The sequence below is a fragment of the Pseudorca crassidens genome, chromosome 21 (assembly GCF_039906515.1).
Source record: "Pseudorca crassidens isolate mPseCra1 chromosome 21, mPseCra1.hap1, whole genome shotgun sequence".
In the NCBI taxonomy this organism is placed as follows: Eukaryota; Metazoa; Chordata; class Mammalia; order Artiodactyla; family Delphinidae; genus Pseudorca; species Pseudorca crassidens.
This window is the reverse complement of record NC_090316.1, coordinates 21,777,944-21,850,032: the sequence shown is the minus strand read 5'-3', so window position 1 is coordinate 21,850,032 and position 72,089 is coordinate 21,777,944.

Sequence of the window (72,089 nt, the reverse complement as noted above, 5' to 3'; positions counted from 1 at the left end):
TAGTATTAAGTGGTCAGAATTGAAGGAAGAAATATGCAGTTCAACTAAAAATGTTTGGAGACTTCAATACTCCCCTTTCAATAATGAATGGAGCAACTAAAGAGAAAATCAACATAAAAATAGAAGACTTGAATAACAGTATAAACCAGCAGATACAATAGTGTATCTGAATCCTAATTATAGGAAAGCATTGTTTCTAATTTTATTCCTTGATAAATCTGGAGAACTGTGTTCAATTTCAGGCACATGTGAAGTGGTACACTGGACCAAGTGCCAAAGAGAACAACCAGGAATGAGATGCTTTATGAAGTGAGACAGAGTTGAAATGATGGCTAATTTAGAGCATTTAGATGAGAGGACATAACCAGAAATCTGACAGTTTTCTTCTAATGTTTAAAAGACTATCGTATATGGGCTTCCCTGGTGGCGCAGTGGTTGAGAGTCCGCCTGCTGATGCAGGGGACACGGGTTCGTACCCCGGTCCGGGAAGATCCCACATGTTGCAGAGTGGCTGGGCCCGTGAGCCATGGCCACTGGGCCTGCACATCCGGAGCCTGTGCTCCGCAACGGGAGAGGCCCTCGTACCACAAAAAAAAAAAAAAAAAAAAAGACTATCGTATGGAAAAAATAGTGTGCTCATACTGTATTATCACATGAAGTAGAATTGGGACCAATAAGATGTTTGTTTCATCATTAACAGATACAACTCAGTTTATAGAATAATATTAAAAGATGAGATATTCAAAGATGGAATAAGATGATGAAGGAGATGACTAATATTCAACCTTTTATAGCAGCAAAGATAGGGCAGAAAGGTACAAGTAGAGATTTAAGAAACAGATGGGATTTTGATCTAGAAGTCTTTTCTAACCTTGAGATTTGTATTCTATTATTCTATAATCTATCATTTGATTCTTTTATATCATTGCCAATATGAGTGTTTGACCTTCCATGTACTCTGGCTTCCTACCATCTAACCACTAAGATTAGAAGTAGTGGGCCTCAAAGGTTCTAACTCTCTAATTATAAGGACCTAGTCAGGTGTACTATAATTATTTATTTAAAAGTATCAGGTGGAGGGAAAAATAATTCTTTTTATTCTTTTATATATATCTCAAAGAGTCCAAAATTTTTAGAGGCGGTGTCATTCATGCAATGTCTTAAGCAGAAAAGGACTTAGAGAATAACACATCTCTCTCAATTAGTCAGCAATTTCCTTTATTTCTCATCTTCATTACAACAAAATGTATTAACATTGAGTGACAATTTTATAACTAAGAGTTGTTTAATAAAGTCCTCTATTGCTTTTTCCCAAAAAAAGTTCATGCTTTGTTTATTAGATGGAAGGCAAGAAAAAAATGGAAGGGAAAGTTTAGCTGATGGTTCGTGATTCTGAGTCATTTTATAGACTAGAGCACACAATCAAATCCATGGTTATATCCTTATCCCTTTCTGAGGAACGGCTTTTCACAACCACAATTTTGGCAGACATCTTCTGTTGTGGAGATGAGGAGTAAAACAAATGTTTATTGTTAGACTCTGTCTGGCCAGGAAAATTATCAGAGCAGAAAATACCCCTTTTCGGTAAACACTGTACTCATGGACTGAAAAACCATGCTGTGCTATTTGCAGAAATGATGCTCTAACAAGTAAAACATTAGTTGGAGACAACGATGTGGTCACAGATGTAAGACCAGCAGAAAAACAAAAATGAAACTAAATACACACTAAAACAGTACAAACACATATACAGATTCTCTTGCGGTTAGGGGAATGGTAATGATGCTTTGTGGTGATTTTGTTTATGATACAAACTTCAAGAGAGCAAAAGTTTTTCTGGAATCCTTGCATATATTACATTTGTTAAATTTTATTTTAGAATCTATTTATTCATCTACCTATTTACTTTTAGAAAGTAGAAGGAAAAGAAGAATGGCTAATTCAAAATTCTTAGATCTATTCCTTTAAGAAGTATGAGAATATATTAATAGGAAAATGAAACAAAACAAACAAATGTGGATTATTCAGGGTATATTGGCTTTGCTCAGTTGGAATTTTTTTTATCTTGCCTGAGTTTTCTCACCAGCCTCTGTCTAACATAGTGAAATTTTCAAATAACGGTTTTGTGTAGTAGACTACAAATCAGGGACATAACTCAATATTGTTAACACTGTGAAATCTCACAGTTTCAGAAATTTTCATTCATTAACTAAGCATATGTGATAATCTATAATCCTGCATTATGGAGTAATTGTGAGTTGTGAGATTATTTAATAAAGATAAATAAGAATTTTCTCATTTCAACCTCTAAAGATTGTAGGAAGCTGCTAACAATAAATAAAATTTCTAGCTGGATCACTAAATTAATGATAGCTTATATACACACTTGACCAACTAGTCTGTTTTTTACATTATCAAGAATTCTTTGAACTAAACTCAGAATTACATTTTGGAAACTGATTTAAACTTAATGATGTTAATAGCGTTAGAAAGCAAAAGCATTACTTTTGGATTCACTATTCTTTGGAATTGTTTTCGATTTGATCTTGATTGAAAAGAGTTTAGCACTCAGCCTGAGGTACTATCTGTTTTAACATTAAAAATTTAATTTTTTGCAGCTTTCTTAAAAATTGGAATGTTCTCTTTGGCACCACTTGAAATAATTTTTGTTGGAAAAGATGTTAACATGCATAGTTTTGAAATATTATCAACCTTCAGTTTTTAAATTTTGGTGATTTTTTTTGGGGGGGTCAAACAAAACTAAAAGAAAAATATAAAAGAGTAACGTTCAGCTAAGGTAGTGGCCAAAAATTAAGCTGATGAAATGTCTTTAATTAATGTGTAAAAAACAACAAAAAAAGTTCCCTATCTCATACATGCCAATTTCTAGTAGTTTATTAATGTCAAATTTAAAAAAATAACAGGACTTGAATATTATTGCTATTGAAAGGACACTGTGTGAGGCAGGGGTTACAAATGTGACAATGGGTATTTGCATTGATTTGTCTCTGCTACATTTTGATGTGAAACATGTTCAATTGTATTTTGATCAGTATTTTCAAAGAAAATTATTAACCATGTTGCAATAAAAAATAAATCTAAAAAACTGTCAAATATTGTTCCCCAGCCATCGTTATCTTCCTTAATCCCAGCTTTGCAGTGTAGCTCATTATTGCATGTCCTCTGAATTGATTCTATTCTCTAGAGTTTCAGAGAACTGTTTTCAATCTACTGTTTACTGTTATTCCTATGCAGATTTGCAATATTGGAAAGCTAGGTGCATGATTTACTGTTGTCTATTTGGAATCCTTTCAAGAGAAAGGCACTGCAATTGATCTTAATAGGGACATGTTTACAGAGAATTTAGCCTAAAGAGTACAACTAAAACTTCTTAGATTGCTTTAATACTGAAAGAGGGAACACACAGGAATTTGCTTGTGTATCAATACATGCTTTTCGTAATACAAGGAAAAGTTAATTGCCAAAACGCAATTTTTAAAAAGCAATTTACTGCTGCCTTGCTAAAGCTTCCCTTTTTTGTTTTACTAAGAAAAACACTACAAAAGAGATATGTGATGTCAAGTTAGTGACAGGTTGGGGGAATGAAAAAAACAACTGAATTATGTCAAAAACATTACATGTGATGCTGATAACCGTTATGCTATTTCTGCTTCCCAAAATATGTATGAATATTTTTCTGTGAGTTTCACTCAGATATGGCAACATATTGCCTCAACTTAATTAGATAAAAGGTCCTTCTTTTAGGTATAAGTAAAATGAGACATAAAAAATAACAATAAAAGAGGTGGTAGATCTTTACTGTTATCCACTAGAAAGTTTCTAAGTTTACAAAATCTTAAATAGCTTGATAGTTTCTGAACTCTCTTTTCAATACATAGTAATAATTTGCTTGACCACATATTTTGAACCAAAAATTGGGACCCATGTCCTAAGATCTCTCATCATCCTGCCCCAGAACTAGGACATACTTTTTAGAAACTTGTGCTGGTAAATGCAGAGCATGAGCAACATGAGTAAAATGACTAAAAATAAAGTCTTATACATCGATGAAGTGAAAACTGACCCCTTGTAGTGGTCTATTTAGTATCTTCTCTATTTGGGAAACTATGCTACAATTCAGAAACAAAGATTTCATGTCCTTTGCTTTAAGGAGCTTATTTTGACAACCCAGAGGCAGACATGTTTGCAGCAGGTGTGAGTTGCAGAGATGTCCAGAGGAAAGAAGGGAAGGCTCCTAGAGGTGGTTGTTTTGCAATGCTAAGTGAGTTTGTGTGGTCATGGATTCCAAAAGTAGCTCTTTGGAGAAAAATCAGCACTGTAAAAGTGCTTTTCAAATAGATGAGTAAAGCATAAAATTTTAAATTTATAAAAATTAATGGTTATATCTTGTTTATATTTTCCTACCTGTAATATAACCAGGTCACTATTTTTGCTAATCATAATAATAACTAATATAATTAATATAATTAATAATCATAATAATTATTTAGCCATTAAGGAATTTGGGGATGAAGTGATTCTCTTTTGCACCTGAAAGCAAATTTTCAATAAAATTGAAGATTAAATATTTTTATTTTAAAATAGTAATCTGGGCTGTACATTTTTAAGGGCAGCATGAAGAAGTCAGGCAACTCTAATCTGTAGAATCTAAAAATATAGACAAAAATAGTAAAAACAATCAATTCAGGGCATTGAAAAGTGGCCAAATACCAGCAACAACGTGAGAAATGTTTATTCATGAAAACTACCTACTGCATTAAGTAAAAAGACCATTTTTTTTTTTTTAACCAAGGATACTCCCATTCTCCCCAACTCATAGAGTTGCCAGCTGGAGGAATGGAGGTAGTAGACTTACTGAATAGTTTAGGGGTAACCAACAAAGCAGCTAAGTGTTAAAGAATGATATTGTTAAAGTGAGAAAGGCTCACTCACAGAGAAAACATATATCAAAGTGCTGAGACAATAAACACAAGACTGAACAAGTTCTAAACTGTACATGTGTGAGGAGATGTTAGAGAGCACTGTGAAAACAGAACCCCTGGAAAGACTTGTGAATATGCTGCATCTTTGAGTGCATTCTTCAACCTGAGCAATGCTCAGGTGGCAAAGAGTGGAAACCTTTCTGGCTTGAGGTGTCTCAACATAACCTCTGCATAAATAATTGCATAATCACTAAACAATAGAGCTGAATGAAAGACCTCAGGAAGGTAGACAGAAAAAAAAAAAGCACAAGAAAAAGTCTGATATGAGATGTTAGTGGCTGCACACTATTTTGCAGTTGAGTCCAGGCAAGTTAACTGATTATTAAAGCAAAGCAAACGAAACAAAACTAACAACCCTCTGAAGGACAAAACAGAATCCAGAGTTGCTACCCGGTATTGTCTACAATGTTTAATATTCAAACAAAAAATATAATATACAAAAGACCAGCCCCCCCACCAAAAAAAAAACATCGATAGAAACTTTGAGTAGGCACAGATTTTGAATTTAGCAAAAAGGACTTTAAAACATGTATAATAAATAGGTTCAAATAATCAAAGGAAGGTATGTTTAAGTAATAAATAAAAATTGCTAAGTGTGAGTAAATAGGAAATATCAATGAGAATGGAAACTATGAAAGAGATAGTGAAAATTCTAGAGATTGAAAAGCACAATACCTGAAATGAAAAAAAGAAAATCACTAGAGGACACAACAGCAGATTTGAGATGGCAGAATAATCAGTGACCACAAAGTTAGACAAGTAGAAATTATCCGATATGAAGAACAAATTTTAAAAAATGAAGAAAAACAAGACCATCAGTAATACATGGAATAATTTTTAACCTTCCAATAGAGCAGTAACTGAAATTCCCAAAAGATAGGAGACAGACATGGGGCAGAGAGCAAAATTTAAATTATGACCAAACACTTCCCAAATTTTATGAAAAGTTAAAATTTGTAAGCCCCCTAAACTCAATAAACCCCAAGTAAGATTAAAGCAAAGAAGATCATGACTAGACATACAAACTACTATAAGCCACAAGGTGTATAGGTGTGTGTGTGTGTGTGTGTGTGTGTGTGTGTGTGTGTGTGCAGCAAGAGTGTGCTTATTTATGTTAGAATATGAGGTGGGTTAGTACCCCAAACTGTAGTCCTGAATAACGTAAGCCAGGAAGTGAGTCAAGAACAGAAAGAATAGGGCTGAGGACATACCTCTAAGGAAGACTCACATTTAAGGAACAGGTGTAGATATAGGGTTTACAGTTTCAGAAACAGAACAGTCTGAGAGATGATGTGGTCTGGTGATCAGTCATGGGAGACGGTTAAGGGAAGCAAAAGAAAGTTCTCCTGATTCGGGAAGGTCAAAGCTATGTGAAGCCAAGTTAATGGTATCAATGTGGATGTTGTAAGTTAGCATGGAAGATGGAAGGGTACATAATGGGAAAAAAGACATGATCCAATTGATACAGAAATGTGACCAATGACCATATAAAAAGGGTGAGCGCCAAAATCTTTAGAAACTTAAAGGCAAGGAAAAATGGGGGAAGTTCTTATGCTAGTTGTTATATTTTCAATGTGATTCAAGCAGGAAGATCCACAAAGGAGAAACCCTTTTAGTACTGTGTGTTACAGCCCTTAAAATAATAAGAAATATTCTTACTACAAAGCCTCTTTTCTTCTAGCAGCCCTACCAACTTTGGTATATCTGCCAGAGGAAAATGTAAAGTGTGCCCCGCTGAATATATTCACACAAACTTAGACCTGAAGTTTCACTTTCTGAAATAGATTGGTAAAATCTAGTTCCCTAAGAAAAGCTTAACACTAACTTACTATTCAGGGCTCCAAGATAACTCTTTGCAGTTATGTGAAATGAAGAGTGGATTGTCATCCTCCAAAACTTTGCTCTTTGGTTGAACCTGTAATGATTTGCTTTGCCTTTTATTGCTTGAGAGAGTAAGGGAAGAAGAACTGCTGAGTTATTATAATAAAAAGGTTTGTCCTGGGATTTCTGCAGCCACCAACCCAACCATAAGGTTCTATTTTCTAGTTCAGCATTTGCCTTTTTCATTGTGACTTTCGTTTGTACATGGCAATAATAAATAATCCACCTCACCACAGCCACCCGTAGCCATGGAATTCAAAAGCTATTCAATATCAAACTCTCCCTTTGGAATTCTTAAGTACAGAGCCACATCCCAATATTCAGAGATAATAGAAAGTTAGTAGTTTAAAATATCTTTGTGGTGCTGCAAAGAACATACAGCAAAGCAGGACCAGCATAATTCAAACTTTCTCAAGCAGTAAAAATTCCCAACTCATTAAAATGACTAATAATATTGCTCTGTATTTTAAGCCTTACAAAGCAGCTTAAATTACAAAGCAGCTTAAAATGTTTTACTAATATTTTCTCATTTACTCTACGTTCATCTCCACGAAATATGCAGTGAGAGTTGTAACCGCTATTTTTCCTTGCTCTACCTGTGGTTAATGGGATGTCTGGCATGGTGAGGCCATAAACTGAAGGTCATTCTGTGGATTGGTGATTACAAGAGTTCTTTTTATTTGTTTTCCCTTCTTTGCTTTATGGGCAATGAAAATGTCTCTTTAATTCAGGTTTTTAGTTCTCTTATCATAGGTGAGACTGTGTCTTATTGAGTATAACTGACACACTCTCACCTATGACAAGAGACATATAATTGGGCTAAGTTATACACTAAATTCATGATAATATTGATAAACTTCTGTTTAAGTTCTTAGCCATTAACTAAATATTTTCACAAAAGTTATCTTTTTTTTCTGACAGGCAGTGGGGAAAAACTGTTGTGACAAGAGGGAAATCATTAATCAGTACAGTAATCCTACATTTCTGCTTTTGAAGAAATCACAGTTCAGGAGAGGAGAAAATTCATGAAAAGCACTAAAATTATCTGAATAAAATTTTACTTAACATATGTGGAAACACCCCATAACAGTTCTGTGTAAGAATGGTAGTAGTTTAAATGGACGCCTTCACATTCTTATAAAAGGTAAGATTGCAGACAATAAATAGGATATTTTATTTATGACCAAAATAGCTTCACTAAAAAATGACATTTTAAAGTAACCATATTCATTTGGTTATTTTGATGACTTTATATTCACTTCCCTGAAATTCATTTTGTTACTGGATTGCTCAGTTGTGACAATGTTATCTTTATCTCTGTGCTTTTGCCATACTGTTTCTTCACTCTAAACATACCATAGTTATGTCACCTTTTTGAAGTCCTTTCTGAGCCCCACAAAAATGTAGGTCCCTCCTTCCACTGGACCTCACTGCATTATGCAAAAGTATGTATACTGTATCTCTCATTCCAATTTTCAAATATGTGTTTATGTACAGCCCTCTTTTATACTGTGACTTGCTTGAAGGAAAGGGAGCATTACTTATTAATCACAGGCCCAGTGCCTGGCATATGAAACACACTCTAAATGTGAAGAATAAATGATTTAATCAGCTTTTGCTGATTCCACTCTATCTTATTACTGCTTTACTCCATTTACTTACTGAATGAGTCAGTAGCTAAGTAAATGATAAATGAATGAATTAATGAATGAAGGCATTCAACTGATCAATAAATGGCTTGTGATAGACTTAGTAGAAGAGCACTTCAGTAGAATGCTTGGCTTTCAGGATCTGTGAGTCATTAAGCTATGTGCAAACCCAGCTATTGACCAGGGCCTCTTGGTCCATACAATTAAGTCACAATGAAGAAAGGTATAGCTATTGGTTACATTTTGTGGGTACTGTTGTTCATAAATGTGTCCATTTATGTTTTCTTATTTTCAAAAAGATATTCCTTTCTGTCTTGAATATCTACCATTAATCAAGTTACTAGCACAGAATTTAAAAATATTCTCTTCATCCATCTCTCTCTCCTGTCCCCAGACACAGGTAGTTCCACAAGAATTCTAAGTATTTAAACTCATTCTTGCTTTAACACCAGTGGAACATGGAATGTTAATCCCATATCCTGCCAATGATTGACATATCTCCACTCACATTTTCTTCTCCATGAGTCTCCATCACTTTTTAATCACCCTTTGGGTTTCTCTGTCACCCTCACTCCTGATACATACATATATTCCTTTTAGGACAGAATTTTACACAGTGATAAATATTCAATAGATTTTTAATGTACATTAAAACCAGTGTATACTGGAAGAAAAGGTGACCATCGAAAGCCATATGACTCTAAATAGATAAAATCTTTTCTTTACCTTCAGCTCCCTTCCCATAGAACCCTTCAAAACTCCACTGAAGAAAACACAGAGTTTAAAGAAAATGTATATACATGTGATAACAATATTATATCTATTTATATTATGAAGTCATAAATTGACAATTTAAATATTTTGGTGTAAAATTTAAAAACATATCTTTATCCTATTAAAAGGCATCCTCAGTGATAGATCATTTGGTGTTAAATCATGTCACTAATAAAGGTAAAATATGCTGTGACAAGGCATTGCAGTAAGAACTTTTCCCAGATAATTAATTAACTCAGCCACCATTAGGCATTGCCAAACAAACACAGGGATCGGTATTCTGAAAGGTTAATAAAAGTATCTTTGATGATATTTGCATAAAGTCATATAATTCAATATCTCATACAGCTCAGTGGGCAAAAAGGTGTTAAAGATGCTATTATTACAATCAATTTAATTCTGGTGAAGAAGCATTTTGCAGTCCACTGACAGCGCTGAAATGCTACCGAAATACGAGATTAAGTGTACCTTATCAATCAGTATGTACTTGTATCATCAAAATGCATGAGTCTCCCCATATTGGCACTTTCCTGTAATAACAAATTACCCTGTGAATTTATTTATTTAGAATTTTGAGGATTTCACTACGTATTTCTTTTTAAAATGAACATTAACTTTCCTAAGCACCCAAATAGACACAGTATTCTATAGAGTTTTTGATTTTTGTTGTATGTGGATTCCAGACCAATATTTTCATTTGTCCATGTTTTGTGACTATCATCAGGAAGAGACTAACCAGCTATTAAGAAAAGTAATTATAATGGTATAATAATTATATTTACCTTTTAATTTAATATTTACTATGTGTCAGGTTCTATTGTCATTACTATCGTTATCCTAATACTAAAGCCAGTAATGATACTGCAAGAAAAGAAAATTATACGCCAATATCCCTGATGAAAAAAAATGTAAAAATCCTCAACAAAGTATTAGCAAACTGAATTCAACAATACATTAAAAGAATCATACACCGTGATTAAGTGGTATTTATTCCAGGGATACAAGGATGGTTCAATATCCACAAATCAATCAATGTGATACACTGCACTAACAAAATGAAGGACAAAAATCAAATGATCATCTCAATAGATGAAGAAAAAGCATTTGATAAAATACAATAGCCGGGGCTTCCCTGGTGGCACAGTGGTTGTGAGTCTGCCTGCCGATGCAGGGGACATGGGTTCGTGCCCCGGTCTGGGAGGATCCCACATGCCACGGAGCGGCTGGGCCTGTGAGCCATGGCCGCTGAGCCTGCGCGTCTGGAGCCTGTGCTCCACAACGGGAGAGGCCACAACAGTGAGGCCCGCGTACTGCAAAAAAAAAACAACAAAAAAACCAAAAAAACCCAAAAAAAAACAAATACAACAGCCATGCATGATAAAAAACATTCAACAGGGAGAAATAGGGGGAATGTACCTCCACATAATAAGGCCCATATATGACAATCTCACAGCTAGCAACATATTCAATGGTAAAAAACTGAAAGCCTCTCCTCTAAGCTCTGGAATATGGTAAGGATGTCCACTTTTGCCACTTTTATTCAACATAGTACAGAAAGTTCTAGCCAGAGCAATTAGGTAAGAAAAAGAAATAAAATGCATCCCAATCAGAAAGAAAGAAATATAATTGGCTCTGTTTGCAGCTGACCTGGTTTTATATGCAGAAAACCTTAAAGACTGCACAAAAAATTTAGAACTAATACACTTAGCAAAGTTTAATAAAATTCAGCAAAGTTTCAGGGTACAAATCAACATACAAAACTGAGTTTTGTTTATATATGCTAGCAACAAACTATCTGAAAATGAAATTAAGAAAATAATCCCATTTAGAATAGCATTTAAAGAATAAAATATGTAGTGATAATCTAAAAATAAAAGCTATAGTAATCAAAACAGTATGGTACTGGCATACAAAAAGATATAGAGACCAATGGAACAGAAGAGCCCAGAAATTAAGCCACATATATATATGATAAACTAATCTTCCACAAGCGTGACAAAAATACACAATGGGGGAATGATAGTGTCTTTAATAAACGATGTTGTGAAACTGGATATATCCAAGCAAAAGAATGAAATTGGACCCTCATCTTACACCATACACAAAAATCAATTCAACATGTATTAAACACTTCAAAATTATATGTGAAACCATAAAATTCCAAGAGGAAAACACAGAGAAAGAGTTTTTGACATCAGGCTTGGCAATGATTTTTTGGATATGGCACCAAAAGCTCAGACAACAAAAGCCAAAAGTAGACAGAACTACATCAAACTAAAAAGCACAGCAATGTAAACAATCACAGAATGGAAAGGCAACTTAAGTAATGGGAGAAAATATATGCAAACTACGTATCTGATAAAGTGTTCATTTTCAAAATACACAAGAAACTCCTACAACTCAATAGCAATAAAAAAATAACCTTATTTTTAAATGGGCAGAGGAGCTGAATAAAAGTTTCTTTGAAGAAGACATCCAAATGGCCAACAGGTATATAAAAGGTGTGCAACATCACTAATAATCATGGAAATGCAAATCAAAATTACAATGAGATATCACCTCATATCAATTACGTGGCCTATTATTTTAAAAAATGATAAGTGTTGGCAATGATGTACAGAAAAGGGAACCCCTGTACTGTTGATGGGAATGTAAATTGGTGTGGCGACCATGGAAACCAGTATGGACATTCTTCAACAAATTAGCAAATAGAACCACCATGTGACCCAGAAATGCCACGTCTGGGTATATATCCAAAGGAATTGAGATCAGTATCTCAAAGGCATTGGTACGCCCATATTTAGTGCAGCAGTAATCACAATAGCCACGACATGGAAGCATGGAAGCAACCGAAGCATTCATCAATTCATGAGTGGATAAAGGATATGACACACACACACACACACACACACAATGGAATATAATTCAGCCTTAAAAAAAGAGGGAAACTCTACCTTCTGGGACAACATGGATGAACTTGAATGACATGATGCTAAGTGAAATAAGCCAGAAACAGAACAAATACTACATGACACCACTTGTACAAGGAATTTAGAATTGTGAAACTCATAGAAGCAGAGAGTAGAATGGTGGTTTCCAGGGGCTGAGGGTAAGGAAAAACTGGGAGATATTCAGCAAAGAGTACAAAGTTTCAACTGTGCACTATGAATAAGTTCTAGAGATCTCCTGCACAGCATACTGCCTCTAGTTAACAATACTGTATTGTAAACTTAAATTTTTGCTAAGAGAGTAGATCTTGTGTTCTTATCACACAATTTTAAAAAATAATAATATAAATAAATAAGATAGGAGGAAACTTTTGGTGGTAATGGATATGTTTATGTCATAAATTGTGGTAATGCTTTCATGGGTTTATACTTATTCCCAAACTCATCAAGTTGTATACATTAAAAATTTACTTTTTGTATGTCAATCATACTTCAATAAAATGGTTTTAAAATATATAAATTTAAAAATTGAGTATCCAATCAATGAAGACACACTGGCTCAGTTACTACAAAAGGTCAGTTGTGAATAGGTCAGAATAATTGAAGGGAAGAGTGGTAAGAGAAGTTTGCAGAGCTAAGGATACTCAGGAGTCATATGATGTAAGCTGTGCAAGCCACTGTATGGACTTTAATTTTTATTCACTGAGGATTATTCCATATATATCATCCTCATCTTACCTCCTTCTCTCTCAATTGTTTCCAAGGTTTATCTTATGTCAGTACACGTAGATCCAATTCATTCACTGTAAATACTATGTAAATACTGTGCCATCTTACAAGTGTACTACAATTTTCTATGCCAACCTCTTATTGATAGACATTTAGGTGCCTTATAATTTTCACATTGTTGGGTTGTAATTATTCATTCAGAAAGTTTCTGCTTTAAATTAAGAAGACTTTTTGGTTTATTTATTATGACTGGCATTGTGAAATAGTTTCTATGACTTAGTTTCGTGGTTTCTAATTAACCATATTTTGCTTTGTGTGTTTTTTTTTTTTTTTTGGTGGTACACGGGCCTCTCACTGCTGTGGCGTTTCCCGTTGCGGAGCACAGGCTCCGGACGCGCAGGCTCAGCGGCCATGGCTCACGGGCCCAGCCGCTCCGCGGCATGTGGGATCCTCTCAGACCGGGGCACGAACCCGTGTCCCCTGCATCGGCAGGCGGACTCCCAACCACTGCGCCACCAGGGAAGCCCCGAATTTCTTCTTAATTCCAATCAATACCTATCTAGATGTAACAACTTTTACTAGTTCCTTTGTGTACAATGACTTTGCATCTACTTCATCTCGGTGCTTTTTGTTTGTTTTATTGCTGAAGTAAACATTATGTGAGAATTTTCAGTGAGCCTCTGTGAGCAGCAACTCAGTATTTTAAGTCTGAAATTGTCTTTGTTTTTCCTCACAATTATTGCACTGTCACCTGACTTTTACTGATGCTACTATCTGATTGTTTATAAGTGACCTGCAGTGCCCCTTTGTCTTTGATGCTCAGCCTCTGTACCACAGTGTGCCTGTGTGGGCATTTGTTTTTATTTGTGCTGCTTGGAACTTAGTATAAACCTTCAATCTGAACACTCCTGTCTTTCTTCAATTCTGGAAAAGCTTTAACAAACTATCTTAGAATATTGCACATTCACCATTTTCTCAATTCCCTGCTTCTGCAAATTTTAACAGATAAAGGCTGGAGCTTTGCCTGCACTCCTGCATTTTTCAAATTTATTTTCACATCTTCTATTTCTTTCCCTCACTGATCTATATTCAGTGATTGCATATCTATATTCCACTTAATTAAGCCCACTAATGCTTTACTCAGCATTATTAGATTATAATCTAATGTTTAAAATATCTGGTGTTTTTTTTAATTAAAAAAATATATTTTTAATAAATCTCATTCTTATTTAATGATTTCTTTCCTTTCTCTTAGATCATTTCAAATGCACTTGATTATTTGCAGAGCAGGAAGAGAGACAAAGATATAGAGAATGGACTGTGGACATGGGGGGGACGGGGAGGGTGGGACGAATTGAGAGAGTAATATAGACATATATACACTACCATGTGTAAAATAGACAGCTAGTGGGAAGCTGCTGTACAGCACAGGGAGCTCAGTTTAGTGCTCTGTGATGACCTAGATGGGTGGGATAGGGAGGGTGGGAGGGAGGCTCCAGAGGGAAGGGATATATGTATACATACAGCTTTGTTCTACAGAAACTAACACAACATTGTAAAGTAATTATACTCCAGTAAAAAGAAAACTGGGCTTGCCTGGTGGCGCAGTGGTTGAGAGTCCGCCTGCCAATGCAGGGGACACAGGTTTGTGCCCCAGTCCGGGAGGATCCCACATGCCGCCGAGCGGCTGCGCTCGTGAGCCATGGCCACTGAGCCTGCGCGTCCGGAGCCTGTGCTCCTCAACGGGAGAGGCCACAACAGTGAGAGGCCCGCAACTAAACTAAACTAAAATTTAGAAAAAAACAAATACACTTGATTTACACTCTCAGAAACTTCTTAGTGTATAAACCTTCTGTTTTTATATCAGCTAGGTCTCACTCATAGCAGTTTGCTTCCTGGTATAGGTGTAACTATTTATGGTTACCTAATGATGTGTGTGGTTCTCCCTTTTTATCAAAAGTGTCCCAGTTCGTAACACTTGTTCCTGTTAGGGTTATAAGCTTTTCAAAGAATCTAGACTGATTTCACTTTTCTCACGAGAATTCCCTTACCATCTATGTCGTGTGAAATTAGACTCCACATCATCACTTGGCACCTGCTTGGTATTCCAGTTTTGTGTTGGTGACATCGGTTCTCTGGGCTAATGACATTTTTTCTAGTCTCCATTTCACGGAGGAAGCAGTACTTCAGGATTTTTGGCTTTATGTATGGGGCTCAGTTTTGGTTTCTACTCAAACAGATTTGGAAACTCACCTCCTGTCCCCATGCTGGCAATTAAAAACCCTAGATGTTAAGCCTATAACTGGTTGTAATATTCACGTGAACCACTGCACTGGGCTTTTAGATCCCTCCCAGCAACAGTTATTTGGGTATTTTCCTTTCTGGCTTGCAATGCTTGCTTTGTTTGTATTTTGCATTGTTTTAAAATGAAGCAACATGTTTTTCCTAAGCATAATCTCAGTCCTACTATGTGTGAAAATTAATTATAATTTTGAACTCTCAACAAGAGCTGTCTCAACAAGAAAAGTTGCTATCAAGTAGCACACTCTTTTCACTGTTTTGAACACTGCCAAAAGAACTATTTGCAAAAAATAAAAAAATATATAGTAATAATTTTGTGTAGTGAACAGGTTGCAAGAATATTTTGCTGGCAAAAATATAATCAAGTATTGATCGCTATGTTCTACAAAGCTAAAAGGTTACTTTCAACAAATTTTCCCATAGCGTGAAAAAAATATTTTTCTTTCATTATTTATAACTACTCTTTAGAAACTTGAAACTTGTTTGTTTAGGGTCCTTCATGAACTGGAGGAATATACATGAATTTCTCAACACAAAGAGAAAGATTTGAAAAACACATTGTGTTACTGTCTGGAATCATTGGAGAAATAAAATAGATTTTATATACAAATACAAAAATGGAAAAAGTTCGTTAAATAATATTTTCTAAAAAAGTACTAGGTGAAATGAACCTACATTTGGGCTCTATCTGGTATCATAACCTCGTATGAGCCACAAGAGAAAGTAACAGTCTCTCTTAAAATACAGAAGAACTCACATCACTCTACCTTCTTATACGTTTTCCTATTTTCTATTAAATAGTTTGAAGCAAACGTCTGTAAAAGTGCAAATTCCCCTACAAAACAAATAAAGAAACAAACAAATAACTTGAGTAGCTGTCAATGTTGTTATACAGTAGGAGTGGGATACATGTGGATGGTGATAATTTGTAGACAGCAGTCCTATGTCACTAAAGACAAGCAAATCTGAGAGCTTAACCGATTTCAAATACCCCCACAAAGCTTCAAACTAATTTCACGTGGTCAGCTGAACCCTGTAGTTAATTATTGGATCAAAGTATCAGCATATAACTGTATGTTAAGAGAGATATACGGCGGTAGATGTGCTTTAAATGTACACATAAATACATAGAGATATTTGAAAAAAATCTGTCCTACTATTAAGTTTAGAAAGTAACAAAAGATTTTATCAGGCAGCCAAATGCTAACTGTGTATATTCATTCTGTGTTTATACTCTTAAGGATTTTTACATTCAGTGTTGGATATGCCAGACAACGCCATTAGGAAGGTAGCTTTTTCTGAATTTCTTTTGGGTCTATTACACAGTTTTAATTTGCACAGTTTAGTGTCAACACTTGTCAGTAACGCATGTAGCAAAATGTTGATCTCTGGCACTGCAAAGCAGAAAAAGCCAAGCATGATTACTTCGATGGCTATAAAGATGGATCTTCTTTTGTGTGTGTGTGTGTGTGTGTGTGTGTGTGTGTGTCAGCTGAAATGGAGATGCACTGTGAAACTTCAAGATGAAAGCATTGTCGCTTTGGATAAATATGGGCTCAAAAGCCTGCTCAGTAACATAAGAATTCCCCCAAAGGACTGCAAGTCTCAATAATCTGGATTGGACCTTTTGAATTAATGCTGTGAACTCTTTGCTCAGTACATAATTGCAGTTAGAGAACAGTTCCTGTAATTGACCAAAGTTATCAGGTTTCATACCTACTTACCTTGACAGCTTACAATTCTGATGCAAGGCAGCTGCCAGTATTCTGCACTGCCATTACATGGCAAGAGAAAATTGCAGAGTTCAAATGAGGCCACCAACAGAAAATAAGCCTCAGTTTTGGGATTAAAATGTATTTCAATGGTTTTCATTCTGCCTGGTTTGTCTACGAATTTTATTTTCCATTAATTTGAATTGAGATTAAAATAATAAAGTTGAGACTCTTCAAATAAACTCATAATAATATTATTTTTCAGGATTGCTAATGCTATATTTTCCTGAGTTAATTTTAATTTCAAGAAAGGTGTCTTAAGTGTTCACCCAAATTTCTTATAGGTTGCCTAACTTTCTGGTGAAGAAAAAAGTCATTGAAATAAAATCTGTGTGCTGACACAAACAGTGACAAAGGTAGTGATGATATGATTTGTCTATGTCAATCTGACATAGTGATGAAAATGATGTCATTGTTGATGATTTGGACAAAATTTTGGAGAAATGTCTCAGGTATGATATAAAGAAGACCACAGATATGTGTGGACTAACTGGGAAATACATTCTGCCTTACAAATATTCACACCAAACTTTCAGACACAAGAAGAATGTTGATATTCCAGCAAAATTTAAGGTTCTCAGGAAGGAGTGTAACTAGTTTCACTTTTCCTTTCCTTTAATTTTACAATATATCTTTCCATGGTTATTTATACCTTAAGAAATATAAAAGTGTAATATACTATAAAGTACTAATGAATTTATTTATTTGCAAAAATACCTTTTTGCTGATATAAGAGACTTACTGTGGTGGTAGAGGTTTTATTACCTATACTGACCTTACTGGTCTCCAGTTAGCCAATTTGTGTCACCTGTTTAAACTTTTACCTTATATCCAAAGTCTGAATATAATGAGATCAAGATGGTGGATCTCAGGGCTGTTTTGGGCAGTGTTTACATTGTCCACCTCCATATTTTTTCCAGCAACAGCAATCCAGAACCCCTTTTCTTTACTATATTCATTGAAAAGGCTTCTTATAGTTATTTAATATTGGTCATTTATAAAACATATCAAAGTGCTATATTTTTGTTAATAGATATTTCAGTGAATTCTGAAATTGCTATCAAACAAGAATTGTTTTAAATATATAATTTACCTCCACAAAGCCCCAAATTATGTTAAATTTAAGCACCTGCTCAGATCATTTTGTTTTGAACTATAAAAGCAATCTTGTTGCATCTAAGAAGAAATTTTTATGAAAAAAATTAATAATGTACATTTTAAGATTCTGATGCTGGTCTTTAACCTTAGAAGCTGTATGAGTTCTAAAATATCAAAAACCTAAAACAACTTTTCCAAAATAATGAATGGTGAAATATAAAAAAAGAGAAAAATATCATCCATAATTATATTCTGATAAATTTACTATTTGCAAACTTGTGAAAGGGGAAAAACCATTGTACAGTGAATTCCAGAATTTTATCATATTTGTTTTTCTCTATTTATTCAGTTACTTCATTCACTTCAAAAAGAGAAAACAAGAACAGGATTCCCCTAAAGTGAAAAACAAAGGAAAGTAAGGCATGAAGAATTTGTGGTTCTCATTCACTAGTGAAAGATTAGTGTTATTTTGTATCAGAGATCTTGAATTTATCTTCTTATATGCGTAGAGCAAAGTAATCTGGCACTGATTCAAGTTATTTTTCTCCTTTCAATGCAAGGTATATTAAATAGCATGTAAATAAACATGTCAGGCAAAGCCTATTTATTGTCATAGGAAAGTCATTTGGTAGACAGCTTGTCAGAGACTGAAATATTAACATCTTTTTCTGACACTTTTTCTTCCCAACAGGTTGACACATTTAAGACAAATACATAACATAGCCTAGTGTTATTAAAGTATAACTATGGCTCCCACATCTGGAGCTTAACAGAAAGTAGTAAAGTAAATTTTAAATTCTGTTAAGGCTTTGACACAAAGTAACTTGGTGTTTTAACTTTAATTGAATTTTAATCATTTCATAAGTTATATTCATGCTTGTATGTTCATTACTCCACAACAGAGGAACTTAGCATTGATCAAAGTTGCCAAAACCACAAGAATAAAGAAATATAGCTGGGAGAGCTAGTCTCACTCACTGTTATTTTTCATTTATTTGGCTGCCCAATCCTCCTGATCTGTTGTAGGATGGTAGCAGAAGGGGAGACCTGGTTTCAGAGTAACTATTGCAAAACCTCTCCTGGATTGGAGCTTTTGGGAACGTCTTCTGAATATTGGGGGAAAAGAACTACCAAGTTTGATGTATCCAATGCCCTCACTCCACAATTAAGTATGCATGAAGAAAACAAAGACATCAATAATAAGTACAGAGATGAATGAGAAATAATACAAGAACACCCAAATTTTTGGCATTACAATAGTTTGAAGAATAATGCCTTAAAGTAATCTAAATGTTAAAGTCCAAAACAAACAAACAAAATTATTCATCAATTAGTTGCATAGTGTTCATGATATGACCACAAATGCATTAAAGTCATAAAGACTCCTGGCCACTGAATCATAAGATCAATTTACCTTCACGTGGTAGAGGCTCAATAGCTCATCCCAAATAGAGCTCAATGATTATATGGCACAAATCTTTGGCCATGACTTCCACCTGGGTAGTTGCACCAATACATCCTGAGTTTTCCCTGGGCACAGGGAAGAATCTGCCCCAGGATAACAAAAATTGCCCGTCTCCCTCTCCTAAAGCAAGATGAACATATCCTGTTTTCCACTGTTATGATCATTTGGCTGCAAGTTTTGTTCCCTCCATTGACCTCAAAGACAATATAACACACATAGAAGCCCTTACTAAATTCATCTAACAAGGTTTAAATGATAACAAAGCCTGGCTTTACTGAACGCTAAAATGTCTCTAATGAAAAAAAGCCATCGTCCAAAATAAGATGAACTTGAACATTATTACTGTCTCTCAAGGAGGCACCTGTGCCATTATCCAAGCAAAATGTTACATATTCATACTTGATGAGTCTAGTAATGTATCATCATTATTAAATTATATAAAAACATAAAATCACCCTGAGTGATCTCACCCCCAGCCTAGGGAACTTGATAAATTAGCAATTTGGATCATGGGGCTCTTGATGAAAACAATTGTTACTTATTTTGGGTATCATCTTGATCTGTGCTTTGTACTGCATGTGCCTCTATTGCTGCTGTGGTATCTGCCTCCAAAGCAACCAGATCGTCATGAAAGGAGCCACCTCCATGCTTGTAAAACCCCTTGATGAATTGTTCAGGGCACATTACAAAAGAGGAGGACATATAAGATTGCTAGAGCTAGTCACAAAGGATAAAGAGTTGGAGGAGATCACTGAGAGGACATGACTACCAGTTGACCTGAGAGCAAGACCAGGGCAATCTGGGCTTCTTACCCCCTTCCCTGTCCTTGGAATGTGCACTCTGCCCTTCATTCCCACAGTGGGAGCTGTTTTCAAAGACATGGACCTGAGAGACCAATGTGTTGTTCCGACCATCTGGATTGTGTGACTGAACCCTGTAAAGGCCCCTTTATAAACTTAAGATTCTAGTGGTAGGTTTGGAGATACACTCCTCTTGTGGCTGCCCAAGATAAGCCTCATAAGTAAGTTCCCTTTTTTATTAAGCCTGCTGTCTACCAATCTAGAGTGGTCTGCCTCTTTCTTTGGTCTTTCCTTGCCCTCCATGTATGGAGGCCAGTTTCAGATTTCACCCAGGAAACTCCCAAGTTTGAAAACCAGTAATATTTGTTCTGAGATCTGTTTGCTCTTATGATTATTATTAGAAGTAAGCATAGTAGAAATAGTTATGAATTTGGGATAATACATCAACATGAACTCATAGAGCTCAGATACACATTTATATACAGAAAACTTCACCAAGTTTAGCAAGAGTTGAAGCTAATTTTCTACCAGTGAGTAATCCTTTTCTGTGACTCAAAAGCATCATGTACTAACCAACAAAGTAATCACCCAGCTCAAAAACTTTAGTGATTTCCCTTTTTCTTAAAAATTAAATACAAACTCCTTAACCTGTGTTGTGGGCTGATCTAACCATTTTGGATTTTTACATTTATTAATTTGGGGAGAAGATAATCAGTCCCCAATAGATAGATATGGTTGATGACTATAGGTTCCCTCCCCCCATCACCACAATCTGGTGATATGAATTCAAGTCCCAGACTTAATTCCAACACACATACACACATGCATGCACACATAAGAAATATGAATCATATTTTATAGACTTCGGAAGCCACTGAGATAGGAAATCTGGGGAATGATTTCAAATTACCATTTTAGAAAGATTGCTCTTATTGCCATATGGAAGATAGATTGGAGAGGGCAGGACTGGAGAGAGTGAATCAGAATTGCTAAAGGGTCAAATGAGTAATGAAGGAGGCTTGAAATAAGTCATTGTCAATGGGGATAGAGAGGGTGAACATGGGACCAAATATGATACTGAATTAACAAGCATTAGTAGTATGACTTACAGCAAAGTGTAAGAATGAAGAAAGAGTTGGCAGGTAAGATGACTGTCAGGCCCATCATATCAGCGTCTGTGCCACAAGATGAGAGAAGAAATGCAGTAGAAGCATCTCAGGTGAGACAGAGGAAGCCACTGATTCCTATTTTTGAAATGCTGAGTCTGAAGAGTACATGAAATATATAAAAGGTAGTTTTATATATAATTCTAAAGCACATGAAAAAATCCTGGATCAAAATATAAATTTGGGTTTATCATTATAAATTAGTAGATGAAAGAACAGACATGAACAAGAGTGCCTGAGTAAAGCAATAAAATAGAAGGAAAAGAAGGCCTAGGCTTCAATCCTTGGAAATAGAATTTTTTAAGACATGGGTGGAGAAAAATAAATCTACTGAAGAGACATAGGAGGGGGTGGTCAGAGAATAAGAAGGGAACCAAAAGAAACTGAGGGAATAAGTTGCAAGAGGAAAAAGAATTTCAAGATGAAGAGTGTCCACATTGTCAAATTACTCAAAAGAAGTAAGTAAAAATGACAAAGAAGAAAAAAGAATCCATTGGATAAGATTCCTAGAAACTCAGAGGTTACCACAGTGTAAATAGGTTCAGTGAAGTTCTGGGGCAGAATATAGATAAAATTCCTCACTCAAAGTTGCCCTGTTCTCCCTTTAAGTAGTAGTATCAAGTCATTTTGCTCTTTTTTAATCCCCCTACTATTATGTCATAGTAATTTACCTTAGTTTTCATTCTACCACCTAGGGCTACACCTCATAAAACATTTCCTGAATTCTTTTGATCTTGTATATGATATTGAAAAAAGTAAACCTGGGCAAAAACCCAAATGGAAAATTTATCTCTAAAAAGTATTTTCCTATATATAAAACCCATCAAGTTTACTTTCTAGGGAAAAAAATTAAAGTTCCATATCCAATATAGTGTTGTTCATGTACTTTGTATTTACAAAGAGAGAAAAGGAGGCTATCAGGCCCAATACTCTGAGAGTGAACATAAATCCCAGTGCTTCTTGTGGAAGAGAAGAAGGTATTTTAAAGCCTTGTATTGCAGGCTTCAAAACCTCAGGGATAGACAGAAAGTCTACGGAGTCAGAGGCTCAGCAGGAGGAGACAGTGACGGCTCTGAGAGCAAGCTGGGCACAGAGAAGGAAACATGGAAAACAATCCAATCATACTTGTTGTGCATTATAGACAGTAACTGTCTGACTCACTGATGAACTTTGGTTCCTTGAAGCAGACAAACAAACAAACAACAAAATTGCCTCTAGTGGCCAAAATTACGAAGTGTTAACAGTTCTCTGGCACCCAGTGAGATTAAAATTCAAGACCAGGCAACTGTGTATAGTTTGCAGTGATTCTCCCAAGAGCCACCTTGAGGCTTTCTACCAATTTCTACACTGCACTTATTGCTTTTGTGATTTTATGCCTCTGGGCCAAAATGAGAATATACCATACCAAGCGACTCTGGATCTGGACTAGCTAAATAATTAATTCTAAACTCTGCCAGAAGCCACTAGTGCTGGCTTCAGTTGACAAAAAGCAACTATTACCCTGACTCCAATGCTGAGTGCACAGACTTGGAAAAAACCCTGGAGTGTCATGATATTTGCAATATGTGTGAATGATATGCTTTTAATAGAGTTTCCTACCTCCTATTTTCCCCAGTGATATCCTAATAATCAGGAGCAGCCTGAGAGAATCTACCATTCTCTTTCTTTTCTTTAGTACACAACAGCACGATTCAGCCTGTTGATGCTATGTATTCTTTACTATTCCTGAAATCGGGAGATCTGTCTTACACATATTAAATGTTCAAGACTGGCAGAAATTTAGAACTCCTTTCTTTAAAGTCAATTTAAACTGCAGATATTTGTACTTAGCCTCAGAAATTTCATTACATTCACAAAACTGATAAAAAAGCAGGTCAATGAAAAAGGCCTATTCCAAATATACAAATGAGAATTTGTCTTTTAAAACCTCAAAACCAGTACCTTGGTCATTCATTTACAATTATTCATTTCCTCTTTTACGCTAAACATGAAAATGTGTATTAGGAAAATAACCAAAAAAATCTCTTGATTAAGATGATCTCTCGCACACGTGCTTTATATATACATACACACATATAATTAATTTAAGCATAGATATTCCTGTATTTTATACATATATAAAATACAGGAATATCTATGCTTAAATTTTCTTTTTCTACTCCCTATTTTTTCCCAAAGCAATGATTTTCAGTAAACTAAATGCAAACACAAAAAATGTACAACTGATTCAAATAATCTACAGGTTCAAATAATGCCTAGAAAGTGAAAGAAATGCATTTAATATCTACCCAGTTATGGTCACTGATGACATCCTCATTGATTAAAGCCATAGTGGTCCCTGGAAGCCCCTTGGCTGTAAAAGCTGTGAATATTGGGGCACTGGGTTCAGCAACCTTAGTTTCACCAATAGCCATTCCCATTGAAGTCTTGCCACCATCTCTGAACACTGCTTTAGAAGAGGGAAGAGGTCCTTAAAATGTATGGGAACTACCGACTTTATAGACAGAAGAGACAATCTCTTCTATCTCCCCTCTATACAATTTATTTCTTCAATGTCCTTATGTTTTTACATACAGGAAAAAAGTCAGAAAAAATTGTTGTCTTCTTGAAATTTTGATTCAAACATGCGAAGATACCTGAGGCAGGGAAATACTAGGGGTCTTGTTATCTAGATGGAGCAATGGGAAAGGCCCAGGTGTAGAAAATTCAAAGAGAAAAACAAAAATCAGTATCTCTAAAATATATCCTACCACTATGGTGATTAACAGCCTAGACAAGCCTGGGTTCACATCTTGGCTCTGCCGTTTGTAAATTGTGTAATTTTGAGCAAGACTTTTGAACTCTTTTTTCCCCAACAGTTTACTGACCAATAATGTATAATAATATATAGACTAATATAGAGAAATAAAAGTATATTTATCTTAAGTGTATACCTATACATATTTTCCCAAGGTGAACAAACCTAGGAACAGTAACCATATCCAGAAACAATGGCATGAGCCCAAGAAACCCCTCTTATAACCCTTTTTATCACTTGTTAAGGTAAACACTATCCTGAGTTCTAATAACACAGAATGGTTATTGTTGACTTCGAGGGACACTGCCATTTATCCTCTTTTTGCTTCACTTGTGAAATGGAGATTATAACAGTACCTTCATCCAGGGTTGTTATGAGAATTAAATGAGTGAATATTTATGAAAGGCTTAGAAGAGCATACTACATAATAAGTACTATGTATTTGTTAATTACAAATAAATGCTTAAAAAAAATTAATCCATGCTTGATTATTGGCTTAGTATAAATTGTATGATCTGAAACCTATGAAACGTTAACTAAAAATAGTTAAATTCATTCATGAGGAAGTAAATAAAGCCCCTCTCTAGTTAAACCAAAACTCAGTTTCACAAATGTATTGCTCACTTTTACACAGAGTCCTCAGGAAAATATTAAATAGATTTCTCAGAAATATATCTCAATAGTGATGGAACATAGTTTCTTTCTGAACCCAACATTTTTCCTATTGTGATATAGTTACATATCTAATACATGTCATTTCAAAGAACCTTTAGGTATTGTTCAATTTTTTATTGTATTAAAAATGTGTATGTTGTTCTTATACAAACATTACTAACTTAAAAATAGGGGAACTATATTCAATAATTTTTAATAACCTGTAATGGAAAATAATTTTTAAAAAAGAATATATATACACATATATGTATAACTAAATCACTTTGCTGTACACCTGAAACACAGTATTGTAAATCAACTATACTTCAATTAAAAAGTAGGCTTAATAGGATTGCAAATCCTCAGACTGAATAAACGCACCTACTGAATTTTTAAAATATACCTTTGATATAAAGGCTCCTTATGATAAGCCCACAGCTAACATGATACTCAATGGCAAAGGGCTGAAAGTATTTCCTCTAAGATCAGGAATGAGAGATGGGTGCTTACTCTCATCACTTTTCTTTATCATAGTATTGGAAGTTCTAGCCACAGCAATGAGACAAGAAAAAGAAATCCAAATTGGAAAGGAAGAAGTAAAAACTGTCACTGTCTGCAGAGGACATGATACTACATACAGAAAATCCTAAAGACCCCACCAAAAAACTATTAGAACTCATCAATGAATTCAGTAAAGTTGCAGGATACAAAATTAATATATGGAAGTTTGATGGGTTTCTATATACTAACAACAAAGTATCAGAAAGAGAAGTTAAGAAAACAGTCCCATTTACAATTGCATCAAAAAGAATATAATACCTAGGAATAAATGTAACCAAGGAGGTAAAAGACTTGTACTTGGAAAACTATAAGACACTGATGAAAGAAATTGAAGATGATACAAACAAATGGAAAAATATACTGTGCTCATGGATTGGAAGAATCAACATTGTTAAAATGAACATACTATCCAAGAAAATCTACAGATGCAATGCAATTCCTAACAAAATACCAATGACATCTTTCACAGAACTAGAACAAATAATTCTAAAATTTGTATGTAAACACAAAAGACCTCAAATAGCCAGAGCAATCTTGAGAAAGAAGAACAAAGCTGAATGTATCGCTTGCCCTGATTTCAAACTATACTACAAAGCTACAGTAATCAAAACAGTATGGTATTGGTACAAAAACAGACACAAAGATCAATGGAAAGAATAGAAAGCCTGGAAATAAACTCACACTTACATGGTCAATTAACCTGTACAAAGGAGGCAAGAATATACAGTGGGGAAAAGACAGCCCCCTCAATAAAAGAATCAAATGTTTTCATACCATATGCAAAAATAAACTCAAAATGGATTAAAGACTTAAATGAAAGACCTGAAATCACAAAACTTCTAGAAGGAAAACACAGGTAGTACGCTCTTTGACATTGACCTTAGCAATATTTTTTGGATATGTAATGTATCCTTAGGCAAGGGAAACAAAAGCAAAAATAAACAAATAGGACTACATCAAATTAAAAAGCTTATCACAGTGAAGAAAACTATCAACAAAATGAAAGGTCACCTACTGAATGAGAGAAGATATTTGCAAACGGTATATCTGATAGCAGGATAATACCCAAAATATACAAAGAACTCATACAACTCAACATCAAAATATCAAACAACCCAATTAAAAAATGGGCAGAGGAACTAAATAGACATTTTTCCAAAGAAGATATACAGATAGCCAACAGACACTTGAAAAGATGCTCAGCATCACTTATAATTGGGGAAATGTACATCAAAACCAAATGAGAAATTATTTCACATCTGTCAGAATGACTATTATCAAAAAGACAACAAATAACAAGTGTTGCAAGGATGTGGAAAAAAGGGAACCCTTGTACTCTATGGGAATGTAAATTGGTGCAGCCACTATGGGAAACAGTACCAAGTTTCCTCAAAAAATTAAAAATAGAACTACCATACTATCCAGCAATTCCACCTCTGGGTATTTTTCTGAAGAAAACAAAAACATAGATTCCAAAAGATAAATGCAACTTTATGTTCACTGCAGCGTTATCTACAGGAGCCAAGACATGGAAGCAACCTAAGAGTCTATCGACAGATGAATGGGTAAAGAAGATATTGATATACTGAGAGACACACACACACACACACACACACACACATATACACACAAAAGTGGAATATCACTCAGCCATAAAAAATAATAAAATCTTGCCATTTGAGACAACATGGATGGACCTAGAGGGTATTATGCTAAGTGAAATAAGTCAGAAAGAGAAAGACAAATGCCATATGATTTCACTTATATGTGGAATCTAAAAAACAAAACAATTAAAGAAACATAACAAAACATAACAGACTCATAGATACAGAGAACAAACAATTGGTTACCAGAAAGGAGGTGGGATTAGGGTATGAGTGAAACAGGTGAGGGAGTTAAAGAGGTACAAATTTCCAGTTCAAAAAAAAAAAAAAAAAAAGAGTCACAGGGATGAAATGTACAGCATGGGAAATGTAGTCAATTATATTGTAATATCTTTGCATGGTGACAGGTGGTAACTAGACATATCATGGTGATCATTTTGTAAGGTGTAAAAATATCTAATCACTATGCTATATATACCTGGAACTAACAGAGAGATGCAGGTTAATTATAACTAAATTGGAAATAAACAGGTAGACTCAGGGAAGAAATGCATCAAAATGCTAATGATGATTGTCTCTGGGGGGTGGGGATTATGGGCGATTATTAATTTTTACTTTATGCTTGTATGTATTTCTAGTTATCTGCAATGAACATGTATTGCTTGTAACATTAGAAAGAAATTTCATTAAAATAAAAATTTTAAATAAAAAAATATACCCTTATTAAAGGAAATGTACCTAAAAAAGAAACACCTGCCATCAGTTAAAGTGGTTCACTACATACAAAAAAGGGCAGGAGATCAACTTTAAGAATCCTGTCTCATTCATCACCCTTTCATGGAATTGATTTTCTGTCCTTAGAAATAAGGACATTTTGTAACTGATCTACCAGAAGACAACACGATTTGACTCCAACCACTTTTTTTAAAGAAAAGAAAAAAGAAAGCAGAAAATAATTTTTCCACATTGAAAGAACAATGTATAGATTAAAGTACAAATACATATAAATTTTATTTTCCTTTTTTATTATTGAATACCTATTATATGATTGCTTTACTTTTCTGAAAATCTTTACACTTATTCCCTGATAAATTATGTTTCTACATATTCAGTGACATTACATTACTAAACACTTAAATCTGAAGATACAACAGCCAATGTTACATTTGGAAACACATGCCAAAATGACTGATTATTCTAAACTACAAAGGTGTGAAACTGAGAAAATATTTAATGAACAAACTTCAAAACACAACATGTCAAGTTTAGAAATACTCGTTACAGAGGATGATCCTTTGAATGTTCATTTCCACAAATGAAGCTCTGATATTTTTTGACTTTACTGAAAGCCCCAAAAGCAAAAAAAAATTTTTTCAAGAAGCAGCCCATATTTGGCAGATATCCTGTTGTTTTATTATGTTTTTTATTATGTTATTGGAGGAAAATATTTGAATTTTTTCAGGGAATGAAATACACTGTGACAGAATTTTGGCTCTAAAACACGTTTAGACTGTTAGACTAGTATGGGTTCATGAATATGCAGCCTCTGTAGCAACCCGGCAGCCTCCTGTCTTTAGGAGGGCCTCACACGTACTAGCCATCTTGAAATTCTTAATAATTTTGGAACAAGGAGTCCCCGTTTTCTTTTTGTACTAGATCCCATGCTTTATATTGTCTGTCCTGATTAGAGGACTCTCAACACCTCAGTTCTCTCTTTCACATACATGTTCAATGGACATTCATTCCATTTATTTACCCTAAGACCATCTGAAAAGAACGTAAGTAGAAGCACCTGTCTTCCCATGTCCCTAAATGATTGTTTGTCTATGTAAATGGGCCATATACTTTGGCCTCACTTGCCCTCTTGTCACCTGTGACCTTTTTTGTCAGTGATACCCTCTTCTTTATCTTTAGACTTAGCTTCCTCCACATCACTCACTTTCAGCCAAAACATGCCCAAATATCTTGCACACTTAGAAAAAAACATGTATCCTTTATTAAACTTTATTCTCCTATGTAGAAGCCTATCAGTTTACAAGCAAGAATCTGAATCACAATATTCTTTTCTTCTTCATGAAAATAATATGAACTCATAGTAGAACATAATAAAAATATTCTAAAGGATAAAATATCTTCCATATTTTTACCACCAAGAGAAAAATACTATTTAAAAATATTATTTAAGAAAAAAAGCAATCTACCGCAAAAAAAAAAAAATGAAAGAACTAAAAAATAAAATAAAAATATTATTTCTTTGCCATTTTCTAAGCATTACCATGAAAGTGTCATCCATGAGAAGACCAAAGGAGGTCTTCAAGACTCAGGGGGTCCATGAGGTCAAATATGTTTATAATAATATTAGGATTTTATGTTTATTTTTCAGCATGTTCACATTTGCAAATATGGTGCAGTAACAAGGATGGGCAAAACTGCTGTCTCCTTATACCAGCAGTCACTGCATCCTTCGCAATCACACCCTCAGAGGAAACAAGTGATTTTTTACTCCATGCCTTGATGAAGCAGTGATTTTTATTTATTTAATTAAATCTCAACCTGTAAGCACATTTTAAAAAATATTCAGTGTGGTGAAATGAGAAATATGCAGAAAGCACTCTTCGCCACAGCAAAGTAAGATAGCTGTCTTGAAGAAAAGCACCTGGGCCATTACTTGAGCTGTGAGCAGAACTAACTACCTTCATCATGGAGCGTCATGACTGACAGAAAACTGTATTTATTCAGACTTGAGTATTTGGGAAAGATTTTTTTCAGAAATGAACACAGTGAAGCTGTCACTTCAAGGGAAACAATGGACATATTTGTTACAAATGATAAAATTTAAGCTTTCAATTGAAAATCAGAATTTTAGAAAACACTCCCACTACAATGAGCTTTATGGCTTCAGAGTAGTTAAAGACTTTCCTGATGAGATCAGTGGTGATATTAACAAATGTGATCTTTGATATTATATATTGTTATTTGGGATATATGCATAATTCAACAAACCAATATATTCCAAGATCATGCATGAGTAAAAGAGCCCGAATCTAATTCAAAACTGAGACATTCAAAGGTAAAAATCTTTATTATCTATAGATCCTTGTTAAAAATAATAAAGAGACTGATTGAAATGGATGAGGTAGAATAGAAAAAGAAATTTTGAAAAATAGGAAAAAACAAGTTGATAAACTTAAGTCAGCTTTGAGCATAAAGAATATTTAGAAAACTAAATTGGTGAGATAAAATCAAAGCCAAAGTAAAATATTTGACTACAATAACATAGAAATGGAAGAAAATAATTATAGCATTATGAATCTTCTAAAGTATGTGGAAAATTCATAGTAGATAGTCACACTGTTAAAAAATTTAATGTTTAATTTGCATTTTTAAAATATAAGGGCAATAATATAAATAATATAAATAGAATGCACAATTTTATCATAGTAGAGAAGAAAATGAATAATGAACATCAGATAATTGCAACATAAGGCACGAAACAGGGAATGAAGAAGCAAAGAAAAGCAGGGTTAAGTAACACAAAAATAAACCAAAGCTTCCCAATAATCATTGTATTAATCTGGCTTCTCCAGAGAAACAGAACCAATACGAGATATATATATATACCTTGGTGTTGCAGCTTGCAATTTACAGTTTATAAAAGGGGAGACTCTTAAAATAACTGAAAACAATATAAAAATAAAATGATACATAACAAGTCTAAGAAGTAGCAGAAACTGGAACTTCCTCCTCAGTTCAGAAGACTCATTTTAGAAAAATGGCTGCTGGACAACAGAAAGCATCACAGGAACTATACAAATCTTCCAACCTCCTGCTGAATATCTGACAAAAGGATGTTGAAACTAATTAGGCATAGGTATTGGAAAACAAGAAGACTCTCCACCGTATCATTCAGCAAATATTTGGTGTCTACAGACCTTTCCTTGTTCAAGGGAAAATAATCACACACAAATAAATACCAACATAAGGCCTAAATAAGAGTCATCTTGTTGAATAATATTTCTCAAAGTCTATGCCTCAGAATTTATTCTGAAGTTACTAAAATGTAATGAGAGAGACAAAGGCCCTATCACAAAATAGATATTTAAATTCTGACTTAAATGTTAAAATGATTTCTGTATTTCAGGATCTTTTGGAATATGCTGTTATTCATTGTGTATCTATAATTGATGAATATTTGCTGAGAATTTCTCATGGAATTGGTATTCTCAGAGAGACTTTGAGAAATGCTCCTTAGAAATACCTTCATCAATATGGAAATATGTGCAAGAACCATTATAAAATTATAAAATCAAACTACAAAACTGATTATACAATAAATGTTCACATATATTTCCATTTCGTAGGAACACATGATATATATAACATACACACAATCTGTATGAGACATCAAATGAACAATTAGAGTGAATATTATCAATGGTAAGGTAGGTGAAGATAATTGTATCCATAGGAGGATATCTAACCCAACTTTATAAAAAGATTTTTTGGAAGAGGAGGACTCTGAGCTAAAACATGATTGTCAATTCAGAGACATCTGCAAGGTGAAAATAGGGAAGAGTGGCTGGCCATCCGTGGATGATTGTATTTTGCATTCCAGACTGCAGGAAGTTATGACCATCATCCATAACCATAAAAGGATGAAATTTGTTCAAAACCTGAGAGCATTTTAGTGTGGTCGAAGTTTAGAGTGTGAGGTGGGGAACGGTAAGAGAGACTGATGGAAAGGTAAGAAGTTGTAATATCATGCAAATCTATGCAAGATATACAAAGAATGTGAACTTTATCTCAAGGGCAATGGGGAAACATGGAAAAGTTTTATATAGGTTAGAGGCAAAACCCCACTTTTGTTTAAAAGATTATGCTACACTACAGAAATGTGATTAAAGGTGGCAAGAACAGAGGAAAGAAATCCAGCTGGAAAGCTGAATGAGATGTTGATGGCCTAAAAGTAAGATGATAGCAAAAAAATGAAATGGACTTGGTAGATCCAAGAGATACGGAACAGGCAGGGCATGGAGATGGATCCATTTCAGGAAAACGGAGATGTCAGCATGACACCCAGGTTTCTACGATGAACCTGATAAGAACCTGATGAAGTTATTCACTGGCATGAAAAAGAGAAAAAATGTGTTGGGATTAGAACAGAGCATGGGTTGGGGATGTGTTGGATTCAGCTTTGATTATGCTAGATTTTAGAAGCTTTTGAAACTTCACAGCGGGGTGGGTCAGTAGTTAATTAAGAGATCTGGGTTGAGATAACAATTTGGTTGTCCTATGAATGCATTTATATTCTTTTAAACATGTAAGAAATAATTTCCTTGACACAAAATTATTATAAGGCTTACCAAAAGATGGAATTTTACCAACTGACTTTATAAAGCTAGCACAGTGCTGGTACTAAAATCTTAGAAATATAGCAAAATAAAAGAAAAATCACAAGTCAGTCTAGATTATAAATACAGAAGCAAATATTTTTATTTAGATACTAGATCTGACTACACAAATGTTAAAACCTCTATGTTAAAAATATCACAAACATCTAAAGAGATTTGCTATTACCTGAAAAAAGTGCCAATATCCTTAATATTTAAGGAGAAAATATTGTTCAAATAATCAAAAAAAAATAAGCAAAGAAAACCTGTAAAAGAGTTAGGGATATACCATTGGCATAACAACTAAAGGATTCCAAAGTTCATCAAAACTGAAGATTTTTTTCCCCAGTGTTAGAAAATTCTACAGCAACCCGATTCTGGAGAATTGTGCACTGAAGTAAACTGGTAGGTACATTTAGGATATTCCCACATGTGTTGTCATGGTACCTGAAGCTATAAGCCTTCACTTAGAAGTCTTCTTCACAGATGACAAATATTGCTTTTATACCAGCCAGGAAAGGAAAAGGAAAGAAAAATGGCACCCACATCTCGGGCCAAAGCAAGTAATGAGAGTATGTGGGAAATGTAATAATGTAGGGATACAGTCTTGGGGAAAAAAAAAAAAAAAGAAAAGGAAAAGAATAACAACAATAACATCAACAAACATAAAATAAATGTAATTTTTTAAAAAAGACACATCAAACAAAAGCCTGAAGCTATTAAGGCAACTGGCAGCTCACCTTCAGGAAAAGAAATAAAAAGATGCAAAAGGGAATTCCTTTGTATGTACACAGAAGACCTGCTATCCCAAAACTTGTATATTATTTTTTTAAATTACAGAAGAAGGAAGCAAAAATAAAGTTCCAAAACTCCAGACACTCCAAATTCTAGAAACCTACTCTTCCCAGAACACCCAGACAGCTAAAGAGCTGCACAAAACATAAAAACATCAATGGCATCCAAGCTGCTATCTCATTCTCCGTACTAGAGTCAAGAACTGGTTGGCTAAACAGGACACAAAGACAGGGAAGGTGCTAGAAGACCCTTATTGATAATTTGGGGATTGAAAAGAAAACCAAGAGAGAAAACACTGATCAATGCAAAATATCTAAAACAAAACTGAACCCCCAGATTTCTGTGTATGTTTTAGGGTGTGTGTGTGTGTGTGTATGAGGGCAAGAAAGGAACAAATGTATGTAAAGGTAAAAAAGATATGAAGAAAATTTCACTTTGGGGAAAAAAAGTAAAACACCTCAAGAAACAGTGGTGATTCTAAGTAAGAAAAATCTTTTGCACTCTTAACACAATGAACCACATCAATCTGTACACACATGGAAAATATGGAGCTGTACATAGGATTAACTAAAATTTTCTGGATGATGAGAATACAAACTTCTAAAATTTCGTTTTCTTTTGCATTACTTTGCACCTTCTGAACTTTATACAACTAATTTATTAAGATTTTAATTAAACAAATATTTATTTGACCCTTCTATAGACCAGGCACTATACTAGATAGACATTATGGGTACAATAGTAAGCACCCTAAATATGTTCCCTGCTCTTCAGACACTAACTCAGTAGAAAGAGATTATCAAGAATTACAAAAGCATAATACAGTGTGATAACGTGTTATGATTATAGATAATTGTAAAATAAGTGAAAATACAAAACAACTCCCTTAGGAGTTGGCTAGCAGAACACAATTCAGCAGAGAATAGTTTATGTAAAGAAATAATTTATGATAAAGGCTGAAGTGGGAATTTAAGTAACAAAGAAAGCAAATATAGATTTCCTAAATTGCTGTATTAAGAGATGAAGTCCAACTTTAGAAATAGGGAAGTAGGATATTACTGAAGGGGAACATAAAATTTTGAGAGAAAACTGCATTACAAAGACTGTGTGAGAGTTGTATTGATGGCAAGAATAGGCGAGAGGGAGGGAGAGAGAAAGAGAGAGAGAATAAATACCTGATTGCCTAAGAACCCAGACACCGTAGCTTTTCCATACTCAGCTGAATTTCCTCACTTCCTAATGGCTATCTCAGTGAAACACAATGTTCCTTGTCCCAATTCTTCGGTTTAATTTTACTGCCATTTTAGTTCATCAGCAAGCCGTCCTTAGTGATTTGTTAGCCGGATCACAGAGTATCTCTACACTCTTTACCTTGTTAAATTAAAATGCTAATGCCCCTCTTTATGGCACAGGCTTTACCTGTGACAATTACATCTGAACACAGGGGATTCTAAATGAAAGAGCTAATCTCTTGTTTAGTCACACTGTACTTATAAGATGCAAAAATATTTTGAATCAAGTGTATGTTCTCGAATTATGTAATAGGAGAAAAAAGAGAAAATTGGGGAAAATAATATGTGAATATTTTCAAAGTATTGTTTTAACAAATATGGTCAGGAAAAAAATGATTTGAAAACTAGTGTCTGGTACTTCCAGCTTCTTAACAAGGATATTGATTTGAGAGTGAAAAGGAGTTTCTAATAACATACCAAACCTATAATTCAAAACTCCAAAAGGGATTCTTTTCCTTTATGATTGTGATTTTAGAACCAAATGCTATGAAAGTGTTCATTGTCTGGTGGTAGGGCTTTGAGCCAGATTCTTGACAAAATCAGTAAACACACCTTCTATCAACCACACAATTCTCATTCCCCTGGAAAGTATGACATAAACACCAGTTGGTTAAATCCAGTCTCAGCTATTCTCTGAGAATGCAGAATGTAAACCAGGATTATGTGCACACTTGCAAAATTGCCCCAGGGGAGTGGAGTCATGGCAATGTGTGTATCCTACTGTAGTCCAAGTAAGGCACCAGTGGTGGGGAAACAGAAAACCAGAGCAGAGAGGCTCCCATTCTACATTTATTATGTTTTGATGACACTGTATTTTCAAATAGAGAAATTTTTCTTCTAGAACTATTTCACACATTTCTACTGGAATATATCTAACTAATATATTAAAGTTTTTTCACTGAGTATAAATCTCTAATAAATATATTTTACAAAAAGGCAGTGAGGGAGGGAAGGAAGGAAGGAAGGGAGGGAGGGAAGGAAGGGGAGAGAGAGAGAAAAAGAGAGAAAGGGAAACCTGTCTTACCCACATAGAAATTCTTGTGTTCAAACACTGTTCAATATGATTTTTTTTCTTTAGATAACACCCTTAAGAAGGTACAATTCTAAAACTGTAGAATAATTTGCATTTTTGTGGTTAAACAAACCAGTGTGAATTCTTTAAATAATCCATGAGGGGCTTCATAACCAGGATTCAAATGACCAAGTGGTACTTGATCATTAAACAGAATTTCAGCTGTGGTTTGTGGGCTCTTGTAAACTAATCTTCATGAAAACAGCCCATGTTTAAAGCTCATTTGTGATTCTTGGGGACAGAATGTACTGAGTTGGCTTTGCTGCTGCATGAAAACATTCTTCTTACTCCTTTAATAGTTCCTGTCACACATTCATTCCGCGTATATGAACACAAAGGCATTCAATATACATAATTCTCTGGAAGTTGTTGCAGTCATAAACCCAGTGAAATGAGCAAACTCTTCAATGGAAACTCTCTCCTGGCCTAAGAGGCCTGCTTAGAGAGCCCTACCACTCCCCACCCTGGCCTCATTTCTATCCACCCTCCCCTGCACTTAGCATCCCAAGCCATACTGGCCTTCAGTCAGTTCCCACCCCTTTCTCTCACCCAACACCTCTTCACCTCCTGTTCCTTCTTCCTGAAGGCAGCATGTCTGACTTTTTCTCATCTATTAGACCTCAGCTTCACATCAGTACAGTAAAGAGGCTGTCCTTGATCACTCAACAGAAATTAGGCCTCCTTAAGCTTCAAAGAACTCACAAGAAGAAACTATTCTATTTTTTTCCTTCTACCTGCTTTCCTATTTATTGCATACTTCCCTCTCTAAAATATAAGCTTGACCAATATCCATGTAGTTATCTTAACTATCTCATTTACCATTTTATTTCCATCACATGGTACCATATTTGGAGGAGAAGGGTGCACAAAAAAATATTTTTTGGAATGGTTAGGTCAATGTTCCTACATGAATCAAACTGAACAAAGTGTTTGAGGCTCTTTTAATAGGCCTAAGCATGTATAAGTAACTTGATGATACCATTCTACACCATTCTATTAAGAGACAATAATGGGCTGTAAAGACAGAGAAGAGGTAACTCCTGAGTTTATATTATTAGTTTGGTGAATAATATAGAAAAATGCTAAAAGCTGTTCTGGATTTCTTCATCATTGAAGAATAAATACCAATGTTTTTCCAGCATGTAGGTTTTCCCAGCGCAACTGGAAAAAGTCTGAAGTTAACTCAAAATTTGGCTAGCTGAATTTGCTAGTCTGTATATATAAAAATCCCACAGGATCTTGATACACTGGTCTTTTTAAACATGGACTGAAGAAAACTGTAATGACTGAAGCGTTCATACCGATTCCTCTGCATATATATTTTGAATATAGAGACAGTTACAATGTAACTCAAAGAAATAAATATTTCTGGAATATTGCATTCCATCAGACTTCTTTGTTACCCATTTTATGTCATTTTAAGCTGCTCTGCATGTTGCAGAAGTAACAAGATTTTCTCAGTGATAAATTAGTTCTAATTAAGATTGTTTATTTATGAAAGCTCTTTAATTGTAACTATGAGAGGTACAAATGGAGAGGAACTCTGTAAATTGGCAGGATAGAAAACGGTTACCATCGAAGTATGAAAGTGAGACATTGTTTGTTGGAAAAAGAGTAAACAAGAGACAGCTAGTGAAAAAAAAATTACAAATCTAAAAGAAAGCAAGGAGAGTTTCATCTTCCCTGGAAGGTAAATGGTGTTCCAGTTTATAGTAAAATTAGAAAAATTAGATAGATAGATAGATTAAAAATAGATGACTGATTGTGACATTAGGTGAGAGGAATTTGTTTAATTTAAATTTTAGTATTCTAACATTAAAAATTAAAATCAGATAACCTGGTGTTGGTATCCCAATTTTTGTTTTGAAATTTTACCTGTGAAATCCAAAAATATAGGAACAAAATGATGTTAAAATAGATAGAGATAATACATAAATGATAACTGAAGCAGAAGTATTTGGGAGTTGTATCATGAGAAGATGTTATTAGATAACACAGAGTCAGGAGATTGCCCAACGACTTAAATCACCCACAAATTCTGTGACAGACTACTAAGGTGGAGTCTGATAGCTTAGGAGAGGCATTTCAACCAAATTTGTTTGCCAACCATTAAATTAATGTTGGACTACTGGAGTTAACCAGATTAATATTACTCCAGCAAACATAAAAGTACTGCTTTTCATATATTCCAGGAATTTCTGGAAAGGAAATATTCCAAACTAGAAATACTTTATAAACTAACAGCTAAAAGACTTCAGATAAAATTGATATAACATAAATATAACACTGCTTGAAAAGTGATGCTTCAAAATTACTTAAACATTTCTACAAGACTTTTGGATGTAAGGCTTTTATAATTCATTAAATATTATTTATAATTTTGCTAAGTCATATCCATAGATCAAAGGAGAAAGTAGAAAATTAGATTTATAATGTGTTCTTGAAAGCTTGAATTTTCATATTCTTAAAGGACACATTTTATTGAAGAACAAAATTAAAAATTATCTGGAAATTAGAATATTTAAAATCTGAATCCCCAAATCAGAAATATTCAGATGATTTAACAAAAATGTCACTTAAAGAAATCAATAATTAAAAATGCATAGTTAAGTAAACAGAGCTGAGTGAATTTCTTAGGCATATAAATAAAGGAAAGAAGAAAGGGAAAGAAATGCAGAAAGGAAGGAAACCAGAAATGGAGGGAGAGACAGAGGGATGAAGGAAAGAACTTAATAATGACACTCTGGAGCAACATTAAATTAATTTTGGGGAAAAAGAAGTATTTGTTCAAATGGGTGTAAGTGCGTGTCTCCATCCATTTGTGTGAATAATATGTGCTTAATAAAACTTGAAAAATGTTTGACATCATGCTTGAAAATGAACATTTCTCATTTTCATTTAAATAGTGAATTTAAATTTCATTAAAAATGAAACAGTATTTTATTGTAAAACCATTTCTGCAAGTTCACACACTAATAGAAATCATGTTGTCTTTCTGTTTGATCCTGGCAGTTATGGAGCCATTGCTAATTCCTGAGCTAAGAAGAGATATATATAAATGGGTAGATTAATAATAAATTTGCAAACCAGGCATAATCAGTCCCCTCACAGTGGGGATAGGAGGTGATGGCCCAGGTACCATTATGCTAGTCTCCTTATACAAACATGACCTCAAATTTAGAGAGTCAATGACATATAAAAAATAAGATTATTGTACTCGAGGTTATAAAAATAATGAGAACAGGCAGCCGATTTTCAGAATAAATGATAAATATAAAAATGTGAGAAAATATGTTGAAGACAAGAATGGAATTCAGAAGAGAGATCACAGAAGTCATAGTTCTGAGTTACACACAAAGAGGTGATTTGAAGCTATGGAAGTGGACAAGGTGCTGAGAGGAGTATATAAGAGGAAGAATAGGGCAACAACTGACTCCCAAGGAGTTTACGTGTTTAGGTGGCAAAAAGAAGAGATGAAACTGGATAGCGAGGCAAGAAAATTAATAGAGTAAAACTTCACAGAAGCCAAGACTATCCTGTAAGCATAATGAATTGCCTTTGGCTAGTAGAAAATATATACAGCCCAGCTCAGTTCTATCCTTTAGTCTTACTGCTAATTTAAATATTGTCTTTAACTAGACAGTATGACCAGTAATCAAAATGAAATGGGTGATCACTGATGTATTCTCCAGTTTTTTATGAAGATCTTTGATTATGCTAGGCATTGGGATGATCTGAGTCCTCCAAGGAAAGATGAGTCCTTTGCAATTTAAAGTGCTGCATTAAATAAGAAATTATGACTTGCTTTCTAGCTTCTTTCTAAATAGCTGTATAGATCAGCACAGCACACCTAGAAGAACACAGACAGTAGTCAAAGTGTGCAGACCCAAGGGAGGGTAACAATCACTGGAAACACATGAGAAAATCTGATAAGCCAGCAGAATTGGACAGTGCTCTGAGCCTCTGTAGAGAGCTTTCTTCACTCGGTGCCCCACAGTCTATTACCTTCTCCCACCAACTGTCTTGGCACAGAGAGCTCTAAGGGCAGCTCTCCACCTAACCTCTTTTCTCCATGAGCAGAATTCAGAACGTTTATTTGGTTCCTTTTATTGTCTGCTCCTTGAACGGAAGCCAAACTGTCATTCACTGCAGGTGGTTATCAGTCAACACTTGCAAATATGGTACAAACCAGTTTTCCCACAGAAACACATCACATTATTAAAAGCAATGCATAAAGTTTAAAAAAAAACAAAAAAGATTCAGGGATGCCAACAAACTTACATCTAAAAGGAACTCTAGGGAGGAGAGGGGAAGATGGTGGAAGAGTAAGACACAGAGATCACCTTCCTCCCCACAGATACATCAGAAATACATCTACACTTGGAACAACTCCTACAGAACACCTACTGAATGCTGGCAGAAACCCTCAGACCTCTCAAAAGGCAACAAAACCCCCACATACCTGCGTAGGGCAAAAGAAAAAAAAAAAAACAGAGATAAAAGAATAGGGACAGGATCTGCACCAGTTGGGAGGGAGCTGTGAAGGAGTAAACGTTTCCACACACTAGGAAGCTGCTTCGCGGGTGGAGACTGCGGGTGGCCGAGGGGGGAAGCTTCGGAGCCGCGGAGGAGAGCGCAGCCACAGTGGTGCGGAGGGCAAAGTGGAGAGATTCCCGCACAGAGGATCGGTGCCGACCGGCACTCACCAGCCCGAGAGGCTTGTCTGCTCACCCGCCGGTGCGGGCAGGGCTGGGAACTGAGGCTCGGGCTTCGGTGAGACCGCAGGGAGAGGACTGGTGGTGTGAACACAGTCTGCACGGGTTAGTGCGCCACGGCTAGCCGGGAGGGAGTCCGGTGAAAAGTCTGGACCTGCCGAAGAAGCAAGAGACACTTTCTTCCCTCTTTGTTTCCTGGTGCGCGAGGAGAGGGGATTCAGAGCGCTGCTTAAAGGAGCTCCAGAGACGGGTGTGAGCTGTGGCTAACAGCCCAGACCCCAGAGACGGGCATGAGACGCTAAGGCTGCTGCTGCCACCGCCAAAAACCTGTGTGCGAGCACAGGTCACTCTCCACACCTCCCCTCCCGGGAGCCTGTGCAGCCCGCCACCGCCAGGGTCCTGTGATCCAGGGACAACTCCCCCGGGAGAACGCACGGCGCGCCTCAGGCTGGTGCAACGTCACGCCGGCCTCTGCCGCAGCAGGCTCACCCCGCATTCCGTACCCCTCCCTCCCACGGCCTGAGTGAGCCAGAGCCCCCGAATCAACTGCTCCTTTAACCCCGTCCTGTCTGAGCGAAGAACAGACGCCCTCAGGCGACCTACACACAGAGGCGGGGCCAAATCCAAAGCCGAGCCCTGGGAACTGTGCTAACAAAGAGGAGAAAGGGAAATCTCTCCCAGCAGCCTCAGAAGCAGCGGATTCAAGCTCCACAATCGGGCTTCCCTGGTGGCGCAGTGGTTGAGAGTCCGCCTGCCGATGCAGGGCACATGGGTTCGTGGCCCGGTCCGCGAAAATCCCACATGCCGCAGAGCGGCTAGGCCCGTGCGCCATGGCCGCTGAGCCTGCGCGTCCAGAGCCTGTGCTCCGCAACGGGAGAGACCAAAACAGTGCGCGTCCAGAGCCTGTGCTCCGCAACGGGAGAGACCGAAACAGTGAGAAGCCCGCGTACAGCAAAAAAAATCTCCACAATCAACTTGATGTACCCTGCATCTGTGGAATACATGAATAGACAACGAATCATCCCAAATTGAGGAGGTGGACTTTGCGAGCAAGATTTATTATTTTTTCCCCTTTTCTTCTTTTTGTGAGTGTGTATATGTATGCTTCTGTGTGAGATTTTATCTGTATAGCTTTGCTGTCACCATTTGTCTTAGGGATCTTTCTGTCCGTTTTTTTTTTAACTTTAAAAAAAAATTTTTCTTAATTATTTTTTTATTTTAATATCTTTATTTTACTTCACCTTAGTTTATTTTATTTTCTTTTATTCTCTTTCTTTCTTTCTTTCTACTTTTTCTCCCTTTATTCTGAGCCGGGTGGATGAAAAGCTCTTGGTGCTGCAGCCAGGAGTCAGTGCTGTGCCTCTGAGGTGGGAGAGTCAACTTCAGGACACTGGTCTACAAGAGACCTCCCAGCTCCACATAATATCAAATGGTGAAAATCTCCCAGAGATCTCCATCTCAACACCAGCACCCAGCTTCACTCAACGACCAGCAAGCTACAGTGCTGGACACCCTGTGCCAAACAAGTAGCAAGATAGGAACACAACCCCACCCATTAGCAGAGAGGCTGCCTTAAATCATAATAAGTCCACAGACACCCCAAAACACACCACCAGACGTGGACCTGCCCACCAGAAAGATAAGATCCAGCCTCATCCACCAGAACACAGGCACTAGTCCCCTGCACCAGGAAGCCAACACAACCCACTGAACCAACCTTACCCACTGGGGACAGACACCAAAAACAACGGGAACTACGAACCTGCAGCCTGCAAAAAGGAGACCCCAAACACAGTAAGATAAGCAAAATGAGAAGACACAAAAACACACAGCAGATGAAGGAGCAAGATAAAAACCCACCAGACCTAACAAATGAAGAGGAAATAGGCAGTCTACCTGAAAAAGAATTCAGAATAATGAGAGTAAAGATGATCCAAAATCTTGGAAACAGAATAGACAAAATGCAAGAAACAGTTAACAAGGACCTAGAAGAACTAAAGATGAAACAAGCAACAATGAACAACACAATAAATGAAATTAAAAATACTCTAGAAGAGATCAATAGCAGAATAACTGAGGCACAAGAACGGATAAGTGACCTGGAAGATAAAACAGTGGAAATAACTACTGCAGAGAAGAATAAAGAAAAAAGAATGAAAAGAACAGAGGACAGTCTCAGAGACCTCTGGGACAACATTAAACGCACCAACATTCGAATTACAGGGGTTCCAGAAGAAGAAGAGAAAAAGAAAGGGACTGAGAAAATATTTGAAGAGATTAGAGTTGAAAACTTCCCTAATATGGGAAAGGAAATAGTTAATCAAGTCCAGGAAGCACAGAGAGTCCCATACAGGATAAATCCAAGGAGAAACATGCCAAGACACATATTAATCAAACTGTCAAAAATTAAATACAAAGAAAACATATTAAAAGCGGCAAGGGAAAAACAACAAATAACACACAAGGGAATCCCCATAAGGTTAACAGCTGATCTTTCAGCAGAAACTCTGCAAGCCAGAGGGAGTGGCAGGACATATTTAAAATGATGAAGGAGAAAAACCTACAACCAAGATTACTCTACCCAGCAAGGATCTCATTCAGATTTGATGGAGCAATTAAAACCTTTAAAGACAAGCAAAAGCTGACAGAGTTCAGCACCACCAAACCAGCTTTACAACAAATGCTAAAGGATCTTCTCTAGGCAAGAAACACAAGAGAAGGAAAAGACCTATAATAACAAACCCAAAACAATTAAGAAAATGGGAACAGGAACATACATATCAATAATTACCTTAAATGTAAATGGATTAAATGCTCCCACCAAAAGACACAGACTGGCTGAATGGATACAAAAACAAGACCCATATATATGCTGTCTACAAGAGACCCACTTCAGACCTAGAGACACATACAGAATGAAAGTGAGGGGATGGAAAAAGATATTCCATGCACATGGAAAGCAAAAGAAAGCTGGAGTAGCAATTCTCATATCAGACAAAACAGATTTTAAAATAAAGACTATTACAAGAGACAAAGAAGGACACTACACAATGATCAAGGGATCGATCCAAGAAGAAGATATAACAATTGTAAATATTTATGCACCTAACATAGGAGCACTGCAATACATAAGGCAAATACTAACAGCCATAAAGGGGAAATCGACAGTAACACATTCATAGTAGGGGACCTTTACACCCCACTTTCACCAATGAACAGATCATCCAAAATGAAAATAAATAAGGAAACACAAGCTTTAAATGATACATTAAACAAGATGGATGTAATTGATATTTATAGGACACTCCATCCAAAAACAACAGAATACACATTTTTCTCAAGTGCTCATGGAACATTCTCCAGGATAGATCGTATCTTGGGTCACAAATCAAGCCTTGGTAAATTTAAGAAAATTGAAATTGTATCAAGTATCTTTTCCAACACAACGCTATGAGACTACATATCAATTACAGGAAAAGATGTGTAAAAAATACAAACACATGGAGGCTGAACAATACACTACTTAATAACGAAGTGATCACTGAAGAAATCAAAGAGGAAATAAAAAAAATACCTAGAAACAAATGACAACGGAGACACGACAACCCAAAACCTACGGGATGCAGCAAAAGCAGTTCTAAGAGGGAAGTTTATAGCAATACAATCCTACATTAAGGAACAGGAAACATCTCGAATAAACAACCTAACCTTGCACCTAAAGCAATTAGAGAAAGAAGAACAAAAAAACCCCAATGTTAGCAGAAGGAAAGAAATCATAAAAATCAGATCAGAAATAAATGAAAAAGAAATGAAGGAAACAATAGCAAAGATCAATAAAACTAAAAGCTGGTTCTTTGAGAAGATAAACAAAATTGATAAACCATTAGCCAGACTCATCAAGAAAAAAAGGGACTCACATCAATAGAATTAGAAATGAAAAAGGAGAAGTAACAACTGACACTGCAGAAATACAAAAGATCATGAGAGATTACTACAAGCAACTCTATGCCAATAAAATGGACAACCTGGAAGAAATGGACAAATTCTTAGAAAGGCACAACCTGCCAAGACTGAATCAGGAAGAAATAGAAAATATGAACAGACCAATCACAAGCACTGAAATTGAAACTGTGATTAACAATCTTCCAACAAAAAGCCCAGGACCAGATGGCTTCACAGGGGAATTCTATCAAACACTCAGAGAAGAGCTAACAGCTATCCTTCTCAAACTCTTCCAAAATGTAGCAGAGGGAGAAACACTCCCAAACTCATTCTACGAGGCCACCATCACCCTGATACCAAAACCAGACAAGGATGTCACAAAGAAAGAAAACTACAGGCCAATATCACTGAAGAACACACATGCAAAAATCCTCAACAAAATACTAGCAAACGGAATCCAACTGCACATTAAAAGGATCATACACCATGATCAAGTGGGGTTTATTCCAGGAATGCAAGGATTCTTCAATATATGCAAATCAATCCATGTGATACACCATATTAACAAACTGGAGAAAAACCATATGGTCATCTCAATAGATGCAGAGAAAGCTTTCGACAAAATTCAACATCCATTTATGGTAAAAACCCTCCAGAAAGTAGGCATAGAGGGAACTTTCCTCAACATAATAAAGGCCATATATGAGAAACCCACAGCCAACATCGTCCTCAATGGTGAAAAACTGAAAGCATTTCCACTAAGATCAGGAACAAGACAAAGTTGCCAACTCTCACCACTCTTATTCAACATAGTTTTGGACGTTCTCGCGACAGCAATCAGAGAAGAAAAGGAAATAAAAGGAATCCAAATCGGAAAAGAAGAAGTAAAGCTATCACTGTTTGCAGATGACATGATACTATACATAGAGAATCCTAAAGATGCCACCAGAACACTACCAGAGCTAATCAATGAATTTGGTAAAGTAACAGGATACAAAATTAATGCAAAGAAATCTCTGGCATTCCTACACACTAATGATGAAAAATCTGAAAGTGAAATCAAGAAAACACTCCCATTTACCATTGCAACAAAAAGAATAAAATATCTAGGAATAAACCTACCTAAGGAGACAAAAGACCTGTATGCTGAAAAATTATAAGACACTGATGAAAGAAATTAAAGATGATACAAATAGATGGAGAGATATACCATGTTCGGATTGGAAGAATCAACATTGTGAAAATGACTCTACTACCCAAAGCAATCTACAGATTCAATGCAATCCCTATCAAACTACCACTGGCATTTTTCACAGAACTAGAACAAACAATTTCACAATTTGTATGGAAACACAAAAGACCCCGAATAGCCAAAGCAACCTTGAGAATGAAAAACGGAGCTGGAGGAATCAGGTTCCCTAACTTCAGACTATACTACAAAGCTACAGTAATCAAGACGGCATGGTACTGGCACAAAAACAGAAATATAGATCAACGGAACAGGATAGAAAGCCCAGAGATAAACCCACGGACATATGGTCACCTTATCTTTGATAAAGGAGGCAGGAATGTACAGTGGAGAAAGGACAGCCTCTTCAATAAGTGGTGCTGGGAAAACTGGACAGCCACATGTAAAAGTATGAGATTAGATCACTCCCTAACACCATACACAAAAATAAGCTCAAAATGGATTAAAGACGTAAATGTAAGGCCAGAAACTATCAAACTCTTAGAGGAAAACACAGGCAGAACACTCTATGACATAAATCACAGCAAGATCCTTTTTGACCCACCTCCTAGAGAAATGGAAATAAAAACAAAAATAAACAAATGGGACCTAATGAAACTTAAAAGCTTTTGCACAGCAAAGGCAACCATAAACAAGACAAAAAGACAACCCTCAGAATGGGAGAAAATATTTGCAAATGAATCAAGTGACGAAAGATTAATCTCCAAAATTTACAAGCAGCTCATGCAGCTCAATATTGAAAAAACAAACAACCCAATCCAAAAATGGGCAGAAGACCTAAATAGACATTTCTCAAAGAAGATATACAGACTGCCAACAAACACATGAAAGAATGCTCAACATCATTAATCATTAGAGAAATGCAAATCAAAACTACAACGAGATACCATCTCACACCAGTCAAAATGGCTATCATCAAAAAATCTAGAAACAATAAATGCTGGAGAGGGTGTGGAGAAAAGGGAACACTCTTGCACTGCTGGTGGGAATGTGAACTGGTACAGCCACGACGGAGAACACTATGGAGGTTCCTTAAAAAACTACAAACAGAACTACCATATGACCCAGCAATCCCACTACTGGGCATATACTCTGAGAAAACCATAATTCAAAAAGAGTCATGCAACAAAATGTTCATTGCAGCTCTATTTACAATAGCCCAGAGATGGAAACAACCTAAGTGTCCATCATCGGATGAATGGATAAAGAAGATGTGGCACATATATACAATGGAATATTACTCAGCCATAAAAATAAACGAAATTGACCTATTTGTAATGAGGCGGATGGACCTAGAGTCTGTCATACAGAGTGAAGTAAGTCAGAAAGAGAAAGACAAATACCGTATGCTAACACATATATATGGAATTTAAGGGAAAAAAATGTCATGAAGAACCTAGGGGTAAGACAGGAATAAAGACACAGACCTACTAGAGAATGGACTTGAGGATATGGGGAGGGGGAAGGGTAAGCTGGGACAAAGTGAGAGAGTGGCATGGACATATATACAGTACCAAACATAAAATAGCTAGTGGGAAGCAGCCGCACAGCACAGGGAGATCAGTTTGGTGCATTGTGACCACCTAGAGGGGTGGGATACGGAGGGTGGGAGGGAGGGAGACACAAGAGGGAAGAGATATGGGAACATATGTATATGTATAACTGGTTCGCTTTGTTATAAAGCAGAAACTAACATACCATTGTAAAGCAATTATACTCCAATAAAGATGTAAAAAATAAATAAATAAATAAAAATAAAAGGAACTCTAAAAAGTTTTCAGAAGATAAATGAATCTTTACAGTACTAATTTTCAAAAGTTAGCCTGAGTCATTTAAATGGTCTTTTTTTCTCCTGAAGTAAAGCATTTACAAGGAATAAGTGGGTTGTTGGGGTTGTTTTTTATTTTTTTTTTTAATTTTTAACAAAAATTTCTGTGTATCTACTTCAGGGGCAGACCCTGTTTTAGACACTGGAGAATCAGCAATGCATATGACACAGTCCCTACTTAACAGACCTTACATTCTGAAGCTTAAGGAAGAGAGAAATCAGATCTCAGACAAATACCTACAGATCATTATACATAGTGTTATGTAGTATTTATACATATAAATGATATGAAGACAACAGAACAGGATAAGATACACTAAATGACTCAAGGGGTGGTTCAGGGCAGGTTATTTTGGTGAGTAAAGACCTGTTTAAGGAACTAGCATCTGAAATAAAATGTAAACAATGGAAATAAACGAGCTCTCTAAGTATCTGGGAGGACAATTTTGTACTCAGAAAAACCAGCTGAAAGCTTTGAGATAGCTTTAAGCAATAAAAATTGTCTGTCTGGGTAAAATGGGCAATAGAAGAATGGTAACGATGATGTTGGGGAAGAAGGCGAGGGTGGAAATATTCAGAGCTTTATGGGCCACGCGAAGGACCATAAATATTACTTACTCTGTAGGCAAAGGGAAATCCTTGACCTGTCCTCAACAAAGGAATGACACAACAGATTAACATTTTGAACCTACCCAGGTTCTACATGGCGGAATCACTGTAGGACAGCAGAGCTCCCACTATTCTTGCCCCACAGCACTGCAAGGAGTAATGGTTCTGCTTTCTCTGAGGAAAAGCAAGCAGTGAAAAATACCTCCACCTTCAATAGGTCAAGAAGCTCTACTTGGGGAAGAACTTTTCACTAAAAGTAATCACTGATTTCCACTGGACTCCTGATGAGATCTTTGTTAAATGAAACATATTTCCTCAATTCTTACACCTGAACATATCTCCTCTCACTATTATTTTATCTAGAAGCAATAACAATGTCCAAAGATATGCAGTTCTAGCAGGAGTGATAGTGCACATGTTCTCAAGCAGGACACCTTTTGAAGTGATTTAGAAATTACAGCCACAGGTCTGTAGCAAAGAGAAATGGATATGGCAGCTCTCTGAAAACAATAATGCATCATGCAAGTAAACACTATTACCAAGAGCTGAATACCAAATATGTGTATACTAGGACAAGCACCTGCACTAAACTTCTGCTTCTCATCACTTGGCCCATAGAGTCTCTATGTGTAAGCAAGTATCAGAAAAAGATGTTTGGCGCTGCCATGACAATAACTCTATCAAAGTTGGAAGCACTGAACTCTGTGAATTATTTCCCAAAATATAAACCTCAAGCTGGAAAGAGTTGTATTCACCTGAGGCATTTCTGTGAAAATAAATTAAATATTACATAAAAGAGACAATGGCCATAATCAGTGTCTAGATTGATATAGGATTTTTAGTGACTTTCAGAAGACACTTATGATATGCAAAAATGCATTCTCTTCTTGTTTGTAATTATTATACTGAAATGTACTGAACAAACCCTTTGATGTCAATATTGAAGCGGCTATTTGCTTTTTAACACAGTGGTGCAAGGTCATTTCTCCAAAGTGGGGGGAAAACTAAAACTGTATGAGACAGTAGCTCTGGAATGTCACACTGATGTTAAGGTTACTATTTAGATTAAAATAGTTTCAATGACTATGGAAAAAACTGAAAAGCATTTTCCCCATTTAAACTTATCAGACAGATAATGCCAAAGTAGGGACACGATATTCCCCTTGGCTCTGGTTAGTCTGGTATGTAGAAAATGTATGGATAATTTTTCAGGGTTATCAGGGCCATAGACATACTGACTACATTGTTCTGCAGGGGCACAGACCCTGTTGGCTTGAAGAGATACTGCAGAAGCCTATCAGCTAGATAAATGTACCTCTTGTGTTTTTGTTTGCTGGTTGAGTATGTAGATCAAAAAGGTGGCATGTCTTTTTTTTTTAAACATCTTTATTGGAGTATAATTGCTTTACAATGGTGTGTTAGTTTCTGCTGTATAAGAAAGTGAATCAGCTGTATGTATACATATATCCCCATATCCCCTCCCTCTTGCATCTCCCTCCCATACTCCCTATCCCACCCCTCTAGGTGGACACAAAGCACCTAGCTGATCTCCCTTGCTATCTTCCCACTAGCTATCTATTTTACATTTGGTACTGTATATATGTCCATGAAAGGTGGCATGACTTTATGAAGCCAAAATTAGGTCCTGTTTCTCATCGTGAAAAGGAGTCAAACTTTATGGTGACAAATAGTCTATAACCTAGGTGTATCAGATCCAAAAGTTTACATTCTTCCAGGTATGTCAAAGTTGGATATGTCTTTGTTGTTACTCAAAACCAAAGAAGATATAGCTTTGGAAAGGTATAGAAACTGCTTGTTCTATATAATACCCAGGTAGAAATAGCTTTTTGTTTTCCCTCTATGAAATATTTAAACAAGATACGAATTTAAAAATCCATAATGAAGTGGTTTTCCATATTAGAGTACATAAAATTATTAATTTACCATGAAAGAAAAAGGTTGAAATGGAATCTGGTTAAAGTATGTATGCACAAAAATGTTAATACAATGAGAGAAATATTATTTACTAATTTATAAAATGAATGCAATTTCAAGGCACTCATGAAAACTTGAATAAGGTAGTTTTAAAACAAAAGACAAGGTTTATTTTTCTCTATTTTCTTAAAATGTATAGGAAAAATATCCATAATCAGTTGTTCCTATAGCACTAGGTGTTTGAAAACATTTTAAAGTATGCATGTATGTATAAGAATGATAACCAAATTTTCATTCTGGCTCTCTTACATTCTGGAATAACTATCAATACAGGATATAGTGGAGTAACTCCTCTCCAGATGCTTCTTTCTAAACATTTATGAACTTTGGGTTCCAAGTAACTCATTCAAACGATGAGTGAACTTGATGTTGCTAACCACCAGTACAGCTTAGCAGGCAGGATCAAGGCTCTGCAGTCAGATAGTCTGAATAAAATCCTGGATCTATCTCCTACACACTGTGTAGGAGACAAGTTATTTGACTTTTGACAAGTTATTTGAACTTTGTTTTGGTTTCCTCAACATTAAAATGGAAATGTTAATATTACCTTTGAGGATAGATATGATGATTAAAAGACATGTAAGATACACAAAATTGTTTAGTGATGCTGGTGGTAATGGTGGTGGTAGTAATGGTGGAAATGAGGGAAGAATTTACAGTCAATCAGTAGATACACATACAGTGGATATACAGGTTAGATACAATTATTGTCAGTCAGTCCTGCATACATATAGATACTGTTGATCCTTGAACAACATAGGTTTGAGCTGCAGGGGTCTACTTATATGTGGATTTTTTTTCAAGAAATAACACAGTACTATACGATCTGCCAGTAGCTGGTTGAATCCCTGAATGCAGAACCCCTATTTGGAGGATCAACCACACTGTTATATGTAGATTTTCAACCGTAGAGGGGTCAGCACCCCTAACACCCTTGTTGTTCAAGGGTCAATTGTATGAATATATATATTTGTATACACACACACACAATCATTGGATATACATATATCTCCAATGATACATATACATTTATTTGTATCATGATACATACATATATATTTCAAACTTTCAATACTCACCTTGATATCCTCTTTCTGATATCATTATGTAACCTCCAACATCAAGTTATAAATGTATAAAGATATGCACATTCAATTTGATATCCAGAGGAAACCGGTCAAATATTAATACCCCTATTTTTTAGACGAAGTGGATATTAAAATGATAGTTTGCCAAATCAAGTAGTTTTGTGGTTCCTTGCCTCCTACTTCTTAGAGAAAACAACCATCACCAAAAACGAACCCCTTCAGATATTCCATCACAAAATATAAAGCCTTGGTGGAATCCACACCTTCCTTTTCCTCCTTCTGCCATAGTCTGTTAGAAGATATGTTTCTTCTATGCACAGTTACTTTCTCTTCCTTGACTCTGGATCCTGCCTTCTCCTACCTCCTCAGTTATTTCAGTTTGTATTCCATCTCTGGCCGCTACTATATTCTCACACTCTCTCTATAGGCTCCTTCCCATCATGAGTGAAATTTTTTCAGGTCTCCCCCAATATAACAAACAAACATAAAATAAAATCTCTTTTGACTGGCTCTTTCCTTCTAGTTATTACTCTGGCTCTCTCCTCACCTTCAAGAACAAACTTCTTAAACCAAATTGTCTACAAGTTCCAGCTACATGTTCCACCTTGAACTAAGAAATCCTTACTTTACTGCAACTGAGCTTTCACCCCAATCGTCCTCCACAAACGACCTTGCAAAGGACAAATGACCTTCATGTTGCAACACATTTGATATCATACAGTGCTTGTTTTCTCAGGGCCATTTTATGTTGTTCACTGTCTTACCCTTCTGAAAATGCTCTCCTCTCATGATACCACTTGTGTGATTTTTTTCTTCCTCTACCTCCTGTCAATCCTTCTCAGTATCTTTGGAAGTTCACTTATTATCCATCAATCCATTAAATATTATTTTTCACCTAGGCCATCATCTCTCTTAACACACATACACACTCACCATATGTCCTTCCTAAGTTTTAAATCTGTACATCCAGTAAGTTTCTATACATCCTCACCTGGAGGGAGGTCTCATAGCACTGAGACTGCAAATTGAACTGCTCATTCTCTTCCATCAGATCAACCCCCAACAAATCACTTTTTTCTTCAGTGTTCCTGCCTCAGTAAAAGTCATTACCATCTCTCCCATCACCTAATCGCAAATCCTGGAAAACATCATCAACACCTCCTGACACCAAGTCAACTGTCCAGTCTTGACAGTTTCAATTGCTACTCAACTCTTTTCTGTCCCTGGGTCCTATATTAATTCAGACCTCCATTGTTTCTCTTCTGAAGTATAACCAAAATGTCTCCTTCCTATCTCACATTCTGTACCCTTGCAATAGATTTCTCATATTGCAGCCAAAGTGACCTTCCTTAACGTAGCATTGCCCTGTCTAAAACTTTAATGACCTTCATGGCTTTTGACTGTTGTATTATAGCTAAATGCCCTTAAACAGTTTCCAAAGTCCTCTGCCACCTGCCTTCTGCTTAACTCTTCACTCATCCTTCGTCAATGTCCTCCTTGTACTCTATCCTTCAACAATATTGAGTTTCTTTACCTTCTTCTCGTCTCTTTCTTGCCTCCAGGCCATTTCACCACTACCTGCACCCTGTCATTCATTCCTTCTCTCTTCACCTGGAGAAGGGATTCTCATCTTGGCGAGATTGAGTGTAAGTGTGACCTCTTCCAAAAGGCCTTCTCTGAGCTCTATTCTTGAAAATGTTTTCCTTCTGTGTTCCTAGAGTGCCCACATTATTATGTTTACTTGGTCATCCATTGCTGGACTGTCCCCTCCAATGTTACTTACTGTGCAGGGATTGTGTCAATCTATTCACTGCTCTATGCTTAGCATGCATGAAGAATTTAATCGATATCAGAAAAATGAGTAAGTTAATGAAATAATTGTTAAATGAAATACATTAAAGAAGGTTTCAAATGGTTAAAGGTGAAAGTTAAGAAGGTGGTTGGATTCTTGTATATAATGGTTATTAAAATCATGGAGGATGGACAGTGGCTAAATCCTTCTAAAAAACATCTACTAATGCCAATAAAAACATTCTGATTTGGGATTTCTGTTCATATGAAATAGTTCATTGTTCCCAACATAAATAAGAAATGACTAACAATAAAGCAGGAAGGAAGGCAAATACAATTTGGCATTTTTATGAACCACCTGGATCCCAGTGGTAGGAAATGCCCTAAAAAGTAAACCCATGAAAAGCAACAATCACTTTTTGTTTGATGATTTTCAAAATAATTTGTAATTAGCATATTTCAAAATGCTCTCAATTTATTAAACTGTTTGGTCCTTGGGTAGGCCTTTAATAAATGTTTCTCTATGACTATAGGTTCATCTATAATAATAATGTTTGTTGTCTTAGAAATTGAGTTTATTTATACAAATGTTTTCTTAGTTTTCAAGTGCTATTATAGATTTTAAAATATACAGTTTTGTTTTCTGCCTTATAATTTTATTAAAATAATTTTTTTTCTGCTAATTAGAATTTATATCTTATCTCATCTTCAAATACCACATTGTTTATGTTTTCCACTCTAGCATATTTGGCCATCAGCCTTATATTGAAATTATTTCTCTATACCTGTGTTCCCTCCACTAGTTGCTAAACTCTGTGTCTAGAACGATGTGTTTCCTCTTTGGAATTTACATAACAATTGTATATGTATACAAGCAACACATATTTACCAAATGGAACTGATAAAATGCACTAGTGAAAATGCAATGGCAAAAAAAGTGCAGTCAAACTTTTTTAGTAAAATTCATTTGTAAGTTGGAGGTTTCCTGGATTATAAGAGGTAGAAAACACAGCATTAAGTCCAAGTTACGTGTAGTATCAGAACTGAAGAATCCCTCTCCTATTTTTATATGAAAAGAATAAACACTTTTTAAAAATATCCTCTAAACAAACCCAGACTCAAAATGTTCATGCCTCTCTTATAAAAGTTGGTTTCAGATCAATAAACATTTTATTGAGCATTTGACCATTATATGCACCAGGTGCTGATGCAGACTCTAGGGATGCATCAGTGAGTAGTATACAGAAGCAAACCTCATAATAGGTGGGCAGACCATATTTTGACGGCATTCATGTGTTAGCCATTATTTCCACCAGGGCATTTGGCCCTTGGAGCTGAAGAACAAAAGCTGGTCTATATTTTGGCCTGGAAAAAATTTAGTACCTACATTTCTGTATCTCTCTACTACCATGTATCTCTTCCCTTCCCCTATTTCTCTAAAAAGATTCATGAAGATTTGATAAATACTCTAACAAGTTCATAAAAATAAATTATTGTATATGAAGACATATGAAGATTGCAATTTGAAGAGTGATTTATCACTATTACTTACTCTCATATAATTCAAACCTAGTACTGCAAATATCTAGACATTATTTTCTTTTTCTGGACTTTTGTGGTTATTTAATATAAAAAACTTGGTGATTTCATTTCTCCTAATGTTTCTATGTTCTATATTTCCATCAATCTGTTTTTGTATTTTTCTTACCAACAGAAACACTTGACCATATCTGAAACTGAGAGGTACTTAAGAGAGGTATGTGAAACTCAGTTCCTGCTCTTGGTGAGAGGCATCTGCAGGCCTTTGTCAAAATAGTTATCAAGGCTGCAAGGATCCCCCATAATGTGTTTTATATTCACCCAACACTCCTGACTCAGCCCAAATCACGATATATACTGCCAAACACTTAAAAATAATATTAAAAAATATACATAATACAATGTAGTATCTCATAGCTGTTCACTCAGACATGACCCAAATTTGTTAGACAAACAAAGTTTACCTGGTTAATGTGGCTGGCCTTCAGGCTACATTCTAAATGCAGCAGAAATATAAAGGTTTAAAGATCAGTTGCCTCCTTCCATCATAAATCTAAATAAACATATTGGTATAATTATATCCATCTTTTGACTCAGGAATCCAGAATACTGCACTTTTGGTTCTAAGTCTTCCTCTGAAAAGGACATAAAATGATGCCTCCTGCTCCCTCCCTATCATTTTCTCCAGTCTTCATGCCTATTCTCAGCAACAGTTAAAATGCATCCCCTTTCAAACTCCTCCTTCATTCCTTCCTCAGCAGATACTCTACAGCAAATCTTGGTTATTTCACATTTCTCCAGTGTCCTTACTGACTTACTATTTTCGCATGGTTCCTTCCATTCCTCCTGCCCCCAGAAAATAGCGCCCTTGCTTTTCTTCATTCATTTATCCAAATATAATGAGCACATACTCTAAGTCAGGAATGGAGCTAGTCACAAGGACAGATTAGTGAATAAGGCTTAAACAGTGTTACCCATGGAGCTTTCTTATGAGTTGTATACTTCTGATACTAGTGCAAACAATCACTGGGAAAGATTTTAGCAAAAGGGGATACCATCATGGACTGGAGAAATTCAGTAAGGACTCCAAGAGGTAAGATGTGGGTGCAAAAGACTTCAAGGAAACCATAAACAAAGCGAAAAGACAACCTACCGAATGAGAGAAAATATTTGCAATCGATGCAACCAACAAGGGATTAATTTCCAAAATATACAAACAGCTCATACAGCTCAATGTCAAAAAAACAAACAACCCAAGAAAAAATGGGCAGAAGATCTAAATAGACATTTCTCCAAAGAAGACATACAGATGGCCAAAAGGCACATGAAAAAATGTTCAACATCGCTAATCATTAGAGAAATGCAAATCAAAACTACAATAAGGTATCACCTCACTCCAGTCAGAATGGCCATCATCAAAAAGTCTACAAATAATAAATGCTGGAGAGGGTGTGGAGAAAAGGGAAACCTCTTGCACTGCTGGTGGGAATGTAAATTGGTGTAGCCACTATGGAGAACAGTATGGAGGTTCCTTAAAAAATCAAAAATAAAGTTACCATATGATCCTGCAATCCCACTCCTGGGTATTTATCTGGAGAAAACTATAATTGGAAAAGATACATGCCAGATCCTTACGAAAGTTGCCATTCCATCCTAACAAATCAAAAGCTGAACAGACTGAAAAATCAACGATTCTTTTTGGATCCATAAGACAGGAGAGAACACAGGGCAAATCACTGCCCTTAAGGTTGGCGAATCGCACAGGCAAATACAGGGAGTTGCAGCTTAACTGATCAGACTCATGAGTAGAAACTGCCAGAGGCAACAGTGCCAGAGTAGGAAAACCTGAACTGTAATGGATGAATTGCCAGAGGCTGAGTGCAGACAAGTCTGAGCATTAAAAATTACGGGGGGACCCAGGCAAAGGGAGGGCCTACAGTATTGTGAGATTTACCGCTAGGAACTTGAGGTTCAAACAGTAAATATCTGACAGAAAAATCCCCACAAACTTCTGGCAAGGGGGAGGGGGAAAGGAATCATTTTGAAATATAGAAGACCTCTCTGTTGTTTACAAGTTTTGCCCTCAGGGGGAACTAGTTAACCAGACCTTAACTTGCTGGATTATTATCAGAGCCTAACTAAGCTGGGAAAGGGAAATACTGAACTCCAGCACAGTCTAGCCACCCTGTCCCACATGAGGGGGAAAGAGAAAAACCGAGAAACATTTGTGAAATTCACAGTCCAGAGGCATAGGCTCACGAAAAGACTGAAACCTAATCACAGGGCTATAAAACACTTCCTCCTCCAACACTTCACAACCACATCACTAAAGACCTATTTAAGCAGTTCCTTTTATCAGGTGCATCATGCCCAGCTTTAAAAAAAAAATTACCAAGCATATCAAAAGGTAAAAGACACAATTTGAAGAGATCAGAGCAAGGATCATAATCAGACTTGGCAGGAGTGTTGGAAAGGTCAGAACAGGAATTTAAAACAACTATGATCAATAGGCTAAGGAATCTAATGGATAAGCAGACAGAACCCAAGAACAGATGGCAATGTAAATAGAGAGAGGGAAATCCAAGAAAGATTCAAAAAGAGATGCTAGAGATAAAAAAACACTGTCACAGAAATGAAGAACTCCTTTGATAGGCTTATTAGTAGACTGGACATGGCTGAGGAAAGAATCTCTGAGCTAGAGAATATATCAATAGAATCCATGAAAACCAAGAAAACTAAGAGAACAAAGATTGGGGGAAGAAAAAAACAGAACAGACCTTACACCTTTTACAAAAATTAATTCAAAATGGATCAGACACCTAAATGTAAAACACAAAACTATAAAATTCCAAGAAGATAGCACAGGAGAAAACCTAGATGACCTTGAGTATGGTGATGCCTTTTTAGTTAAAATAACAAAAGCAGAATCCCAGAAAAATATCATTGATAAGCTGGACGTCATTAAAATTAAACATTTCTGCTCTGCCAAAGACAATGTCAAGAGAATAAAAAGACAAGCCATAGACTGGGAGAAAGTATTTGCAGAAGACACATCTGATAAAGGACTACTATTTAAAATATACAAAGAACTTTTAAATCTCAACAATAAGAAAATAAACAACTTGATTTAAAATTGAAACAAATACCTTAACAGACACCTCATCAAAGAACATATATAGATACCAAGTAAGAATATGAAAAGATGTTCCAAATTATATGTCATCATGGAAATGGAAATTAAAAAAATGAGATACTACTATACCACAAACTGTTGGAATGACCAAAATTCAGAACACTGACAACACCAGATTCTGGCAAGGATGTGAGCATAAGGAACTCTCACTCATTGCTGGTGAATGCACAATGGTGCAACCACTTTGGAAGACAGTGTGGTGGTTTCTTACAAAACTAAGTATACTCTTACCATGTGATCCAAGAATTTCTCTCCTTTGGATTTACCCAAAGAAGTTCATAATTTATGCCCACACAGAAATCTGCTCATGAATATTTATAGCAGCTTTATATATAACTGTCAAAACTTGGAAGCAACCAAGACGTCCTTCAATAGGTGAATGGATAAATAGTGATACAATCAGACAAAAGAATATTATTTAACACTAGAAAGAAATGAGCTATCAAGCCATGAAAAGACATGGAGGAACCTTAAATATTGATACATACTATTAAGTGAAAGAAGCCTAGGCTAGTAACTGTTTGATTCCAACTGGATGACATTTTAGAAAAAGCAAACATATGGAGACAATAAAAAGAACAGTAATTGCCAGGGATAGCGGGCAGAAGAGATGAATAGGCAGAGCACAGGGGATTTTTAGGGCTGTAAAAATACTCTGTATGATATTATAATGGTGGACATTTGTCCAAAACCACTGAATGTACAACACCAAGAGTGAACCCTAAGGTAAACTATGGACTTTGGCTAATTATGTTGTATCAAAGTAGACTTATTCTTAGTAAAAAAAAAAAAAAAAGTACCATTTTGGTGGGTGATGTTGATAATGGGGGAGGCTATATATTTCTGGGGGCAAGGAGTATATGGAAAATCTCTGTACCTTCTTCTTAATTTTGTTGTAAACCTAAAATTGCTCTAGAAATAAAGTTTTTTTTAAATTTTATAAAAGGACAATCAACCTCATATGAAATATCTTAGCAGTGATTCAGAAGAGGATTACAAATGGCCAATATTTACATGGAAAAGTGCTCAATACCATTAGCCATGAGGAAAAGATGAATTAAAACTACAAGGAGATATGTAAGACACAGAAAAAAAATTAGTGACACCTAACATATGCAAGGATTTATAACAACTGGAAGTCTCATATATTGTTAATGAGAATGTAAAATAGTAGCATTAACTTTGAAAAAAAAGTTTTATTATAAAATTAACATATCCCAAGATCTTGTAATTCCAATTCTAGTTACTTCACTAGGAGAAAGAAAAACATATGCCCACAAAAACCTACATAAGATATTTATAATTGCCAAAATTTTTCAACTGGTGCTTCATAGCAAATATTGTTTTATAAGCCCATATCTGAAAGTTATGGTTAGCAGAAGAAAAGAACAAAGTATTTATGTCTAGACTAAGCAGTATTTTCTTTTTGTTATTAAATAATACAACACAAGTAACTAAAACATAAAAGTATAAAGTCTCAGTAATTGATGTTATTTTTTATTCACTTGTATAAAAGAAATAAATAGGTCATTTTCTACTATTTTGCCTTAATTTCATCAAAACATGATAGAAGAATTTCAGATTTTAAAAAAAATCATAAATCATACTTTGGATTAGAATTTAAAGCGATTTTAAAGACCGTCTAATCTAACTCCTCAATTTGCAAAACAAAAAAGTTATGTTCAAAAAAGTTAAGTGGCTTATTCATATCATCATGGAAAAAAAGAACAAAATACAGCATATAATAAGGTGTAGAAATCTACAGTAGGAGAAAACCTGAGTTTGACATGTAAGGCGGAGAATATAACAGAACTGCAAATAGACTCATTTCAGTGAGTTGGAGAGGTAAATGGAATAAGCATATCAAGAGCCTGGCATGCCAGGCCAGATATTTTTGAATTTGATATTACAGAAGTGTAGGTCTCAGGGCCTAGAAAAGGTGTGATGAAAGCATCCATGGGTCAGGGATACGGTGATGACCTGCCCAATTCAGGGCATGTGGGATCTTCCCAGACCAAGGCTGGAACCCGTGTCCCCTGCATTGGCAGGCAGATTCTCAACCACTGCGCCACCAGGGAAGCCCACAAATTCATTTTAATGAAACAAAAGTTCCAGAGGAAAATGGCAAGTTAACAGGGTGAGAGGAGAACCAATTTGAGAATTAATTACTGTAATGAAAAAATATATATACATAGTATAGGGTTACAGAAGTTTAAAACACACACACACACACTATGTAGTGGTAGAAACAAGGAGGAAATTTCCTATTGTACTCAACTCCACTTAAACATATTTTTTAAAGCTGTATGTATTCTTATTTATCCTTATTTTTACACAATACATACAATATCCTGTATTCTCTGCTTTGATCACTTACAAATATATCCTGGTGATCAAACTGCTACAGCAGAAACCTTTTTCATTCCTCGAGTGTGTGTGTGTGTGTGTGTGTGTGTGTGTGTGTGTGTGTGTATACAGTTGATAATATTACATTTGGCTATTCATCCTAGATTGATGGACGTTAATTTTATTTCCCCATCTTTTGTTTTTACAGATAATGCCACACAAAAGGATGTTGTGCATGTTTTTTCCCTATTTGTGGAGGTGAATCTTCCAGCTATATTTATAGAAATGAGAATGCTAAGGCAAGGAGTAAACAGAGTGACAAGTTTCTTAGATATTACCCTGCACAGGGGTTTTATGAATTTGAACCCCCCTTACAATACATCAGAGTGCCTGATTTTCCACACCCTGCTCAACAGAGTATGTTTTCAAAGTTTTCAATTGTTGCCAATCTGATATGTGAGAAATGATACTCAGTTCTAAAAGTTTTCTAACTATATAAAATTAACAAGCATTACAGAAGGAATAATAACTTGCTCTCAATTTTATTGTTTTGGAAATGCTCTATTATTTAGAAATGCTCTATTATTTATTTAGAAATGCTCTTTAGTGTCCTCAATTTGCAGACCAACTTTTAAAATACCAGTAACAGGCATTGCAGTGTTGGTTCATTTGCCAGCCACGGAGGAGCTGAAGAGTTCTCTGTGCTTTCCAAAGAGAAAATTTATAAAGCAAACCATGTAAGTCATTTGGAATTGAAGAGCACTAAGTTGTTTCTACCCTAACACTGCACATAATATGGTTGCATAGGCTGCATAATAGTCATATTGTTCCAACTTAAGTGTATAAATGCCTCTTTTGCTTTTCTAAATAAAATGATTCTCTTCTAAATTAACTGTCAGTCTCCTAAGATTTGACATTGAGTATACCATCCATTGCAATTAACCAAGAAGTAAAAAGATAATGAGTTTTTCTTTTTATGGAACAATGGGATTTCATCTAGATTTCCTGATTAATTTGGTATTTTACTTTGTCCTTATAATTCAATTTATGTAGCTTTTTTGTCCATTCCTTGAAGGCACTTTTCTCATCCATGAAAATCCAAAATCAAAAGAAAACATTTTTCAATATTCATTTTTCCCCACAGGGATACTTGTGCTACTCCACTGCAAATAACTATTTAGAACTGGCATTTTCAATGCTGCTGAACTGCCAAAAAGCAAGTTTATATTTTTTCTTACCACTGTTTTTTACTTCTCACAAAATAAATGAAAATTAACTCAAATTATTTATTACTGTCACTAATATTCATTATCCAATTATCCAAACAACAAAATAAAGGCAATTCTGTTATATCATGCTAGAAAATAAATTATCATTAATAATATTCTTGTGAATAAGGGACTCATATTCAGATCATATTTAAAGCTATAGTACTTTGGTGTCAAATTATTTTATCTGTAGTTCTTCAGCCTCATTCTCACTATTTTTATACCTTTTTTCCTAAAGAGAACCAGGACTAAATAAAAATGTTACCTTCACAACCATCATTAATTTTTTTTTTCTTTTTTTTTGCGGTACGCGGGCCTCTCACTGTTGTGGCCTCTCCTGTTGTGGAGCACAGGCTCCGACGTACAGGCTCCGACGTGCAGGCTCAGCGGCCATGGCTCACGGGCCCAGCCGCTCCGCGGCGTGTGGGATCTTCCCGGACCGGGGCACGAACCCGTGTCTGCTGCATCGGTAGGCGGACTCTCAACCACTGCACCACCAGGGAAGCCCCATCATTATTTTTTTAATGGAGAAATCAAGCTAATAGTAATATATGCTTCATACTAACAGTAATAACTGCATTTACTTGCCATAAATCCCCTCTAACTTCTAAATAAGTTACACTCCAGTGATGTTTTAGCTCCTAGATAAACCCAACCTATTTAGATAATGTTACTAAAATTTGTGTTTCAGTCTAGAAACAAAAGATATCCTGGTTTGGGGGGCGGTGTTAAAACAGGCATGCTGGGGCTTTCTTGGTGGTGCAGTGGTTGGGAGTCCGCCTGCCGATGCAGGGGACGCGGGTTCGTGCCCGGGTCCGGGAGGATCCCATATGCCGCGGAGCGGCTGGGCCCGTGATCCATGGCCGCTGAGCCTGTGCTCCGCGGCGGGAGAGGCCACAGCAGTGAGAGGCCCGCGTACCGCAAAAAAAACCAAAAACCAAAAACCAAAAAACAGGCATGCTGTTGCTTTATACATTATTTGTAATAGGTATGAGTTACCTATATATATTACCTAAGTATATAGGTGTAGGTTAATTATTTGTAATAAGTAAAAATGGAGGAAAAAATCTGTGTGAGGCAAAAATGTTATTTCTAAATATTATGTTATGTGTGTATTTTCCAAAGATCTGAAGAAGACACTGATAATAATAAAACATTCAGGTTTAGCTTATCACAGGCTTGTCTTTTTAGATATCTCTATTCTCCCAGCTGGGTGTTTTTGTGCTGCACCCAGCCTAGCTCTCAGACACAAGGAGAAACTGAAGTGCCTTCCTCCTCCTTCCACCACTTAAAAATATCTGAGGAAATGGTGGGCCTTGTGCGGAAGGTTATCTTCTGATCTACTCACTCATGACTCCAGTCCTCCACAGGGCTACAAATAAATATTGTCTTCTAAAATTCAGATCCTCCCCACCACCACCAAAAAAAATTATCTCGCCACCTCCTTTTCAAGACGCTTCACATTTTAGTTTTACCTCATCTTTCAGTTCCAGTCCTTATCACACATTTTCTATCTCATAATACTGAAGACAAAGCAGACAACTCTCCGTTCTCGGAATGTAACAGGCACTCTTGTGCCTTCTTTTTTTGATTTTAATTCCTTCTGTTTAAAATTCTCCCTTCCACTTCTCTGTCTCTCCCCTTGCATCTGGGCATGGCCACGAGATTAGTTCCAGTCAATGTAACTAGGAATTAGGAGCATCCTTTCTGTACCTAGGCATTTAAGAAGTGGTTGTACCTTCCCCATACTTTCTAATCTTCTGCTAGGTAAATTCAGAGATTGTGGAGGTCCTAGGAAACAGCAAAACTACAAAAAGGAAGGAACCCAGGTTCCAGAATCACAGCTAATAGGATAACTGCTCAATGATATGAACACCCACATTGTTCTGTGTGCAATAAAAAAAGTCTATTAGTAAATCATTGACATTTTGTAGTTGATTTGTTATAACCATTTTAAAACCCTAAATACTAGAGATTCTAAGAGAAAAGAATCATTCTACAATTTAAACTGGGCAATGTATCTCTAATATTCTGCTTCTATTAATTCAAGAAAAATTATTAAAATTATTAAATAGACTCTACCATGTGTAACGTACTGTGCAAATCACCAAAGAAACTTCAGAAATGACACAGTCCTTGCATTAAATGAGTTTAGAAAATATAACGACAGGGGCTTCCCTGGTGGCGCAGTAGTTGAGAGTCCGCCTGCCGATGCAGGGGACGCGGGTTCATGCCCCGGGCCGGGAAGATCCCACACGCCACGGAGCAGCTGGTCCCGTGAGCCATGGCCGCTAAGCCTGTGTGTCTGGAGCCTGTGCTCCGCAACGGGAGAGGCCACAACAGTGAGAGGCCCACATACCGAAAAAAAAAAAAAAAGTAATAAAATATAATGACAAACTGAGAAGGTAGATCATCATCTCCCAGTTTGAAGTCTTGGTTATATAAAAAAGAAAATATTTTCCCAATATCAAATGTTTTTAATCTAACAGAGAATCAATTAGATAGCAAAAGAAAAAAGAAAATTGAAACTCTGTAACAAGACCTTAACTAAATTTCTTTTTTTTTTTAGTAAGGAAAACAAAGTTTCTTAGCAACTGAAATAATTCTGTTAAGAGGCAAAAATAGGATCTAAAAATAAAAAAATTCAATTTACAAAAAACAAACATTCTCAGAGCCAGTGTTCTCCTGGAGTAATATGGCATCAATATAAAATTCACAAGACTCTACTTGAAATTTTAATTATTTATGCTGTTTTGGGCCAACAGCTTTCCTCAGTCCTGGCTCTGTACCATATTATTATCTAAATGTAATATAGTTAGAATAAAACTGCTTTAAATAAAGGAGATACCTAAGAGACAATCACCAGATTGGCCCAGGGGTGTATCGTCACATGCTGTTATAAGACAGCAGGGTCCTTCCTGATTTTCAGTCATTCTGTGAAACGAATCATTTAAATAACGTTATATAATGGCAAGAACCTCTTGTTTTCACTTAGGAACTCTGTACCTTTACACAGAAACCCAGCTCCAGTTAATTAAAGCACTCAAATCTGCCTAAGAATAAGCACATGTGCAAATCCAGTAAAGAATCACATACTGCAATGCAGAGCAACAATAATTTAATTACAACTCAAAATTTTTCCACTATATTTTTTCACCTTAAGTCACATACTTAACACACACTGTTTAACTTGAAGACTTAAAGAAAACATACACTGAGGGAAAATATTTTTATAATGCATTACAGTGGAACAGACATTTCATCCGTAATGGTACTTCCTCAATGAATGTTCAATCTTCCATTTGCTCTTGAATTAAGATTTATTCTTTCTTTAAGATTTATTCTTTATCTAAATGATATTCAAAAATAACTTAGCTCAAATTTGAGTTGTTAAATGAAAATCTAAAATTGTCTGAAACAGTGATGTCTCTTAATCTAATAATGTATTTGCATTTTGGTTGTAGATAAACCTTGTCATATTCGAATATATCATTTCTAATTCCCAGCTCAATCTCTCTGTATTTTCAATGCCACAGGCAAATAGATAATGCCCTCTCATCAGCATGAAAACTTACGTTACTAAATGACACACCATATTATATCCATATAAAGTTTATCAACGAAAAATATCCCATTTTTCTTTGTTAATGGGTTACTATTATCATGTGTATGTTCTTTTTCTGGTTTTGTTTATGCAAAGTACTTTTAACTACTGGCTTTAATTCTCTCCTGTATTTATACTGAATTGCTATTACTGACCCATAAACTTTAAAAAATATATATACATGTGTAGGTCATCTGCATTTCCTCTTTGGATAAATGTCTATTCAGTTCTTCTGCCCATCTTTTAATTAGCTTGCTTGATTTTTTTATGTTGTTGTATGAGCTGTTTGTATATGTTGGATATTAATCCCTTATCAGTCATATCATTTTGTAAACATTTTCTTCCATTCAGTAGGTTGTCTTTTCATTTTGTTGATGGTTTCCTTTGTTGTGCAGAAGTTTTTGAGTTTAATTAGGTCCCATTAGTTTATTTTTGCTTTTATTTCCTTTACTTTAGGAGACGAACCCCAAAAATTTTGCTGCTATTTATATCAGAGTTTTCTGCCTATGTTTTCTTCTAGTTTTATAGTAACTGGTCTTAAATTTAGGTCTTTAACCCATTTTGAGTTTATTTTTGTATATTGTGTTAGAGAAGTTCTAAGTTCATTCTTTTACATGTAGCTGTCCAGTTTTCCCAGCACCACTTATTGAGGAGACTGTCTTTTCTCTACTGTATATTCTTTGCCTCCTTCATCATAGATTAACTAACCGTAAGTACATGCGTTTATTTCTGGGCTCTCTATCCTGTTCCAATGATCTAAGGGTCTTTTTTTTAATGCCAGTACTATACTGTTTTGATTACCGTAGATTATAGCAGCTTTGTAGTATAGTCTAAAGTCAGGGAGCGTGATTCCTCCAGCTCTGTTCTCTTTCTCAAGATTGTTTCTTCTTTCTCAAGATTGTTTTGAATACTTGGAGTCTTTCATATTTCCATACAAACTTTAAAATTATTTGTCCTAGTTCTGTCAAAAATGCCACTGGCATTTTGATAGGGATTGCACTGAATCTCTAGATTGCCTGTGGCATTATGGTCACTTTAACAATATTAATTCTTCCAATCTAAGAACATTTTTTTTGTCTTTCTTCCAAAGACAAAATGCAGATGGCCAACAAGCACATGAAAAGATGGTCAGCGTCACTAATCATCAGGAAAATGCAAATCAAAACCACCATAAGATGTCACCTTACACCTGTCAGAATGGCTATCATCAGAAAGAACACAAATAGCAAATGTTGGTGAGGATGTGGAGAAAAGGGAACCCTTCAGCACTATTGGTGGGAATATAAATTGATGCAGCCACTGTGAAAAACAGTATGGAGGTTTCTCTAAAAACTAATAATAGAACTCCATATGACCCAGCAATTCTACTCCTGGGCATATATCTGGAAAAAAAAATTCCCACTAAGTCAAAAAGATACATGCACCCAATGTTCATAGCAGCATTATTTACAATTGCCAAGATATGGAAGCAACCTAAAAGCAGAGGAATGGATAAAGAAGATGTGGTATATATTTACAATGGAATACTACTCAGCCATAAAGAAGAATGAAATTTTGCCATTTGCAGCAACATGGATGGACTTGGAGGGTATTATGCTAAGTGAAATAAGTCAGAGAAAGACAAATACTGTATGATATCACTTATATGTGGAATATAAAAACTACAACAAACTAGTGCATATAACAAAAAAAGAAGCAGACTCACACATATAGAGAACAAACCAGTGGTTATCAGTGGGGAGAGATGGGTGAGGGGCAATACACGGGTGGGGCGATCGGCTACAAAGATATGTTGGGGAATACAGTCAATATGTTGTAATAACTATAAGTGGAGTGTAACCTTTAAAATTGTATAAAAAATAAAGATATATACATAAATAGCTTTTTCTAAACAAGCAAAAAAACATATACACACATGTAAATACAAAAAGGATAACTCGACAAAATTATTCACTCTCACATTTTCTGTTTTGAAACCATATAAAAATAAAGACATCAAGTTTAGCATTTATGGCAAAACATAACTGGTCAAGAACTTATGATTAGAAAAAATATTAATGAAAACACTCAAGAATTAAAAACTCCATTACTTTCCTAAATAATAATATTTTTAAAATTTTGCTTTAATTGATCCAAAATCTAATATTTATTATGAAAAACATTGTTTAAAATAATCCTTTAAATAACCTTATTAATTAAAACTTTTTTTCTGGTGAATACGTATTAGTCTTTCTTTTGACTTTCAAGAAAAACCAAGGCTATAACCAAAGTAGTATCTTTACCTAGTGAAAAGATATTTCAGGAAGTAACCCTAGGAAAAAATAGGCACTCTATCAATGAATCAACTGTCTATTGAGCTGATTCATGTATACAAATATGTATAATCATTTGGTATTTATTATACTAAAATTTGCATTAAAGGATATTCGTTTGATTCAGCAGCACATTGTTCTTTCTCTATAAAGTTACAATAAAGGAATTCAGATATAATAATACTGGTTATATTTCTGTATACTCAGAATATCTTCTCAATTATAAGTTCTCTATACTGTGGCTTGGTCTTACACCTTTATGGTAAATGAGCCTTAAAAAACAGTGGCATGCCATTTGCAGAGACATGGATGGACCTAGAAACCATCATACAGAGTGAAGTAAGTCAGAAAGAGAAAAACAAATATTGTATAATATCGTTTATATGTGGAATCTAGAAAAATGATACAGATGAACTCACTTGCAAAGCAGAAATAGACACACAGACGTAGAGGACAAACGTATGCATACCAAGGGACAAAGGTGGGGTGGGGTAGATTGGGAGATTGGGATTGACATATATACACTACTATGTATAAAACAGATTACTAATGAGAACCTACTGTACAGCACAGGGAACTCTACTCAGTGCTCTGTGGTGACCTAAATGGGAAGGAAATCCAAGAAAGAGGGGATGTATGTATATGTACAGCTGATTCACTTTGCTGTACAGCAGAAACTTACACAACATTGTAAAGCAACTATACTCCAATAAAAATTTTAAAATTAATTAATTAAAAAAAACAGTGGCATGCCTCACTTTTGCTCATATTTCACTGACTAGGATTTACTGACATGGCCACACCTAACTCCAGGAAGCATGGTCAGTGTAGTCTTAGCATGTGCCTAAGTAAGAGGGAGAAAATATATCTGGCAGTCGACAAACAGTGCTTTCCATAGTTAGCTCCTTTGTGCAGCAAATATTTGTGCATATCCCTCTTCTCACACATGATACATTCATTGAAAAGTCTGATGTGTATCCTTATGTGACCACCACTACATCAAATGCAGAATTATTCCGCCACCATAAAGTATCCTTCATGCTGTTATAGTCACACCCACCTCCATTTTCATAAATATCCCTAACTCCTGGCAATCACTAATATGTTTTTCTCTATAATTTTGCCATTTCAAGAATGTTGTACAAATAGAATCCTACAGTATGTGATGTTCTAAGAATGTTTCTTTACACTCAGCCTGATGCCTTGACATCCATCAAAATTGTCATAGTTATCAGTAATTTGTTCTTTGTATTGCTGAGTAGCGTTCCATGGCTACATGGCTCTCCAGTTTGTTTAACCTTTCCCCCACTGAGGAACATTTTCCTTTTTTCCAATTTTTGACTGTTACAAATAAAGACACTATGAACCATCGTATACAGATTTTGAGTGGGCATAAACTTTCTTTCCTCTGGGATAAATGCCCAGGAGTACAACTGCTGGGTCATATGGTAAGAAACTTACCATAGTTTTAAAAAGAAACTCCCAAGCTAATTTCCAGAGCAGATATATTATTTTACATTCTCACCAGCAATGTATGACATATCCAGTGTCTCTGCAGTCTCCTTAGCATTTTTTACCACTATTTTTAATTTTCTCTGTTCTAACAGATATATACAAATATTTCATAGTGGTTTTAATTTGCATGTCCCTAATGGCTAGTGATGTTGAATACATTTTCAAGTGCATGTATGTCACCCATATATGTTAACAACATGTTCTTTTACGTCTAAGTGGATTGTTTAACTTAGTGTTGAATTTTGTGAGTCCTAGGTAATTCTAAATATGAGTACTTTGTAATATAAATGGCTCATAAACATCTTATCACAGTCTATAGCTTGTCTTTTCATCCCACTAACAAGGTCTTTCAAAAAACAAGTTTTTAATTTTGACTTTAATTAAGCAATTTTTTTCTTATCATGTCTATGAATTCTTCACCAAACCTTAAGTTCCAAAGGTTTTCTTTTACGTTATCTTTTAAAAATTTCATAGTTTTATACTTTACATTGCAATCTATAATCAACTTTGAGTTAATTTATGTATGAGTGAAGTTTTGTTTTTTTCTATTTTTTTTTTTTTTTGCCTATGGATATCCAATTGTCCTAGCACCTTTTATTGTTAAGACTATATTTCTTTTTCTCTTTTTATTTAAAGTTTAACATATGAAGTATTTATTCATGATTTCCAAGAAAATTTTTTAATTTTCTTTTCTTTTTAATTGAAGTACAGTTGATTTACAGTGTTTCAGGTCTACAGCAAAGTGATTCAGTCATATATATACATATATGTATTTCTTCTTCAGATTCTTTTCCATTACAGGTTATTAAAAGATATTTAATATAGTTCCCTGTGCTATACAGTAGGTCCTTGTTGTTTATTTTATATATAGTAGTGCGTATCTGTTAATTCCAAATTCCCAATGTATCCCTCCCCCCCCCATTTTCCTCATTGGTAACTACATATTTGTTTTCTGTTTGTGAGTCTATTTCTGTTTCGTAAATAAGTTCATATCATTTTTTTTAATTCCACATATAAGTGATATCATATGATATTTGCCTTTGTCTGACTTACTTCACTTAGCATGATAATCTCTAGGTCCCTCCATGTTGCTGCAAGTGGCATTATTTCATTGTTTTCATAACCGAGTAATATTCCATTGTATACGGATACCACATCTTCTTTATCCATTCATCTGTAGATGGCCATTTAGGTTGTTTTCATGTCTTGGCTATTGTAAGTAGTGCTGCTATGAACATCGGGGTCCATCTATCTTGAAAAGACTATATTTCCTCAATTGAATTGCTTTTGTGCCTTTGTCAAAATCAGTAAGGCTTATTTTTATGAGTCTATTAAAGGGTTCTCTATTCTGTTGATCTATGTGTCTATCCTCCCACCAGAATCATCCAACCTTGATTACTATAAGTCATTAAACTGGATAGACTGATTCCTATTGCTTTACCCTTTGTTTTTGCAGAATTGCTACTCTAGTTCTTTGTTTTCCCATATAAATTTTAGAATAATATTGTTTATATTTACAAAAAAATTTTTCAAGGATTTGATAGGAATGTCACATCTTTCATTGTTGAGACTTTCAATCCATTAACATGGAATATTCCTTAATTTATTTATTGCTTAATACTTTCTTCAGTTCCGCCAGAAGTTTGACAGTTTTATTATCTCTTCAAAGAATCAACTTTTGGGGACTTCCCTGGTGGTGCAGTCATTAAGAATCCACCTGCCAAGGCAGAGGACACGGGTTTGAGCCCTGGTCTGGGAAGATCCCACATGCCACGGAGCAACTAAGCCCATCAGCCACAACTACTGAGCCTGCACACCTAGAGCCCATGCTCCGCAACAAGAGAAGCCACCACGCACCACAACAAAGAGTAGCCCCAACTCACCACAACTAGAGAAAGCCCACGTGCAGCAACGAAGACCCAGCACAGCCAAAAATAAATAAATAAATTTTAAAAAAAAGAATCAACCTTTGGTTTTATTGATTCTGTGTAATTTTGTTGTTTACAATTTCATAGATTTCAGTTCTTATTATTTCCTTCCTTCTGCTTGTTTTGGGTGTATTTTGCTCTTTGTTTCTTAGTTTTTGAGTTGGAGGCTTAGATTATTGATTTGAGACTTTTCCCTTTTCTAATGTGTTCACTTAATGCTATAAATTTTCCCCTCAGCACTGCTTTAGCTGTGCCCCCAAATTTTAGAACGTTTTACTTTTATTAATTAGTTCAATAGTTTTTTCTTCCCTAGTGATATTCTCTTTGATTTATGAATTATTCACATATTTGTTTAGATTTCAAGTGTTTGAAAAGTTTCCTGTTATCTTTCTTTTATTGATTTCTAGTTTTATTCACTTGTGGTCAGAGAACATACTATGCATGATTTCAATTTTTAAAAAACATGTTGATGTTTGTTTTATGGCCAAGAAGATGGTCTATTTTGGTTTACCACATTTGGGCACTTGAAAGGAAGTCCATTGTGTCATTGTGGAGTAATGTGTTTTAAATGTTGACTATGTCCTGTTGGTTGAAGAAGGTCTTCTATACTCCTGCTGATTTATTGTCTAGGTATTCTATCAATTGTTGTGAGAGAAGTGTTGATTTCTCCAATTATAATCCTTTTAAAAACATGCTCTAACACAGTCACTTTGATTCATCCCATGAGGATAAATGTTATAACTTAAAACAAACCATTTCTCTTTTAGAATGTCCTTTATTTAATAAACAGAGCAATGCAATGTTTTAACCCATCTATTTTCCTCTAAATAATTCATTTTTTTTACCCTTTACACCTGTTACCTGTATGTAACAGTTATTACTTACCTCAGAGAAGGAGGATTATAGCAAGGCTATTCTTGGCTTTTTCTCCAAATAAGCTTTCAAAACTCATTGTAAAAACATTTTATACTCAGCCATAAAAAGGAACGAAATTGGGTCATTTTAGAGATGTGGATGGACCTAGAGATTGTCATACAGAGTGAAGTGAGAAAGAGAAAAACAAATATCATATATTAACACATGTATGTGGAATCTAGAAAAATGGTACAGATGAACAGGTGTGCAATGCAGAAATAGAGACACAGATGTAGAGAACAAATGTATGGACACCAAGGGGGGAAAGTGGGGGTGGGGAATGAATTGGGAGATTGGGATTGACATGTATACATTAATATGTATAAAATAGATAGCTAATAAGAACCTGCTGTATAAAAAAAAATTCAAAAAAATAATAAAAAATAAAATGAAATTTAAAAAAGATTTAAAAAAAAAGACATTTTATAAGGGAGACAAGGTTTTTGCAGCCTCTTTGAAAACCAAATACTAGAACAAGGAAGGACCCAAGGATCAAAGTTC